This window comes from Dermacentor albipictus, chromosome 5 (assembly GCF_038994185.2).
Source record: "Dermacentor albipictus isolate Rhodes 1998 colony chromosome 5, USDA_Dalb.pri_finalv2, whole genome shotgun sequence".
Lineage (NCBI taxonomy): Eukaryota > Metazoa > Arthropoda > Arachnida > Ixodida > Ixodidae > Dermacentor > Dermacentor albipictus.
The window spans coordinates 103,819,215-103,890,735 of record NC_091825.1 but is presented as its reverse complement, the minus strand read 5'-3'; the positions used below and the strand labels follow the sequence as shown (position 1 = coordinate 103,890,735).

The 71,521-nt window shown below is 47.1% G+C and overlaps 2 protein-coding genes, 2 non-coding genes and 1 pseudogene across 4 annotated transcripts; 2 read left to right on the top strand and 3 right to left on the bottom strand.

Annotated features, from left to right (window-relative positions):
* Positions 1–12,758: 12,758 nt before the first annotated feature.
* LOC139060333 (uncharacterized) lies at positions 12,759–13,403 on the bottom strand. The gene has a single exon (XM_070539440.1). It carries the CDS (start codon positions 13,401–13,403, stop codon positions 12,759–12,761), a length of 645 nt encoding a protein of 214 aa, XP_070395541.1.
* Positions 13,404–21,057: 7,654 nt separating this feature from the next.
* On the bottom strand, positions 21,058–30,926 carry LOC135905957 (uncharacterized; annotated as a pseudogene).
* An 11,347-nt stretch (positions 30,927–42,273) lies between these two features.
* LOC135905925 (endothelin-converting enzyme 1-like) lies at positions 42,274–55,826 on the top strand. The gene is made up of 5 exons (XM_065437045.1): positions 42,274–42,377; positions 46,087–46,477; positions 48,569–48,907; positions 52,869–52,982; positions 53,148–55,826. The coding sequence occupies exons 2-5, from the start codon at positions 46,127–46,129 to the stop codon at positions 55,221–55,223; spliced, it is 2,880 nt and encodes a 959-aa protein (XP_065293117.1). The 5' UTR covers positions 42,274–42,377; positions 46,087–46,126; the 3' UTR covers positions 55,224–55,826.
* Positions 55,827–62,700: 6,874 nt separating this feature from the next.
* On the bottom strand, positions 62,701–62,775 carry TRNAS-GGA (transfer RNA serine (anticodon GGA)). The gene has a single exon. It is a non-coding gene; the product is annotated as a tRNA-Ser (tRNA).
* A 183-nt stretch (positions 62,776–62,958) lies between these two features.
* On the top strand, positions 62,959–63,033 carry TRNAS-GGA (transfer RNA serine (anticodon GGA)). The gene has a single exon. It is a non-coding gene; the product is annotated as a tRNA-Ser (tRNA).
* Positions 63,034–71,521: the final 8,488 nt, after the last annotated feature.

Here is a 71,521-nt window from a genome sequence, read left to right as displayed (position 1 = left end):
ATCGCACAGTCCTCCCCTGGTGTGCAAGGAACGCCCTTAACCTCGACGTTCTGCAGTTTCGAGTATTGCTCGAGTTCGGAAACTATCTTCGTGAGAGTGTAGTTATTAGCTTGGAAAACGTTTTCTTTTTGGCCTTTAGCTCAAGATTTTCGGCAGACGGCTTTTCGACGAGTTTGTCTAGGAATTCCCCGTTAGTTTCCAACAGTTCTTCAGTTCTCCGACGTCTATGCCTGAATAGCTGGCCCTCAGCAGGAATTCTCAAAGGCGTCGACAAGAAGACTTTCGCTCACGTTTCCAAGCTTGGATTCAACTTCCTCAATTCTGTTTCTACGAGCTCCGCATTTGTAGGCATTGTTCACCAATCAGACCCGCAAAGCCCAACGAGACGACGCAAGCTTGGCAGTACAAGTTAACACAAGTTCAACAGCAGTGTCTGGCAGCAGCTGCAACGATATTGGAATTACAAATGACAACAATACATAAGCATACGACGAACCTGCATATGCAAAGAACGTTGATCAGTGCGCGTTGTTATTAGCACGACCGTGGCCGGAATAACGTTTCAGTGCCGCTGCGGCTCCTTTTATCCTCTTCCTACTGGAGGCTGGCGGCACAAGCGCAGCGCTGGTTCCGACAGCACAGAATATTCTCGGTCCGGGCACCTGGTGCAGGCCGGGGACACACGTGGAAGCCGATAACCGGACGTTGATCGCGGGGAGCGGAAGACTACGACACTCGCCTGCAGATGCAAAGAGCGTTGGTTCAGTCCGGGTTGCTGTTGCCACAACCTCGGCCAGAATAGATTAGTGTTGTAACTTCCGTGGTTGATAAACGTGGCCATCGCGTGAGATTATACGTTGCATATATAGTTTGGTCGAAAACACAACTGTATGCAACGCTTGCAGCTATATCGCATTCAAATAACCTTTTCTCTAAAGCACCACTTCCCGTGTACTTCAACGTGTGCGTTGAAGAGCGCTCGCACTCACACACGTTGCGTTGGCAGATGAACACAACGCGAGCGGTTTCCCGTGCGGTTAATCGTGTCCCGAGCCGAGCGGTTCGTTTCAGAGAATCTGCCTTAGCATCGCTTGAGCTCGAGTGTGGACATTGCATAGAGTGACGAGTTCAATACGGTCGCCAAGTGCAACGCGGCCTTCGACACGCGCAAGACTTGCCGATTGCATGATGGAAATCGGAGGTTGCCGTCACGTATAGAGAAAGTGCTGGCGCGCGCGCTTTTCAGCCTCGGGCCGATGACCCTGTCGCCGTATAAGCTCATGGCACGGCTGTGCAGACAACACGTACCTCCCCCGCCCTCCCCCCCCCCTCCCCGCGCCTCTCAACCCCGAAAAAGTTTCTGGCTGCGCCATTGATCAAGCATTTGTATCGAGGTCCGCAGTATACGTTGCAAGTATTACTAGCGTAGACATTTGATTCCTGTGGAGGGCGTAAGGCTATTCGATTACTCTGACAGTTATCTATTGGACGGCTGTTGCACTTATCTCCACTTATCGGAGAATGAGCTTAGATCTCCACTGTCGCTTCCCTGGAAATAGAGAGCACCCCCGCAACCTTTTTCTTCCTCTCTCACCATCTCGCGGAGCGTCTGGTGTGGCCGGCGACCACTGCACCGTACTGTCTGATATACGCATCACCCGATCGTCCGGCCACGTGATTTGCGCCTCAGGTTTCCGTCACGTGACAAGGAACCATTGCCCTCAGCGGCCCGCTTTGAAATGGCCAAATTAAAACACGTTGTAATCAACTTGCTGGGCGCTCGAGAAGAAGAGACTCCGCACCAGACACGCGCGCGTAATTAATAATGATTCATTCATTGTTTTTCTTTTACCATGATTAAGGTCCCGCACGTCTTTTTTCCTTGTGTGCGTGTGCGTGCGCATGTGTGCACGCGATGTGTGCGTCTGTATGGCCGAGTGTGCCTGCGTGCATGTACTTGTGTGCGCGTACGACCCTTTCTAATTATTGCGAAAACAGAGCACGTTCATGGCTCATTTTCGGGTATCTGAATATTACTGCGCGCCGCGTAAAATGAATACAGCCTGCGATATCATCACAGCCAATCAGGAGTCGTAAAGTTCGCCGCACTTTCGTCTGCAGACAGCCATGCACAGCTCAGCGATTCAGCTTTAAAAGAAAAAAAAGGGGGAGAAAAAGTGTGTCTTAGCATCGTCGACGCTTAATTTAAGCAACGACTTGTTCTCGTCAATTATTCGCATATGCATCTCGTCAGTGGGTGCGAGCGAAATAATGCATTTTTCTTGCTAATGAAAGGCTCCCTGAACCGACCTGTTATAAGTCTCCTACGGTAAACATAGCTACTGAAATTCAACCACCCCTTATGCCGCCGTAAGGACTTAATTTAAGTAGAAATAAAAGGAAGGTATTTGGCATTATTCGCATAATTGTGCATCTATTGGGGTGACTCCAAGAACACACGCGTATATAAGGACATTATGAGGTGCAACAAGGAAAAAGAAGCAATTTTCAAGATCATTCGTATTTTATTAACTGTGTAATTTTTCTACATTTGCCTCACCCTATACTTCGTTGTTCACGCAGTTGTTTAATTACTTGCTTTGTAAAGTTCATAGGGAGTTGAATAAATGGCAAACGTAACGCTTAACTGAGTACCGCTTCCCAGTAATATATTATATTATGCATGATTACACGCGCTACTTCGCGCAATTTCTCACGCATACATATTGCCATCTAGAGCAATTTATTACGAAAAGCGCGCTCACCTTACGTATTTCGCAGCGCAGTCAAAGTGCAAAAGAAATTGACGCACAGGAAAACTTTCAATAAAGTTTAGTAAGCTCTTCACGGACGCTAACTTTCTAATGCACATGTATCTGCAAGCAGAGGTGCCACAATGGGCGATATTATGCTGCACTCTAAACTCGCATATCTTAGGGATGCTTCGGAGACCGTAATTAAGAACTTGCATGTTAATTATCTCTGCAGCCGTGGAAGCAAAAGAAAAAGAAACCTTTGCACATTCAAACGAATACTAATGAGAGTGGTTGCTGGAGTATACTTTCAAAAGTACATCAGCATTTATTTGGCAGGAAAATGCTGACTACACGCGGATAAAATGAAGAAAGAAGTACCGTTTTTGAATTTTGCTTACAAATTTCGGCGCTGATGGCGTCGACGTGTCGTCGCATATTTTCATGCATTCTCTCACATCACCGATATTTTGGTGCAAGATAAGTATTAAAAGATAGTTGCGAGACTGACTACTCAAAGCGCTGTAATGCGATCTAATCACCTTTATGAACTAGCCCCGTAAGCCGCCATAGTAATCCATAACGTCACGAGGGGTTGACACGGAAATTTCAAGCTGGAAAGACGGCAAGACACGGAGACCCCAACTTCGTGACCGCGGATTACACAAAGAAGTTTCACATTTAAAGCAGGCGAAGCGCATGGACAACTACTCCACCTGTTTTCTGCTTTTCAGTCTTCTTCAACGTTTCCTCTATTGCGTGGAGAACGAACATAATTCACAGCGTAGAGGCACAAAGAACAGGGTTCTACTAGGCACACAAACAACGAACATAAATTAAAAGTGCAAGAAGCAGGCTTTCTGCAGTACTTAATGACTTTGAACAAAGCCAGCTTTACAAGCTGGCAAGGAAGAGGATTGATAAGCTGCGCCAAGGACATCATCACACTGCGCGGCCCTCACATCGCCATTGATTGATTGATTGATTGATTGATTGATTGATTGATTGATTGATTGATTGATTGATTGATTGATTGATTGATTGATTGATTGATTGATTGATTTTGTCAACGAGGATGTCGCCGGCCTCTCCACAACGGTAAGGAGGGAGACAAAGGGGAGGAAAGACAGGGAGGTTAGCCAGTATAAGTACCGGCTGGCTACTCTGTGTCCACAACGGTAAATTGTTGCCACAAGGAAAGGACCAATTTAAGCTACTAGTCACACCTGCTGCATGTTCAGCCTTCACCGACTGTTGGTGCCCAACACACAGAGGTGGCCACGATGCGTACACAGGACATTGAACGCACGACGATGATGGGCCAAGCTCTTGGTAACATTGAACATCACATGCTAAAGGTGTCCTGAATTTGAAACAGAACGTAACAACTAACAGACGAACTGAAGCGCAAGATGGCCCCGCGCTCAAATGTGAGTGATATTTTGCTCCCGCAAGGACATTGGATATTTAGGAGGGAGGTGCTCCGGCTCCTCCAGAAGTTCCTCCATCATACAGGGCTCGGAAGTGAATTGTGAGCCATATGGGTCCTCGTGGTTAGGAAATCGCGCAACGTATTGGGCTCCGGGTAAAATAGTATTTGGAACCTGGTGCCTATTTCCGAACGGGCGCAGTGGCGCCTTGGGACCATTTTTATGAGTGGGTGCACGAAGCTTTGTCTTCAACGTGGCTCGGCCTATCATAGTCATGGTGGCACCAGATAAAGTATTCTTAAAATAAAATCTTAATCAAAAAAGTTTTTGTAACCTGTACTACATATTTGATCAATGTTTACTCACCCATAGGGCGCACGCAAGTGAGGAAAAATAACATCGGGTAGACTGCGCCTTGGCCGCAGCCACAACGGGATACGTGAAATGTTTTGTGCGAGCTGCCGAGGGTGTAATGACACTAGAGCGTACAGAACTGACGTTAACAATTACGTAAGTTACATTTATTCACGCATTACATGCCTTGCTTATGTCGCAGTTGACCTGTCGCATGGAGGGGTGCGGGGCTGTCTGGTGGTCTAGTTTTGCAATCGCGCTCGCTCCCTTTTTGCAACGGTCTCCTCCATTGCAGAGGGTGTTTGGACACTACATAAATGATTCCCTACTGGTGGCGCCCGGGACTGCCCTGCGCCGCTCGAACCCACCGCAATCGTTGGTGGTTTCTGCGCTTTCCTCAATCTCCTGCGCTTGCCGCTTCTCTGGTATACTCGCAGACAACTTTCTGTGGCTATGAAAGGAAAGCTACGGGGGCGGTGCTTCTGCACGTGTGTAACCGCACCGACTAGTCCGGCAGCGTTTGACAGTGCTCTTGGTTGCTCGGAACAGACGGTGAATCGACGCAGCTTCCACGTGCGACGGTTTCGCGTTAGCCCAGACACGGAAGGGAGAAGCCGCAAAATAAGTAAACTTTTACATTCAGTTGTGTGTTTTGTCTTAGTTAGCTGTTACTAATAAGGCGTTTTATGTTTTGTCTTACCCAGCTTAAACCAACGTGGATGAAAACGATCGAGGGACTCTTTTCAGAAGCGTCCTCACTTGTGTGCGCTTTGCCTCCGTAGCTTTCTCTCCATAGCCACAGAAAGTTGTCCGCGAGTACAGACGGACACGTTCCGCCGTGGTCACAGGGGTCGGATATCCCTGTGTCTTGCCGCCTGAGTGTCTTCAGGGTATTTCTGGGACCTACGCGCCGAACGCACGTGGACCACAGCCGAGCAAGCGGGAAATTTCTCAAACAAATTGCATAATTGTAGGCCATATATAATTCCTGATCAGCATAGGTTTTAGTTCTATGGATTATATGCCTGGTTAAAAGGGTAAACAAAAACCCGGGGCACTTCACCAACCAAATAAATATTTAAAAGAAAAGAAGACGTTTCGGCTCCCACACGGGAGCCTTGTTCACAGGTAAAATAAACAAAGGTGCTCGAGCAGCTCGCTTAAATAGTCTAGAACACGTGACGCATGCAGCGCGCATACACTGACGGCAGATTGCCATCGCTCCTGTTCAGAATGTGTGGCGTAGTCTGGATCATGAGGGACTCAAGATAAAGGCTTCGAGATAGCCCTTTTTCCCTGGCAAGGACACGTGCCTTCCCCCAGTCGATTGCGTGGCCGCTTGAAGTGGCATGCTCAGCCAAGGCACTGGATTATATGCCTGCTACGGCAAAGTGAGCCCTCTCAAACACGTCACTTCCGCTAGGATCGACGAACATACTGCCGAGCTACGCATCTCTGAACGCCGCGCCGGAGGCAAAAATTTAACTCCAGTTGCATCATGCGTGGTGGAACAACGGTGCCATCTGCTGACGCGACGCTTGTGTAATCGTGTAATGGCTTCTTTCTTCTACAAAACGATATGGAATTCAGGTGCGTAGGTAGCACGGTTGCAGAGTTATAAGCGAGACGAGTGTTACACGTTTTCGCTACATGCGGTTTTAGCGAGCGACCCTCTATGCTGATTGAAACAAAAGACGTTTCACGACGAAAACAAAAAATGACAGAAGTTATCCTAGGTTGACCATTGACGTTGACGTGATCACTATTAAATCAATTTCGAAAGGCGCCATGCATGACGCGTGTACTGCAGCTGGGCTCCTCTCTCGCGCTTCCCTCTGGACACCCCGCACCACCTGGCGGGGCCGTCCCGAATTGCGTGCCTGGCGCGAGTGTGAATATATCTATGACGCAGGTTTGATTCTGCCCAGCGCCGGATAAATTCAAAAGAAAATTTGTTGTCGCGGAAGAGTGACACATACCCAGTGGCACATTCCCAGTGACTTAGCTTGGCGGAAAGTGCAGACAAACGTATTGCAAATTGGGTGAATTTCACAAAGAATACTAGTCGCATTAAAGCAGACGACAAATTCGCCAATGCGAGCCCTGACCTTGTCGTCTGTCCTTGAATTTTAGCAGCCAGCCAGTGCTTTTTTGAGTTTTATACAATTATGGGTCTAAGCAAATCATATGATTAAAAAGAACTTTTCTTGCGCGAATTCACAGAAGAAACAGCAGTTTACGCGCTGTTTTAGTAGAGAATGAACCATTGTGACAGACAGAACGCTGTTAGCCAGGCGAGTCTTTAAGGAGCCGTGGCTCTCCTAGAACGATGTCAATTCGAAGCTACCTCATCAAAACGTTCTCATACATATAACATCGGCGCAGTGCCAGTTTTTTCCGCAGGGTTAATGTTGTAACAAACTCTGGGGGTCCTCTACACAAAAACCTTTCTCTACTCAAAGAAGTGGATGTTAGCGTGGTCCCTGCACTTCAGAAGTGCAGTGAACATCGGAAGTGGTCAATGCAATTCATTGACATTTGACTACTATTCTTGAAATGCGTTGCGTCTTCAGTCGTGGGGATGCGCTGTACCTAACTCGTTATAGTTTGGAGAAAGAAGGTAGAATCGAGGATCGCCTGAGAATGCAGGCGGTAACTGTCTTCTTTAAAGAAGATTGATGCTGTTTTTTTTTTAGATCTAAGGCTTATTTTCTTATATTTGTGCAATCTCCCGCTAAGCAGCCGTGCGTCACTTGCATTTTCGATGTGCCACTGCTTGTTCGACGACGCGCACTAAAGTCACAAGTCTTGCCTTTACACTGCGAAACCTCGACACATTAAATCAATGATAGAATTCCTTTTTTTCTGTTCTCTTAAGGTCTTTTCCGAAGTAAACAAAGCAATAATGTGAATTCCCAAATAATGCCTATAAACTCAATTATAGAAGACACGCTTTTGCGAATGAAATCGATCGAGCCGCCACCGACAAACAGTGTGATCTGAAGCGTCTTGTGGGAAAGCCGAGATGCAGCCGCAAGCAGACACTAAAAACAACTACGGAATACCGGAGACATGGACTTGTTGCTCAAACAACATTAAAAAAATGGCTGTGGCTTAGGTAAGGTTAAGCCCAGGATGCGAAGCATACTAGCCTTTATTTTAGTTGTTGAACCACTGTTTAGCCTGGTGAACTGCTGTTGCTTGGCTATATTTGGTTCGGCTAGACGAAGAAACAACTCATGCATTACTTCTTCGCCTTCAAGAGTGGAACGCGACAGCGTTCCCGTCGACCCGCCAAGGGGTGTAAGACAATGGGCTACAGGGCAGCGACTACGCGCCCCGCATTGGACGCGGTGAGCGTCGAGCAAAGCAGCGTTCGGCGCGGCAACGAAATGTGCGCCTGAGCAAGAGACGCACGCCTTAGAAACAGCTCGTTTCTAAGGCAACACCGCATTCACTAGAGGCGCTTTTGTACCGCTTTGAAGCATCGTAATCGTGGCTCAGTGGTAGCGTCTCCGTCCCACACTCCGGAGACCCTGGTTCGATTCCCACCCAGCCCGTCTTGCAAGAGTTGAGCCAAAGCCACTTCTCCTCTGTCGTGACGTCACGGTGTCACGTGATTTCATGGTCACCGCCGCGCCTGAGGAGCTGGGTTGAGCCCTCGTAATATGCTTCGCATAAAATACAACAGCGCGCAAGCCGCAAGGGGACCACGGAAAGACGACACCACGGCCCTGAACTTACAACGACTTTACTAGGAAGCGCCGTGCCCGTGCTCATGAACCACATACAATTTGCGAAGGTCTGTAGACTAATGCATTATCATCCGCGTCTCAAACTTGATGCGAGGAGTTGCAGTTCTTTATTAGATGGTAAAACCGACGTTGAGCTACGTTGGTAAGGGAGACAGACTGATCGATGCGTCTGCGAAAGATTCGGGGAGCATAAGAAGAACGTAAGACATGGAGGGGAGGGTTTTCTTGCATCGAAACCCCTTTTGTGACAAGTGTGCATGTCAGCCACCCTTCGACGAAGCCCAAGTGACCAGTAAACGTAAAAACAAGCACGCGCGTGAATTAACAGTAGCTGAAATAATTCGTAGATTAATAAGCGAGTAGTGTGTTAGCTCAACGCCTGTTAAAGTTGTAAGTTCAGCTCTGTGTTGTCGTCTTTCTTTGGTCTCAATAGTTGCTTGTGCGCTCACGTATTTTAGTAAGTAAAAACAAGTATGCGTTGCATGGTAACAGCAGCGAATACAGAAGCCTAGCTCCTCCCTTGCGGCACTTCCTCTTTTCTCTCTCTCTCTTTCTTCTTTATTTTTTTTGTCACGAGGTATAGTCAGAGTTGGCTGGCAGTCGGCAGAAGCCATTCTTGCACGCAGGAATGCAAAACTAACAATGACTTGGAGCCCAGAAATTGTCTCTACTACATATGCCTATCTCCAACCCCACCTCTCTCTCTCTCTCTCTCTCTCTCTCTCTCTCTCTCTCTCATTGTTTCATTCTTCCTCCCTCCTTTCCTTCCTTTTTCTCTTTTTCCTTTCGTCGTATCTTCCTTTCTTAGTGCCTTCTTGCTTTCCTTCTTTTTTTCGTCCTCGCTGCTTCCTTCCTTTCTGAGTTCTATCTTTCATTTTTCGTTCTTCCTTCTTCCCTTCCTCTGTCTCTTCCTCCCCTTCTTTTCCCACTACATAAGGCTGCAAGACCCGACGCCCCTCCCCAACAGTAATAGTATAGGTCAGGTGAGAAGCCAAACTAGCCTGACACCCGCCACGTCTTTCTCTTCATTACCTTTTCTTTAATCTTTTTTATCGTCGCAGTAAAATGATCCTGCTTGCAAGCTGGCGCGCATCGCTCGTAATTAGCGTGAGCCTACAGCCCAATGGACACAAGAACAGCGGCACGCTAAAGGATACGCGGGAGAACAAAGGCATAAAAAAATTACGCATCTCATCAGAATGATCCGGCCTGAACACTCCAGACAGTTCCTTCTCGCATTCGCTTTTCTTCGCGGCGGCCTCTCGTTTCTGACCTCCCTGAATAAAATACGGGAACGTTGAGAAGGATAAACGAGAAATCTGCTCGCGATGAACGATCCCTTTCTTATTCTCGTTTATCGTGAAAGCGTTTATTAATCAAAGAGGAACCAGAAGTCCCTCGCTAACGCGTCAGGCCCCTAGAGGAGAGGGAAAGATAGACGCGGGCATAGCGGATGGGTAACAGTAAGAAAGAAAAAACATGAGAGATTAAATGAAGGGTCATTTTTTCGCCAACAAAGGCAGCAAGTCAACGGCGTCTCTGCGACGCGACAGGGTCGCAGACAGTATTGCTTGAACGCGCATTATGAAAGCCATGGCACGAAGAAAAGAAGTAGGGAAGTTATGCAGAAGATCGCAATTAGGGAGGCAGCGGGAACCGCCAGGGAGTACGAGAAAAAGAAATCTACCCTGAGGGCACGCAGATGAAAAACTGCGTTCTAAGCGCATTCATTCATTCATTGTTTTATTTTTTTATTTCACTCCCTTTTCCTTCCTTTTAACCTTTTTTTTTTAGCGGAAACACTGGTACTGTCTTCCGCTGGTTGTGCAGAGAATTTTTCGCCGGCGCTTTATGATGCGTCGGACCCCTAGCTGCCGCTTTCTATGCATGTTTACTTATGCAGATAGCGCTTATGCAAGAGCCGGCTTCACTTCCATTGTTCCATTTTTGCATGCTCGTTTGCTTCGTTTTGTCAGAGCACGACGCCACTGGAATCTTTACAGTGCCATGTGCGAAAGTTAGCGTTATAGCTAAGGTTGGAGATGAGAGGAAAGGGAGTCCATCAGTGGATGAGGGAGAAGGGGGGGGGGGCGCAGACGCTATTAAGAACAATCCCAAAGCCGAAGTGCTCCGAGAGTAATGTACAAATTATGATGGAAAGGAATGGATTCTAGAAGGCTACTCAGGTGATTACCTCTAGTGCCTTAGTGCCATCGAAAACGGCTATAACTAACTGGAACGCGATTACTCTCGCTTCGACTTGAACAGTGCATTCAGTTTAGGCTAGATTTTAATCCTCTGAGTTCGCGTCGGGGCTCCTCAGTGACGTTCGCTTATTTGCACTTACATTGAAGAAGAGTAAAAATCAATCACTCCAGACATCAAAATTGATTACCGTCAAGGCATAACTCAAAATCAGACTAAGCCACTCCAGAAAAGAGTACGTTAATACTACCCTCCCTAGCTTCGTAAAAGGTAATCCACACAGATTTTGGAATAACTTCCGTACACGCAAAGTAATCACGCCAGAACGACCTCACAATGAAAAAGTTTCTCAAGGTAATGCATACAACAAGTACTTCCAATTGGTATTTACTGCAGATAATGGGTTTGTCCCCCCAATAATTCCTACAGGTTTCGCCATCGACTCACTAAACATAACTGACTCAGGAATCTTTAACCTTCTACTCGGATTAGACACGAAAAAATCTAGTCGCCCTGACGACGTCCCTAACGAATGCTTAAAGCGATACACAAAATGGTGTGGCAGGTATCTGGGCATTATCTATTGTATGTCACTTTCAACCGGACGTGTGCCAGATGACTGGAAAAAAGCAAGGATAATACAAATCCATAAATCAGGTGACACAAACTCTCCTTCCAACTACAGACCGATATCACTAACTAGTACATCATGCAAGATACTAGAACATATAATTTTAACACTTAACAACATATTTTGAACATAATGGCATACTAATTAACGGCCAATCAGCATGGGTTTCGCCAAGGGATGTCAGCAGCAACACTGTTGACTGAAGTTATACATGACCTAGCAGAGACTATTGACAACCGCGGTCAAACAGACTCAATATTTCTAGATTTCAGCAAAGCATTCGATTGTGTGTGTCACGACAACCTAATTGCAAAATTGGAGTGAACTATTGGAAACGGGAGCATTATAGCCTGGACTAGGGATTTTTTATAACAACGTTCACAGTTCATTTTCCATGATCAAGCATCATCAAACGGCAGCCGTTTGACTTTGTACAGTCCCTTTATCGTGTTAACTGTGAGCACTTCAGCCGACTCATTGTCTAGCGTAAGCTGTTCATAAGCTTGAGCTAGATTCAGCTTTGTAAAAAAGTTGCTTGAACCCAGAGCTGCGAGCATCTCAGCGGTAGTGGGCGAAGGGTACCCACTGAATTTAATAGCTTTGTTTATGGTGCTACGGTAGTCACCGCACAGGCGTAAAGTTCCGTCTTTTTTTTTCTTACCACTACCAGTGGTGTGGCCAAGCTGGAGTACGCGACGGGTTCCAATACCCCTTGTTGAACCAAGCGATCCCCTTCCTTGTGCACGTCGTCCTTGATGGCCAGTGGAACTGGTCGGCTTTTGAGAAACACTGGTTGGGCGTCTTCTTTCAGTTCGCTGTGAACTGGTGGTCCGTTGAAGCCAGGAAGGTCCCTGCGAAACACCTCGGAAAATCGTGAGGGCACGTCTTCTTCGTTTACTTACTCGATTCCCCGCAAGCAAATGCTTAACGGCTTAAACCAGTTTCACCCAATCAGGCTGTTGCCTCGATCCTTTACTACCAACAAAGGCAGCTTTGCCTTCCGGCCCTTGAATTCTACCAAGACGGCTGTTCGACCCAGCAGCGGTAACGCCTTCTTTGACCAGGTTACGAGAGTTGTTCCAGTAGCTTGGAGACCCGATCTCCAAGAGAGTTGTTCCAGAAGCTTGGAACCCCGATCTCCCTCGATTGCTCGAAATGTATCTTCACTCACAATTGAGCGCGAGGCTCTGGAATCAATCTCCATCGGGACTTCTTGCCCTTGTATCTGTACTTTAAACTTAAACTTCTGTTCTGGCTTATTCACTTCGTAGAGTGAGAACAATGCACTCATTTCGTACACGCCCTTGCTCTTTTCCAACTTTCCTCTTTTGCTCAGGCGTCGTCTTCCGGGTCGCTCTACTTTCGTCTTTTGAACGACAAGCCCTCGCTATATGTCCAACCCTTTTGCATTTGAAGCATGGTGTTTTTCTAAAACTGTATAAATGCGGAGCGTGCTTACCGTTGCAACGGTAGCAACTGGATCCCTCTGCCTCTTGCTTCGTGCTGGTTGCTTATAATATATAATATTTGGGGTTTTACGTGCCAAAACCACTTTCTGATTATGAGGCACGCCGTAGTGGAGGACTCCGGAAATTTTGACCACCTGGGGTTCTTTAACGTGCGCCTAAATCTAAGCACACGGGTGTTTTCGCATTTCGCCCCCATCGAAATGCGGCCGCCGTGGCCGGGATGTGCTGGTTGCTTGTATCATGCCCTGGCAGTCCTTTGTCTCGTCTCGGCCTTGCATGCGTATGTCTCGCTGTTGCATGGCTGTTGCTTCTGCGGTCGCGGCCGTGTCGTACGCAACGTTGAACGTAAGGTAATGCTCTGCGAGAAGTCGCTGTTGAGCTGTTTCGTTCTGGAGGCCGCATACGAAACGATCTCGCATCATTATGTCCAACGGGAGCTGCTCGTCGCAAAAACCGCAGTCTTCGGCTAGCTTCCGAAGCGCCGTGACGTAGTCCGCAACCAATTCCTCGGCAGCCTGGTTTCTCTTGTAGAACAAAAACCTTGCGTACAGCTCTGAAGGCCTTGGATGCAGGTGCTTGCGAACCACCGTCTTAATTTCGTCGTAGGTTGCTGTTGTCGGTCCTGCTGGCTTCACCAGAGTTACGATGAGCCCGTACGCTTCTTCGCCGCAACAACTCAGCAAGACGGCTCTTTTCTGTTCTTTCGCTATCTTGTTCGCTTCGCCGAACTTTTCTAGCCTCTCGACGTATTCGTCCCATGACGCGTTTGTGCCGAGACGATACTCCCCGATCCTAGCGACGGCCATCGCCGTCGCTTCCTCGTCGCCAACTGTAGCATATTAGCCGGACGCCAGGGTGGAACAGACAAAGTTTATTGATGCAGTGCCCTTTTATAGGGGGATGAACATGTGATCCACCGACTGCTGCTTGCGTGGCTGATAAGTGATAATCATAAAAATGCAGTGTCAGCGTGACATGCGATATCAGTATACAACAGTTCTAGTACTAAGTTATACGGTGACTTGAAGCAATAATTTTATAAAAGTGACAAAGCATCGATCGTTTGTGTTGAAGCCAGTTATTCAAATTTCGCAGTTGTTCCGTTTTGTATTTTCTTTCTTTCTTTCTTTCTTTCTTTCTTTCTTTCTTTCTTTCTTTCTTTCTTTCTTTCTTTCTTTCTTTCTTCCTTTCTTTCTTCCTTCCTTTCTTTCTTTCCTTCTTTCTTTCTTTCTTCCTTTCCTTCTTTCTTTCTTTCTTTCTTTCTTTCTTTCTTGTGATAGGAAGTCATTCTTCACATTTGTAAAATATGCACTGGTTCGTGAAGCCTATTGTCTAATGTCTAAAGCATATTGTCGTGTGTCATAAGCGCCTCCACAGGAAGGAAATCATCACTTTAAAAAAAAATGAGATAATAAATGTCGTTAAAAAAGTCTTTTGAATGTTCAGTTGCTTCAATACTCATCATATAGAGCAGCCTTTCATTGTTGCTCTCAAATTTTCCGTTTCAACTTCTCTGAATGCAAGCGTTCGCTTGCAGAGAGAATATCGAGCTTTCCTCGTTTTCACCGCTCACACATCGTGTGCTGTCACGCGACTCGTTCTAAAATAACCTTTACCGTCCAGCCGAAATTCAAACGCTCCACAGATGCGCGGCAGTCGCCCAGCCTAGACGGAAAACAACGAGGAAATATGAATAAAAGCAAGCGAGGCGAGCAATGAAACTGTTCTGGGTGAAACGTGGTCCAACACGGCTGCCATCCGAACGCAGAATGGCGACCGGAAAGAGGATACGGGACGTTCTCGCCATGACACGCTCGAAAGGGGAGAACGTTTGCTCGAGTAACGCAGGAGGAAGCTGCGAGCGCCGTAGAAACGTGACCTCTGTGCTTTCTGGACGGCGACGTCGTTGACAGCTGCGCTGACAGGCGACGTGCGCGGGCTCGGAGCTACGGCTTCGAATTCCACTCACGGCCAGGAGCTGCTGTCGCTCACCCTGGCAGTGTAATAGCGACGTTCGCGTCGGAGTCCGGTCACAAATCGCTGCAGAAAACAAAGTACAACAAAGAGGGCCGGGGTTTACTGCAGTGGAAGCGAGAATCCATACGGTGAGAGAGAGAGGAAGTTGGGGGAAGAACTAAATGAAGTTTGTGTGGGTTATCATAAGGCACGCGGGCCTGGCAGGATTTTACGGATATCTGGAATTAGGCGCAAGAAAAAACAGACGCAGTTAAACAAACACACGAACGCAATTTGGGTGGCCTCGCAAGGTATTGCGAATGATTAAAAAAGAGGCAGACTTAGGAAAGCTCCAAGTAAGTACTTCGCCAAGTAAATTACTTTTCGGTATCATGCATCGAATAACGTATCTCAGATTACCCCTGCACCATGCGTACCCGTCTCTTCACGCACGATCGGCATAGCGCCCCAGCAATTACACTCCTTTGAGTTATATCTTTTCCCATCCAGCCATAAGCTCTCCCGCTGAGGCACCCCTCGGTCGAGGCTCGACGTTACACCCCTTCCGCGCGAAGCTTTCAATAAGGTCTCACCCGCTCCCTCGTAGCAGTACGGCGCGCTTTTGATTTCTCGGCACGGGTGTAAGCCGATTTAAAACGAGTAATCCAAGATCTCGGAGGCAACGTGTGAAGCACAGGGTTTTCGAGAAAAAAATTACCAGAGGGGACTCTGAAAACTAGCGTCCGCAGCAGCTTCAAATAAGGCCCCGTTTGACCAGCGTGCGAATGAAGGGTATAGCACGTGGATTTGCCCAAACTTCGTCCTTCTGGCATGGAACGAATATTTGACTTTGAAAAGTGATCATACGCAACTGAATATTGCGTTGTCTATTCAACAATTTGTAATGATTACACGTGATGTTCGCGGATACTGTCTTGCTATCTCTACAGAAAATTTGAGCGGTTGAAGGAACGGAAAGTTAAAGCGTAGTAAATAACACATCAAGAACGCCATCAGTCATAAGCAACATAGTTAGACTAATCCATTTACTAACCATCATACCCAGGGTAGCGGAACGATCGTAGCGCCAAAGATTTCTCCAGTACTTCTTGTAGAAAGTCAGGTATGAAGGACCCGCAACGGCTGCAGCGAGCCCTATAGCAGCTTCCGCCTTTTACGGTTGTAGCATGACTGCTATAATACGTCTAGGAGCGTACTATAGTTCGACAAGTTTAATGGCGGACGCGAGTTCGACAACGCCCCGTCAGGAGTTGGCGTCGGCGTCACCGCACGCGACCACTCGCACGCTAGCTCTCCACTTTACCATCTTCACTTTATGGTTGCCCAGTTCGTCGCGTGCACGTCTAACCTTGACTCCACCCCGGCGCAATTATAACCAACGTGAAAGCCCTGCATGCGAACACGAACGCGCCCGATCGCCGCTGGGTCGTGTGCAACGTCCGTGCGAGTTCTTCTAGGTCTTCTCGTGAGCCTCGATTTCTCGCTATCGCGCCGTGTATACAGCATACGAAGATAGATAGATAGATAGATAGATAGATAGATAGATAGATAGATAGATAGATAGATAGATAGATAGATAGATAGATAGATAGATAGATAGATAGATAGATAGATAGATAGATAGATAGATAGATAGATAGATAGATAGATAGATAGATAGATAGATAGATAGATAGATAGATAGATAGATAGATAGATAGATAGATAGATAGATAGATAGATAGATAGATAGATAGATAGATAGATAGATAGATAGATAGATAGATAGATAGATAGATAGATAGATAGATAGATAGATAGATAGATAGATAGATAGATAGATAGATAGATAGATAGATAGATAGATAGATAGATAGATAGATAGATAGATAGATAGATAGATAGATAGATAGATAGATAGATAGATAGATAGATAGATGAATAACGTTCGTTATTACCAAAGAAACTAAACCCCAAGTTCGAGCGTAACTGACTCGCAGAGGCACGGAAATGGCGAACCGATTTCATAACTCCTAACTGATCGACGCAGTAAAGGCGCTGTCTGGGCTCGCAGCGCCCTTCGCGTTGCAACAGCGAAAGAGAGATGAAGTTTAATGTTGTCGGGCCCGGCGTACGTTCCTCTAGCCAGCTGCGATCAACGCTGGAAGAAGGCCAAGGCAGAAGGAAAGAGAAGCAAGATGTACGACGATAAAGATAGAGTGAGCACCTCACAACATAATGCGTCCAACTTGCAAAGTATGGCGCAATCTTGCACCTACACTGCAAAAATAAACGTGAAAATTAAAAACAAGAAAAACAACTAACTTTTTTGCGTTTACCACAAAGCGTTGGTCTTTCTTGTTTGTTTTTTTACCAATGGAAGAAATTGAGATTATTTTGTTTGAAATAATTATTTTTTTCTGTTTATGGTCAGACACGCTTTTTTTGTTATTCTAACAGAATGTGTCTACAAACGGTATAGTGAAAACTTGGCCTTGCAATGTGTGCAGTCGTTTCTCCGACATGGAACTCACGATCATCTGACGTGCGAAATCGTGGAACTTGTCCATCACTTAACAGAAAAAAGCCATAATATCTGTTTTCAGTGGATACCAGGTCATTGCGGTATCATAGGAAATGATGACGCCGATGAGGCAGCTCGGACGTCAAACCAAGACGACCGCTGCCTCCCCATTCCGCTCTCCAGGACCGACGCCGCGAGACAACTTGGCATTCTAGCACACACGATCTCCTTAGCAGAGTGGAATACCGCACATACAAGACGCACAAGACTGCACAGACTAAACCCGTCACTTCAACTCAGACCTCCAGCCACTCTGCACCGACGTGAAGCGTCCCTTCTGTGTCGGTTGTGGCTTGGAGTTGCCTTCACGAAGGCCTACTCAGCACTAATTGGAATGGCTGATAGTCCTTCATGTGATGTTTGCTGATGCGAGGAGAACATTGGCCACATATTGTGGCATTGTCCTCAATTTCAAGCACAAAGACAATCTTTGTCCAACACATTGAGGAAATTAGATGATCATCCTCTGAGTGAACAGACAGTACTAGAGCACCGTCCCCACCGATCATCGGCTCAGAAGTCAGTGAAGGCAGTTTTGTGCTTTCTCAGAACTTCTGGTTAGTGCGAGTGGCTTTAACTCAAGTACTGTCCGTACACGTATCTACACCTTCTCTCTCCCTTCTCTCTCTTCCCCTTCTCCCATCCCCCAGCGTCGGGTGGCAAACCAGACTCTTGACTGGTTAACATCCCTGCCTTCCTATATTCTTCTCTCTCTCTCTCTTGCCATCAACCTGTGATCAATTGAGATTTGTTCGTCTCTTTGCAATATTTAATTGAAATGTGTGCAGTTTCATCAGCCACGCAAACATAGGCAGATAGACGTCGTAGACGCAAGCCAATTGGCCTTAGTTTCTGAATGAGATACGGCTGCAGTCAGGGACATTGCAGCCACAACATTTGACTCTTGCGTATATCATGAACACTAACAGACAAGCATGAACGCATTAAAATAACGGACAAGCTAATTATTTTCATGAACGTATGAAGATAATGGACAAGCAATAAACACGTATTTTGGTGAAATCACAGAAAAACAAGGTAACAGAAAGCGAGAGAACAGGAAAGGTTGTGTTATGAAAATTGTGATACCTTTTCTGCCAAACTTTTAGCACTTTATCGAATCAGGCAGTCATTGACTGACTGGCCGGTTATGACAGGACGTTACCGATTGAGTAATTAAATATGTAATTTCTTTATTGCGGTCTGCTATTCATTCTACCATCGCCTTTTTCATTATCATGGTTTTCTTTTTTTCTCTATCTTTTTTTTTCGTCCTAATGATTCATCACCTCCCTTGCACTCTGAATCCGCTGCTTTGTCCATGATCAATGAACACTGAGTTTTGAGAAGCATATTGTCAAGTTGTAGCGACGGTGAGGAAAGAAGCACCGTCGAACGGTGAATTAAGAACCTAACCTTTTATTATGGAAACATGTACCCAGCAAATCAAGCGACAATCGATAGCGGTGAGCTCAGTCGTCTCTCGTCAAAGTCTGACACGACGGATCAAATCAGTCCGGTGTTATTGCATGTATCACGGTGCATTCCGGAGTAATTGCTCGTACTCGCACGCGCACAATCTGATTAAACGCGGCTTTTCCGTATAGAATATGCGACAACATATATGAACCTTCCAATACAGCAAAACAATAGGTGCGTCTTAATTAATTTCTGGAAGATTTACGTGTCAAATCCATGATCTGGTTATGAGGCATGCCGTAGTAGGGGACTCAGAATAAATTTTGCCCGTCTGGTGATTTTACCAGCAATCGTACATGTCCCGTCTGTGATATCGGCGAGATTAAGTCGGAGGCAACGGAGCTGGGAGAGGGAAGCGTGTGCCAGGTGAGCATAGGTCGGCGCACTCACGCACGGGTGCACTCACTCACACTCACTCGCACTCAATACAAAGGCGTGAGTGCGAGTCGAGTGAGTGCCAGTGAGTGTGAGCAGAGTTGAGTGGGAGTGCGAGTGAGTGCCAGTGAGTGTGAGTGTGAGTGAGTGCCAGTGAGTGTAGGCGGAAGTGAGTGCGAGTGCAAGTGAGTGCCAGTGAGTGTGAGCGGAGGTGAGTGCTAGTGCGACTGAATGCCAGTGAGTGTGAGTGGAGGTGAGTGCGAGTGCTAGTTAGTGCCAGTGAGTGTGGGCGGAGGTGAGTGCGAGTGCGAGTGAGTGCCAGTGAGTGTGAGCGGAGGTGAGTGCTAGTGCGACTGAATGGCAGTGAGTGTGAGTGGAGGTGAGTGCGAGTGCTAGTTAGTGCCAGTGAGTGTGGGCGGAGGTGAGTGCGAGTGCGAGTGAGTGCCAGTGAGTGTGAGCGGAGGTGAGTGCTAGTGCGACTGAATGGCAGTGAGTGTGAGTGGAGGTGAGTGCGAGTGTGAGTGAGTGCCAGTGAGTGTGAGTGGAGGTGAGTGCGAGTGCGAGTGAGTGCCAGTGAGTGTGAGCGGAGGTGAGTGCTAGTGCGACTGAATGGCAGTGAGTGTGAGTGGAGGTGAGTGCGAGTGCAAGTGAGTGCCAGTGAGTGTGAGCGGAGGTGAGTGCTAGTGCGACTGAATGCCAGTGAGTGTGAGTGGAGGTGAGTGTGAGTGTGAGTGAGTGCCAGTGAGTGTAGGCGGAAGTGAGTGCTAGTGCGACTGAATGGCAGTAAGTGTGAGTGGAGGTGAGTGCGAGTGCGAGTGAGTGCCAGTGAGTGTGAGTGGAGGTGAGTGCGAGTGCGACTGAATGGCAGTGAGTGTGAGTGGAGGTGAGTGCGAGTGCTAGTTAGTGCCAGTGAGTGTGGGCGGAGGTGAGTGCGAGTGCGAGTGAGTGCCAGTGAGTGTGAGCGGAGGTGAGTGCTAGTGCGACTGAATGGCAGTGAGTGTGAGTGGAGGTGAGTGCGAGTGTGAGTGAGTGCCAGTGAGTGTGAGTGGAGGTGAGTGCGAGTGCGAGTGAGTGCCAGTGAGTGTGAGCGGAGGTGAGTGCTAGTGCGACTGAATGGCAGTGAGTGTGAGTGGAGGTGAGTGCGAGTGTGAGTGAGTGCCAGTGAGTGTGAGTGGAGGTGAGTGCGAGTGCGAGTGAGTGCCAGTGAGTGTGAGCGGAGGTGAGTGCTAGTGCGACTGAATGGCAGTGAGTGTGAGTGGAGGTGAGTGCGAGTGTGAGTGAGTGCCAGTGAGTGTGGGCGGAGGTGAGTGCGAGTGCGAGTGAGTGCCAGTGAGTGTGAGCGGAGGTGAGTGCTAGTGCGACTGAATGGCAGTGAGTGTGAGTGGAGGTGAGTGCGAGTGTGAGTGAGTGCCAGTGAGTGTGAGTGGATGTGAGTGCGAGTGCGAGTGAGTGCCAGTGAGTGTGAGCGGAGGTGAGTGCTAGTGCGACTGAATGGCAGTGAGTGTGAGTGGAGGTGAGTGCGAGTGTGAGTGAGTGCCAGTGAGTGTGAGTGGAGGTGAGTGCGAGTGCGAGTGAGTGCCAGTGAGTGTGAGCGGAGGTGAGTGCTAGTGCGACTGAATGGCAGTGAGTGTGAGTGGAGGTGAGTGCGAGTGCAAGTGAGTGCCAGTGAGTGTGAGCGGAGGTGAGTGCTAGTGCGACTGAATGCCAGTGAGTGTGAGTGGAGGTGAGTGTGAGTGTGAGTGAGTGCCAGTGAGTGTAGGCGGAAGTGAGTGCGAGTGCGAGTGAGTGCCAGTGAGTGTGAGCGGAGGTGAGTGCTAGTGCGACTGAATGGCAGTGAGTGTGAGTGGAGGTGAGTGCGAGTGCTAGTTAGTGCCAGTGAGTGTGGGCGGAGGTGAGTGCGAGTGCGAGTGAGTGCCAGTGAGTGTGAGCGGAGGTGAGTGCTAGTGCGACTGAATGGCAGTGAGTGTGAGTGGAGGTGAGTGCGAGTGCTAGTTAGTGCCAGTGAGTGTGGGCGGAGGTGAGTGCGAGTGCGAGTGAGTGCCAGTGAGTGTGAGCGGAGGTGAGTGCTAGTGCGACTGAATGGCAGTGAGTGTGAGTGGAGGTGAGTGCGAGTGTGAGTGAGTGCCAGTGAGTGTGAGTGGAGGTGAGTGCGAGTGCGAGTGAGTACCAGTGAGAGTGAGTGTGAGCGTGAGTGGGCGCTTGTGAGTGTGAGTGGAGGTGAGCGTGAACGTGAGCGAGTGTGGGCCCTGGAAAAATTATGGGATGTGAGCGTGAGTGAGTATTCTGCCACACTGTCTACCTATGCAGGTGAAGAGGATGCCTGCAGGGGGAGAGGAGGTACACGCGCTGGGAAAGGTACGCGTACACGCAAGCGAAGCACGCGGCGGAGCTACTAAGCAACCTAGGCGGTTATCGACGCTTGTGAAAAAGCCTTTCGAAATTTACTGGCACGAAAATTCTTAAAGGCCACCTTGGAAAATATAGTAGCGCAGATCTGCACAGTAAACAACACTTTGGCCGTGATACAGGAACCATGAGTTGCAAGTCCGAATATTTACTTGACGGGCTCATCGTAAAGTCGCAATTTGGATGCTCGACATTACACCAAAACGTATTTATTTATTTATTTATTTATTTGAACATACTATCAGCCCTTTACAGGGCCAAGATAGGAATGAGTACAATAACGTATTACATACTGTACAACAACAAACACTAAACACACAGCAGTGCATATGATCAGGTATACTGTACAACAGATCAGGTATCAGATCAGGTATACTGTACAACAACAAACACTAAACACACAGCAGTGCATATGATCAGGTATACACAAACAATATTAAGAACAATTCGTGACCCTTAGTGCAGCAGCTTGTGGTACTTAGCACAGCACTATAGGGTAACAAAAACTGAAATCACCAGCAAACTAGGAAGAGTATTCTTGAAGTTGGGACCGAAAAGGACAATAACAACTTTCACAAGATAGTTATACACTGCTATTCTTCCCAGCTCAAGCGTGAGCTGATTGATTTTTTCTCACTTAAGAAAGACAAAATAGAAAAAGTAAATGAATCCTAAAGAGGACGGAAGCACAGAAAAGTCATTTGAGGACAGGGCATTGAAAAAGGCGCCAGAACACTGGTCGTGCTTTTCTTTTCAATGCGAAAAGCAAAAGCAAAGGCGTCACTTAAAAAAAAGGAGAGAGAGAGAGAGGAAACAAAGGAACAGAGCAGCAAAACGCATTTCGTCGCTTCGAAAGGGAAGCAAAGTCGAGGGAACGGCGCCCCGATCACGGACGGTGCTCCAGCGAGGCTCCGTGGGGGCACGGTATAATCCAATTGGATCACACGCTCTCACTATCATTACGCAGCGTCGCCTCTGGAAGCGAGAGGGTTTGCTTTCAAGGGAGCCTGCCCCGACTGACGAAAACGAGGAGCCTTTCATGCTTTTAATCCGCAAGCAGGGCGGGCGGCGCGTTTGAGGCTGCCTGAATTATTGAAGGTTTTAGGCGAGGCTCCACATAGCTTCCAACAGCGACGTCGTGAGGCGCGCAAAAGAAAAAAAAATAATGCGAGTGAAAAAAAAAATGAAGGTGCGCGTACTTTTCAAAAGCAGTCGTTGCCTTCCTGAATTATTCATGAGGCTTTGTTGGGTTTTGCCGCGTTTAACTTGGTCGCTGCAGTGCTCACGGCACCGCGTTCGTTGTGCCGCAAAGTCTGGTCGATCATCGCAAGCAGATCCTAGCGAGCTGCATGGCGGGGAATCTCCTGCACGCGCTGAATTTCACTGTAATACATCCCAAGGACGTGGTCCTGACTAAGAAGAAATGTCGAACGAAGCACACCCGTACACGCACTAGAGAACGGCTTTGGCTTCAGTCACCGTTATTGTGTGTGTAAGGCCGAGTTCAATTATACGGCCGTTCGTCAGCTGTTTCTGACGAATGCAAACCGTTTTCGACGAGAATGATCAGAAAAAAGAAATCATAAGATCGAGCGTGGTCCAGCCAGTACAGCGCAGATTTGTGGCTTCTATATAGAGTGGTTTTTCGTAAGCCACAACGCAGCTTTCCTGCAGTGCATCAGGGCCAAAATATTGCGGTCTAACATATTGTCAAGCTGTCGTATGCATACAATTGATTCTCTTTACTACGATTTTGATTTCTATGTGGAGTACACGGAATTGCTTTGCATGATGCAGCAGGCTTCGACCACTCAATTGTCACATTTACGACGGGTACTGCGAGGATATATTTTCTGCAGATTCATCTTTGTGAGAAAACCAACTTAACAGTTTGAAAAAAGATAAGCGTCTGTTGCGACCTTCGGTCCAAACTGCTCACAGTTACAAATATTGCTTTCCACACGACTCCCACCAATGAGTGCTAAGCTCATAGCAGTTGCGGAATATGCTGTAAATCCTTGGGCAGCAAGATCAAACACACTAGTGTCAACTTCAAGGCTGTAACATCTCTAAAACAGTTTGGGGGTAATTTACTGGTACGCCAGTAGTTGACGCTTGAAGGAAGTGTGCGCGTATATGCTTGAGCCACTTGCTGCGAAATCCTGCAAGCTAATCCGCTTTTCGACAGCTATACGACAGTCCTAGGCTTAATGTTTGAAAACACTCCAGATATCGCCGAATTCATGGAATGTCCCCACTTCAAAAAAGAAAAAAAGAAGACTACATTCTGCCGTGGTTTGTGTTTTATCGAACTTCACAGCGGCCACGCAGTATAAAGAACTAAGCATTTGCCTGTCAAAACTCTCAGTGGGTTTCTTTTATATGCGATCATAGCGGCGAGGATGAAGGGAGGAAAAAAAAGAAAGAAAGAACAATATCTGCGCGTAAACGAAAAAAAAAAAGAGCGGCTCCGTCGGAAATGCAAGAGCGCAGCTGTTTCCATCTCCGAGAACGCGCATAACGTCACACCCCACGGCCAGAACGGGTTGCCGGGCCAAGTGAATTCACTCCCCCGCGTCAGGGCACGGCCCGGACGCGTCGCCCGTGCGGAACATTCGAGTCAGCCCGCGGACCCAATGGTTCGGGTCGAAATGAAATGGCGGTTGCCAGGAATGCGACACTTTGCACGGTGGCCGGCCTCTCAGCTTATTGCTTTTCTTCCTTTTTCTTCCTTTCTTTAGCTTCTCTTCCTCTGTTTTGTTTCATACCGCTATTTTACGCAAAAAATAGGCAGTGAAATACGTCGGAAATGCGCGCGTATATATATATATATATATATATATATATATATATATATATATATTTGTGTGTGTGTGTGTGTGTGTGTGTGTGTGTGTGTGTGTGTGTGTGTATGTGTGTGTGTGTGTGTGTGTGTCATTCCCAGTTCTTGCATGGTCTTGGGAGGGAAAGTGCACGTAAACCTCCTCGGCAACATTCAAATTCCTCCGCTCCTTTCTAGCACTGCAAACAGCTGCCGCTAGATCGATGTGGGCGCAGCTCGCGTCTCTTTTTTTATCTGAGTCAAAAAAAAAAACAAAGCATAGAATAAAGCATAAAGCATAGAAGAAGGACAAGCGAAGATCGAGGACGACTTTTGTTGTTCCTCGAAAAGAATGTCGAGAGATGTTCGACAGAAAAAGGATAACATTGAAAGAAAAGAGGCAGGATCTGCTAGGCATAAAGGTTGGTGAACGGCAGACCCGAGTAACATATAGGGGGTATGCTCTGATGTCAGTGGGGCCGCCATATTGTAGCACAACCAGCACGATGAAAAGCTGCGCTTTATCTTGATCAACTTATCTCCAACAGTACTGTGGATGCTGTTAACAGGACTATAAAACGGCGTACGCTACCACCTGAAATACCAGGCGGTAATACCACCTGTAGTGGGAATACCACCTGTGGTAACGAAGGTTACACCCTAGCTTAACTTGCAGTTAATTAAATAATAAAAGAAGCAGTGTAAACTAGCAAAGTGAGTACACATATAAAGCACAATCGCGATATACATAAACAAGGAGTAACATTTTTTTTTTTAAGAACACCATGACGAAATTCGAATTACCAAGACCAGTACAAATAAATATTCAATACGGCTTCAAGCGTGAACGCAGCGAACGGACATACAATATGTCTAACATCGGGCGCAATTTGTGAGGTTTTTACAGACAAGAAGGCTACGTGGAGGACTATAGGGACAAAACATACTAAGTAAAATCGAACCGACTGTGCGCAGCGTCCCATAAAGTTACTATTTTAGAGTGGCAGATCAGGTGCAGCCATTCCCGGATTCAGCCGCCTCTCCATAATCCGTCTGTAGCTACCACTATAACCCTCAACAACATTTATGCAATATATATATATATATATATATATATATATATATATATATATATGAGACTGCTTTTTCTCCTAGCAATCACACGACTTCTTTCCTCGAGCAAAGAGCACCACTTCACTATAGTTCACCTGCACGAAGCTGTTGGGCTACATATAGACGAGGAACCCGGTAACAAGTATGCCGACCACTCGTTAACGTCTGCGGCCTCTTGGATCGGCTGTTAAACATGGATGTGAAATATGTGTTGTGCGCCAGCGTATAATGTATAGTCGCGTGCCTATTTTTGCAGTGGTGTCATTGTCTATAAAGCAACTCCTAAAATTGCCGACAGAAAGCCGGCAAAACTGTACATTTATTGAAAGAATTTTCTAATTTCACGAGGTTGGCACAAGCGCACACTGTAAAAAAAAACATTTTGTAAAAAAAATATAACCGACAAAGTGTGGCAATTTTATCAACATACTTCTTCAGCTTTCTTCTATTTTGTGTGTCTTACTTGTTATGTAGTTTCACCAACATTTTCTGTTCATGGCTTGTTCCGTCAATTTAGAAAAAAAAAATTGTTACATAGCTAACAATTACTTGGGGGAGTAATTTTTACTCTCCTCATGACCACAGATTTCAGGAAGTGCGAAAAAGTGAAATGCTGGAATGCGGTTGCCGTAACAGTAGAGATACAGATAAGTGCAGTGCAGGTACAGATAAGCACTCTACGTAGAACATACGAGATGTGACACGAGACCTGGCACTACGCGACACATCAAAGTATCCGTTGTACGAGTGTTTATATCCATGCTCTGCATGGCATGACTTGCCCGGAGAGAAGCTGTTTTTCTTTTCTTTTTCTTACTAGAATTAAAACCATTTGGCTCGCACCCATGAGATTAATCTGGCCGTACTTACGTGAGTGGTGAAGCTGCACACACACACACAAATAACGTTGTTGTTGTTGTTGTTGTTGTTGTTGTTGTTGTTGTTGTTGTTGTTGTTGTTGTTGTTGTTGTTGTTGTTGTTGTTGTCGTCGTCGTCGTCGTCGTCGTCGTCGCCGAAACATTTATTTAAACAACAATAGAAAGTTGCCACCCCCTAGAGGTGAATCTATCACGGCAGGGTGAGAGGTAAAAGAGGATATCGGTTCTAAAGTACTGTTAGCCACATTGGAGTCCCTTACAGAAAGTCTCAGAACTCGGACGCCTGGCGCCTTCCCACTGGTTCCCACGAGAGACGTCACACAAGTGTTAATTGTGTATAGTAAAAGCGCAAAGAAATCACATTTCGCTCATAGTATTGAACACAAATTCTTCACTTTAGCGTAAGGGAACAAATTCTGCTAAAACAAAGAAAAGCTCCTTCTCTCAGAATAAAAAAAGCTTTTTTAAATCAGAGGATCTGTTTTCTCCATTAAAAGAAATTTTCAGAAATAAATTTGGAAATTTTCCACATGCTTTAATAATAATAATAATAATAATAATAATAATAATAATAATAATAATAATAATAATAATAATAATAATAATAATAATAATAATAATAAATGTTGTTGTTGTTGTTGTTGTTGTTGTTGTTGTTGTTGTTGTTGTTGTTGTTGTTGTTGTTGTTGTTGTTGTTGTTGTTGTTGTTGTTGTTGTTGTTGTTGTTGTTGTTGTTGTTGTTGTTGTTGTTGTTGTTGTTGTTGTTGTTGTTGTTGTTGTTGTTGTTGTTGTTTTACAGAGTACCTACATCGCCATAATGGCATTACGTAGGGGGGAACAAAATACAACCAATCATACAGAGAAGCTTTCGGACAAATATACTGACAAAAGAATCACTACAATAGCTGTTAGAGAAAGACATACAAGTAACGTGAAACAAGCAGGTTCCAAGATATATAACACATACGTTTGTTTTACAAGAGCGCCGTCACAGCATTGAATAGAATAGTTCGTTATTTGACACATTTACTATATCATTTGATAAACTGTTCCATTGTTTAATTGTTTTGGGGAAAAAAGAGTAGTAAAAAGTGTTTGTTCTGCAGTTATAGGCAGAGATCTTTTTGTTGTTATCACAGCGAGTCGATATATAATCTGGTTCCAGGAGATAGTCATAGCGATTAATACCTGTCTGATTATTATATATTCGGTGCAATAGTTTAAGCCTTAACTTCTGCCTACGCATATGTAGTAGATCCCATCCTAAAGTGGCCTTCATTTCGGATACGCTAGAGTACGGGCTGTAATTATTGCAAAAAAACCTTGCTGCATGGTTCTGTAGTTTTTCCAGTCTATTAATGAGGTAATCTTGATAGGGATCCCATATTACACAAGCATAATCAAGTATTGTTCTAACATGTAAGAAGTATAAAGTTTCTGTAACTTCGCGTGTTGCCTGTTTAAAATTTCTGCGAATAAAATGTAACATACTGCTAGCTTTTGCTATGACAGTGTCAATCTGTTTATGCCAAGTGAGTGATTCGGTAAAATAGACTCCTAAATACTTATATTCCGACTGTATGTCGATAAGCGTGCCATTGATGTTATATCGGTTCTGAAATTTGTATAATTTTCTGGAAAAACTTACGCTACTGCACTTTTTTATATTTAAATTCATGTTCCATTTTTTACACCAGATCGCTACCTTATCTAAATCTGTTTGCAATGTATCTATGTCATCTTCAGTGGTAATTTCTCTGTAAATCACACAGTCATCAGCAAATAGTTTTATGGGTGATGTAATTAGTTCGACAATGTCATTTATGTAGATTAAAAATAGCAAGGGCCCCAGTACGCTTCCCTGAGGAACGCCCGAAGAAACAGTTATTGGTGAAGATGCAACGTTGTTTAGGACAACAGACTGGGTTCTTCCGTTTAGGTAGTTTCGTATCCAATTTTGAACGTTTTCGTTTATATTTAATGCAGCGAGCTTTACATCTAGGAGCTTATGGGACACAATATCGAAAGCTTTTTGAAAATCAATAAAAACCGCGTCTACCTGACTGTTGTTATCAATGGTTTTAGATAAGAAGTGCTGGAATTCTATTAGTTGTGTGTTGCAGGAATAACCTTTTCGGAATCCGTGCTGGGAAGGTGTAAAAAAAGCGTTTGAGTCAAGGAATGCAGATATGTTACTATATAAAATGTGTTCGAATATTTTGCAACATATTGACGTTAGTGAAATCGGCCTATAGTTTTCTCTGAGTTTTCTATCGCCCGATTTAAAAACGGGTGTCACGCTTGCCGTTTTCCAATCTTGGGGAATGAGGCCTGTTTCAAGGGAAAGCTTATAAATGATCGTTGAATACGGAGAAATGATGCCATGACACTCTTTAAGGACTACTGGGGATATTCCATCAGGTCCAATTGCTTTTGTGTCATCTAAATGCCGTAATAAAGAGTCGACGCCACTAACATCAAATTCAATGTCTGGCATCATATCGCCTTGCTTGGCGTTGTTCAAAAGCGAAGTCTCCCGAGCAGGTAATAGCGAAAACACAGATTGGAAGTACTTGTTGAAGCATTCCGCCCTCTGATAGTCCGACGTCATGGTTTTGCCGTCAACAGTTAAAGATGGTATCGATATGTCTTCTTTTCGATTTTGTTTTACATATTTCCAAAAAGATTTTGGGTTTTCTCTCAAGTCCTTGTTTAATTTAACAAAGAAGGTATCTTTGGCAGCTTTTATTGTTGCTTTCAATAGCTTATTTATCTCTTGCAAGCGTTTCTGATTTGCCAGACTGGTGTCGGCAGAAAATGTTTTATACGTTTGTCTTGCTTTCCTTATAAGTTTACGTATTTCTACGTTAAACCAAGGTTTTTGTTTTTTTCGTTGCCGCAGGTACCTGCATGGAACATGACTTTCGACTAGTTCAAGTATTTTGTCCCGAAATGCTGACCACAACGTTAACGGACAGCGTGCGTTTGACATATATTGGAAAGTAGGAAAGAAATTTTCAAGTTCGGTCCTGATAGCAGCATAGTCTCCTCTGTCGTAGCTGTACACTTTTCTTTGCGGAATTTGCGCCATCCGTACTCGTTGTATGTTAAGCTCTATGACAACTGCCCTGTGGTCACTAATACCTGGGCAAACAGTAACTTTTGATATTATGTTCGGCTCATTGCAAAGTACTAAGTCTAGAATTGCATTTTCTCGCGTAGGTTCCAGTACGTACTGCTGCAATCCATTTAATCCGAGTAGTTCTTCGAACTCTGTGTAAATACGGGACCTATTGCCAGCCACACATCCGGCATTCCAGTTGAAGTCTGTCAAATTGAAATCCCCCCCTAGAAATACGCTATTAGGCAGCAGAGATAGCATCTCAGACAGCAATCCGAATGAGTCGCTTGCTGCCGGGTGGGCGGTAGAATGTCCCGTAGACTACATTGTTTCCTTTAGGCAATTTCACAAGGCACCAGACAGACTCAGAATCGTTTTCAAATAAAATTTGTGCACTTGACAATGCATTTGATATCAAAAAGAATACTCCCCCGCCATGTCCATGCCTATCTTTCCGATAGACAGTAAAACCAGGCGGAAAGATTTCTACATCAGGTATATCCTTGTCTAACCATGATTCGGTGCCCATCACAATCTGAGGTTTAACAGTGGCTACTAAAGACATGAAGTTATCGACTTTGTTCTTTATGCTGCGACAATTTACAAGCAGGACAGAGAGCCGTTCAGGCTGCGAGCAACGTGCTGAGTTCTCTTTCGGAGGAACGGAATTCGGAATGCGTCATTTGCCTCTGTCCAGTCGCGCATGCGCCTGAAGTGGAACTGGCATCCGCATATCGCTATCCCAGACAAACGTTTGCCCATTGATGATCAATTTATCATAACTCAAGCGAACACGATTTTCTTTGTTCTCTCTTTTTTCTTTCGCATAATTCCACAGCTGACGTCTTTTTTCTTGTACGGCTCGGCTGAAATCTTCAGAGATGCTGTACGAAGTGCCTTTTAGTCTGTAAGCGTTTTTAAAGACATTTTCTCTAGCCTTCCACCTTGAAAAGCATGCTACTATGCGCCACTTTTTGCCTTCTCTGAAAACGCCTACGCGATGAGCCCGTTCAACCGAAATATCATCAAGTTTCATCACATCTTTGCATATTCCACTTATTAGTTTTTCAGACGCCTCCCACGTCTCGTTATGCTCCCTGTCAGGCAACCCGAAAAAGACCAGATTCTGTCTACGGCTTCTATTTTCCAAGTCGTCTAGTTTAGCCATAAATTTATCTTCCATTTTTTCCACCCGAGCAATACGACTTTCTACATTATTTGTCTTCTCTATTAAGCCCGTAATTTTGGATTTATTTCACATTGTCTTGTTGTAATTTCCGTTAACTTCGCAAGCACAGTTTCCTGGCCTGTTTTCATTTCTAAGAGAATCCTTTCAATGTTTGTCATTTGGTCACGTTCAACTGCATTCATGGGCCCTGGATTTAGTTCTACATCCCCCGATAGGAGCAATAAGATTTGGGAAAGCGTCAGGCAGCCGTCGTAGAGAGAGAATAGTAGAGTATCAACGAAGCACAGGCTGGCATGTTCAAGACACTCAATCATTTGTCGCTTGCTAATGGGGCACGACACTCTTAAAAGCATAACGTTGCTAGAGCGATAACACTTAGTTCTATTTAGGTAACTGACCTGGTACATGAAGAAGCGTGAGTTTGTGCCGAAAAGAGCGTCGTGCCCCAGTCGCTCTAGGCTTGGCTGGTCCTTTATATGGCCAGCGCGCAGCGGAACCGGAAAGGTTCCCCGATGCGCAGATTCCACTTCGGTGCGTCGGAGATCGTACACGATTTCCAGCAGTTGTTGTTGTTGTTGTTGTTGTTGTTGTTGTTGTTGTTGTTGTTGTTGTTGTTGTTGTTGTTGTTGTTGTTGTTGTTGTTGTTGTTGTTATACAGTGCAGTGAACTCTTTTTTTATAATTTTGTGCCATTATATGAAGAGCTGACATTTCACACGAAATTAGGATGCATTCACGTCGACCAGTGTCTGCGTTGTTTGTTCATCGTCAGCCCATTATGTTGTTGCCTTGTCTTTACCCTTCTCGAAACATATCTCTTCTCAATGCGTAGCAGTGACAACAGCTCCATCTTAAAACGCGGTTCACTCCTCTTTTGCGCACATTCGCGGCACGTTCTTTTACGCCGCCTTCTCGCACTGCTTGCCGAAATTCCCTCACTGCTGCCGAATTCTAAATTTCCACGCGTATCTGCCGAAGAATGTACTTCACGTTCGTTTTCGTTTCTGGGCTTCGTCATCTCGCGTGAGTTGTTCTTCACCAGTTCCTTTGTATGGGCGCATGAAAAAAAAAAGGACGAGAATCCGTTTCCGAAGGTCCATTCTTTTGAGTTTGTGCCCACACTCCTTTTCTACCGGATTTTTTTTTTCTTCGACCACCACTCCCCACCCCACGGGAGTTGTGAAACTTGCGTTCCACCCCTGGTCCTCTTTACTGGCCGATCGGGGCAGTTACGACTATTGCTATCGACACGTACGACCTCGCGCCGCGCTTGGCATTAAAACCTACCGCCGCCATCTTTTTCTGTACAGTAAAATCGCTAGTTCCGTGCAGCAAGTGGAAGGCAACAACAGCATTGGCCCGTCCAAAAACTTGTTGACCTTGCCGGTATCCTTGAAAAGAAAAGTACTGTGCGATCAGTGAATTCCTGTTAGTACAAACTTGTACGGTGTTGAAACTTTAACACTAGAACGGAAGCTTGAGCAGGAATTAAGTTTTGTCTAGCAATACGAGCAATGGAATGAAAAAAGAAAGAAAGTTGTGACGATTCAAAAAAAACAAATTATGGGGTTTTACGGGACAAAATCACGATCTGATTGTGAGGCACGCCGTAGTGGTGGCCTCCAGAAATTTGGACCATCTGGTATTCTTTAACGTACACCTATATCTAAGTACACGAGTGTTCTCGCATTTCGCCCCCGTGGAAATGCGACCGCCGTGGCCGGGATTCGATCCCGCAACCTCGTGCTTAGCGGCTCGGCACCACAGCCACTACGCAACCATGGCGGGTCAGGCGTAACGATAGGAAACGCCGATATATATCAGACAGCAAACCGGTGCGGCTGATATTCAAGTTGAGATTAAGAGGGAGGAGTGGGACTTGGGCAAGGCATGTAATGCACAGTGCATATAACCGGGGGTAAATTACAGGAACATAATGGTCTTCAGGGAAAAGGAGAGGCAGTCGAGTACGGCCGAGAATAGGGTGCTCTGGTGAGATTAGGAAATTTGTAGGCACAGTATAAAACAATTTAACACCATCCGATGCTCAGGTAATGGGAGATCGCTGGGAAAGGCCTTATTCATGCAGTTACTTTAGACAATGATGATGGCGATGACGATCGGTGCATTACACCATACTTCGCACAAGAGCTCACCCGCTCTGCTCTTACGCACGGAACTACAGCATCGGACTGCGCGGCATTACAGCAAACGATGGAGCTGTCTGGTGTAATATCCCAGCGTTTTCGAAACGGCGGAATCCTGAAGAATTACGGCTTCGCCGAAGCCATTGTGCGGATGCAGGAGACAGAACAGGATCGACATAAAACAGGCACTCCGTGGTACTACGCCAAAGAGTTAGAAAGATAGAGAGGGAAATAAAGAACAGAAAGAACCGAGACAACGAACGTCGCAAAGCAAGCCTGTAATGTTGCGTAAGAAGAATTGAGAAATGCCCAACAGGCCTCGGATGGTGTCATGGGCAAGGCGTTCAGGCGGGTTGGCTATTGAGCGGACATTTCTCAAACAGTCATACAAAGGCGCTCCCTTTGAGAGAAGACTGTGTATTGTTACGAACTCCCAACCGGTGCCACCTGTGTTACGACATCCAACCGGTGCCACCAGTTTTACGAACTTGTACCGCTGCACCACGATTGCGGCTTTGTGGTCCCGTAGCGCTCGTCACCCGTTTCGTGACAGAGCGGTGGTAGCGAAGACTCCGAGCCTGGCGTCGATGAGAATAACAAAAGGGACTTTATACATTATATACAGGTTATCATACAGGACATGAACGGGTCGGCACTGGGGCCGAGTGCTCACAACAAACGCGACTGTTCTCGCACGACGACGTCCGGCGAAAACGCGTTACACATCTCACCCCAGTCGGGAGCGACACTCTCTCCCGGTGGGGTCGGCAGATCCTGTTTTCGAGCGGCGTGTCGCTGCTTTTATAATCCCCGAGGCCCATTGTCACTCAAACGGCCCAATACAAAGTCAGCACACGACGGTCGTCCGAGGGGTCCAACCAGCGACCGCGCTGGCCACCCGGTTCAAAGTTCGCGCGCGCGGTGACCTCCAGGCAAGGGAGGTGCGGCGCCGGGCTGGCGGGCACACGCGGACACGTTTAAACACGCTGCTCGCCGAGGCTTCTCCCGCACGACGGCGCAGCATCTTGTCTTGTGAAGGGAGAATTATGGCGCTCGCAGGATAGATTCCGCATCTTGCAGATTCGGAATCCGGGCTTGTGGTAATGGCACAACAGCATCCCCGCCCTCAGATAAGGCGCCGGGAAGACGAGCTGCCTCCACGTGGCTCGGATGCCAGGCGCGCACGTTCGTCAGGCTCGTCCAAGTTCACGTCCAGTGTCGGGACGCCAGGTAACATCACGTGCCCAGGTCCGACTCGCCAGGACAGGAGCTCTGCTCACCACGTCGTCGCCAAGGCACCTTGACCAGCTCCGCTCGGGTCGTTCCTAAGACCTTGCTTCTCGCCACTGGTCCCGCTTGGTCGTTCTGCAGCTTGCAAAACCGACAGGCAAAAGGCAACACCCAACACGAACAAGTGCCCTCTGTCTCCCGTCAAACACCAGACAAGGCCATAATTCAAATCAACCTAACTAAATTGTTTTCCCCTTTTTTCTCCCGCTGCAACAAGAGGCAGGTGTACGATCTAGCACACAAGGCTTAAACAATCAGTTTTCAAATCTTCAACACAACAAAATAGAAACAATTATTAATCAGCAATAATAATTACAAATAGAATGGTCCCCTTGAAATCGCTTTGGACCGAAACCATACTTCTGAGGAAGCAAATGAGGTCATTCATTTTTCCCGGCGATATTTTCGTGGAATCCGAAGCTGCTTATATTTGCGACCCTGCTTATCCGTGTAGCCGCGGTACGATAAGCCAGATTCTTTGCCAAATGAAACCCTCTTTTTTTTCACTCCCCGTTTGACGCTCTTCCTCAGATCGGCTAATGAACAGCCTTCCTGTTGCTCGCGAATCAGACTTTCTCTTTCAACTGCAGCCTGCTCCTGCCGGCTGGCGGAAACCGGAGCGAGTGTGGAGCCCGCGTCGCCTAATTGCGGCGTCGAGTCTATATCGCGGCTAGCACTGCACGCGTCACTCCCACTCACTTCCAGGACCCGCTCGTCTAGGCCAGCCTCCGAGCACTGCCTCTCCCGTGACTGCTCGCCACTCAAGTTACCCTGATCAGTCCGTGTGCCGCACCGCCTTTCGCTCACCGACACTAAGTCAAGTTCCCTCGACAGCGGGCGCGCTTTGGATCGCGTGGGGGCCATGTACGCCACGTCGGCAAAGAATGATTTGCCCTGATCCCTCAGCAGCTGCTCCGAGCTATTTGAGAAGAGGTAGGAAAATTGCTCCGGGAGGGCGGCTGACACAGCGGCTTCGGTGTTAAGTTTCCCAAATTCTCCTTCAATGCTAACCGTTGCGATCGGTAAACAGACACTCTCCTTCTCGGCCACTTGCCGTATCCTAACGCACTCTCCCGTAAAATCACTCGAGGAGACGAAAGACGGGTGAACAACGTCCATAGTTGCTGCAGAGTCCCGCAGTGCTCGGCACTTCTTGCCGTTTACCTTAATTTCCTGCACATAGGGCTCCAATAGACGTATGTTCTTGTGAGTTTCCTGTATCGTTGCAAAAGCAATTCTCTCTGGGCAGCTTGCAGCGATGTGCCCTTGCTTTTTGCAATTGTAGCAGGTTAACGGTTTCCGTTTTTCAAAAGAACGCGTCATTTCGTTTCGCTGTTTCGGACCATCGTCATCATTCTGAGATGCATTCTGTCCTTCCCTTACAGTTTCTTTGAGAAGGGACTCGTCTTCCCGAAACTCGCGACGCGTGATTTCCTTCCGTTCGTCGGGCTTCCCGTAAAACCCATCTCTTCTATCTGCTTTTTCTATACGCACTGCCTTGCTGTGCAAGCTGCGGCGGGTGTAATACTCTTCCGCTAACTCTGCTGCCTTGTTTAGCTTAACCTCCTTTAGCCTATCTTGCAGCCAGAGCCGGACATCCTCATCAATGCAACGGTAGAACTGCTCCAACGCGATGCATTCGACGATTTTGTCGCGGTCATCGTAAACCTCTTCGCCCTTCAGCCATTCCACCAGGTCGGCTTTTAGACGAAACGCGAAGTCAACATTCGACTCCTTGCCCTTTTTTGCATACCGGAACCTCTGCCGGAAAGCTTCGGGCGACAATTTGTACTTCCGCAGTAGCGCTTCCTTCACATCACTGTAGCTCTCAAACGCCTCTTTCGATAAGCAAGTTATTACGTCTGATGCCTCCCCAGGAAGCAAGGCTAACAGATTCTGTGCCCAGAGGGATCGCTCAATGCTATTCCGTTCGCACACGTGCTCAAATTTCACGAGGTATTTGGCCATATCCTCTCCGACGACAAAGGGTGGAAGTTGATCGCGTATTCTTGGACCGTTAGAAGTTAGATTAGGCGCCGGCGAGTTATTTCGGATCTCCAACTCTTTCATTTTAAGCTCGTGCTCACGTCGCTCCCTCTCTCTCCTTTCCTCCTTTTCCTCTTCGCGACGTTCCTGTCCTCTCCTTTCCTGCTCGCAACGTTCCTTCTCCCTTTCCTCCCTTTCCCGACGTTCCTTGATATCCGCCCAGGCCTCAGCGGCTTCCTCCGCCGTTACGTCCCCAGTCCTCATGACCTCAAGGATCGCATTCTTTCTTTTAGTTGAGCCCAACTCAATGCCCAACTCCTCACAAATTTCGAGAAGTTCCTTCACCTTGTACTTCTCCATCGTTCACACTGTCCTCCTGCTGTTTACCCTTTTTGAATATACCTGCCGTACGCTACTACAACACTACTAGTAACACATATGCAAGTATATCACACACTGCCCTGTTTACCCCCTCAGCATCCCCTGGTTTTCAAAACGCTCTTACTAGGCTTGAAACACACAAGGTTATCACAATGCAACACCAAATCCTTCCCTAAGCTACTATAACCTGTGTCAGAGAAAGTCTGGTGTTTGAGGTAAACTTCAGGCACTCACCGCGCCGAGGTAGCTGATGCCGGTCAATCCCGTAGCTGCCATCCAGTGTTACGAACTCCCAACCGGTGCCACCTGTGTTACGACATCCAACCGGTGCCACCAGTTTTACGAACTTGTACCGCTGCACCACGATTGCGGCTTTGTGGTCCCGTAGCGCTCGTCACCCGTTTCGTGACAGAGCGGTGGTAGCGAAGACTCCGAGCCTGGCGTCGATGAGAATAACAAAAGGGACTTTATACATTATATACAGGTTATCATACAGGACATGAACGGGTCGGCACTGGGGCCGAGTGCTCACAACAAACGCGACTGTTCTCGCACGACGACGTCCGGCGAAAACGCGTTACACATCTCACCCCAGTCGGGAGCGACACTCTCTCCCGGTGGGGTCGGCAGATCCTGTTTTCGAGCGGCGTGTCGCTGCTTTTATAATCCCCGAGGCCCATTGTCACTCAAACGGCCCAATACAAAGTCAGCACACGACGGTCGTCCGAGGGGTCCAACCAGCGACCGCGCTGGCCACCCGGTTCAAAGTTCGCGCGCGCGGTGACCTCCAGGCAAGGGAGGTGCGGCGCCGGGCTGGCGGGCACACGCGGACACGTTTAAACACGCTGCTCGCCGAGGCTTCTCCCGCACGACGGCGCAGCATCTTGTCTTGTGAAGGGAGAATTATGGCGCTCGCAGGATAGATTCCGCATCTTGCAGATTCGGAATCCGGGCTTGTGGTAATGGCACAACAGTATGGAGACCGTTCTGGCAGGGCGGAGCTGACCATGCTAGTAATATCTCGCGGAGAAAGCGACCTCTTTGTCCAATGCTGCAATTACACGGGGTGCAGGGTTTGGGGCCCCAACCGAACCACTGACGATATTACGGTTAAACTGCGGTCACAATATAAAGCAGAGCACACTAAGTGAGCGACATCGTAATCACAAAACAGTTGGAAGGCAATTCAACCTCTAGTTGAAGTCGATAAAACACATTGTCTTCCTGGGTGAGTAGGGGGTGCGAATGTGGTTGTATATATCAACCGTATGATTTCGTGTGAGAGACGCGCTGGAGCGCCATATTAAAGATGTCAACTATACGTTGAATTTTTGACTAAATTTTTATCAGTTATCATCATCATCACCGCTATCATCATAATAATCGTCGTTCCCCTTATTATTATAACCATAGTCGCAATAACCATCATAATCATCAGTTTTGCCACATTTTCAGACTTCACTAGGCTGCATGAACAGACATGCCCAATAAAGAAAAGCGGCGGTAACTCGCCTACGAAACCATTGTCTTCAATATCACCTATAGAGAGAGACATTTATTATGGTAGAAACGCGGAGAGGTCGACCTGAATCTAAGTTCTGACCTGCTATCCCGCGTTGGGGAAGGGAGACGGGAGTAAAGAGAGAGGGGTAGATTGGTGTTGATGATGAAGGTCAAGATGGCGGTGAGTGAAGATGAACAGCAAAGACTCTTAAATGTCTCCCATCTAGACGGCTCTCGCGCAAGAATTTGATTAGAGCTTTGACAACATCCCGCCGACAAGAATATGACTAAGGTCCCAATAGGACCTCTTCAGACAAAGGTTGACTAGTATGCTTGAGCTAGTGTTGTACCAATGATTGTCTTTGCACAGCGTATTGCGGGAAAGTGTGCAAAACGTGTTCAATTGTCTCGGGGGTACCTCGCAGTCCGGACTGTCTGCACGGCCACTGAGGTCCAAGCAACGCCGAGTGAATGCCACACCTAGTCGTAACTTGTGATGCAAGGTTGCATAACTTCTTTTCATCTTGGGTGGTGATTTCATTCGCACGTTTAGGTCTAGTCTGTGAAGGCGTCGATAACGGTGAGTCGGCAACGCCCAGTTTGTTCTAGTGCTGTCGCACAATATTGTACACATTAGTGCATTAGTGTCCGGTCGAGAAAATGGGATGGACACTTGCGTGGAATTATTGTGGGCCATCTTTGCCTCTTCGTCAGCCAGCTCATTTGCATATAAGCCACAGCGAGCTGGAGTCCGTCGAAACGCTATACGATGGCCAGTTCTCAGGGCGAAATCGTGTAATTCCACCACAACTTGAGCAAGAACGATAAAAGGCCCTCGTTTAAGGGCAAAATGAATCACTTGCGGTGCTGGTTTCGCGTCACAATTTATAGTCCATACTTGAGGCGGTTGATTCAATATAAAACGGACTGCTTCACGGATGGCTACAACCTCTGCGGCCGTTGGGCTACAGTTTGGTGGTCGAGGCGGAGGCGCTTATAGATTTTTGGATTCGGTATTACGAATGCTGCTGTTGATGTAGTTCGAGACACTGATCCGTCATCATGTATATGCATATAAGCTTCTTATTCTGTAGAAATATGGGATAGGGGCAAATCGCCTAAGCCCACATGAGGGCATACGTGACCTTTTAATAACTCCCGGTATATAGGGGTGCACAACAGGCTTTGATGAAGCCCATGCTGGTACGCTCGCTACTTTAGCCGGAGCAAAAGGCGATGGGATAGCGCTCTCATGGCGTAAGAGAGATTGAGAAAAAGAGCTCACTGGACGTGAATTGTGAATCGTTGAAGGAGGGTGACACTCGCGGCGGTTCAACAGTCGAAGATACACGCTTAGAGGTTTGCAATAGCGGTAAAAGTCTATTGCGCGGGCGCGTGCTTCAGCAGTCCTGCCTTCGGTTGTGGCGCAGCGTGGCAGACCTAGACGTATTCGCAATGGTTGAGCTTGTAAGCTCTCCAATATACCTATGCAGAAAGGGCGAATGTTTGTCGTGATTGGTAAGCTGTGTCGTGCTTAGCCTACGAGAAGTGCCTCATACAGTTGGAGCAATGATCGCTCTCAACCCCACTTCATTCCTGCAACGTACCTAAGCATGTGTACGAAGCTGTCTAGCTTATACTTGAGCACTGCCCTGTGCTTAGACTAGGACAAGTTTCGGTCAGTGATGACACCTAAGAATGTGTGATGCATTACATATGACACAGATGTGCCATCTATTGTAATCTGATATCGGTGCGTCGCTTTGGGACTAATGCAAGCGCTGCGCACTTCGCAGTGGCCAATTGCAGACTTCGCAGGCGCAAAAACTTTGAAGTTGCAGACGCTGCGCGTTGCAGTTTTGCTAGAAATTGTGGCCGTTAAGCATCTGATGTCGATATGCAGATATCGTCAGTGTATAGGCTCATTTTGACAGTTTCTGGTACCATATCAGCAAGTCCTATGAGGGTTATATTGAAAAGCGTGGGACTGAGTGTGCCTCTTTGAAGAATGCCGCGGCCGACTTGATGGCGACTGGTCTCCCCGTCCGTCGTTGTCATAAAGATGGCGCGGCCTGTAAGGTAGTCCGTGATCCATTGAAACATTCTGCCTCCAATTCCTAGCTCCTGAAGTGCATCGAGAATGGCGTCATGTAAGACCTTGTCATATGCGCCTTTGACGTCCGAAAAGGGTGTACCTGACAAGCGCCGACGCTTCTTTTCCTGCACGGCGGTGGAAACCAAGTCAATCACGATTTCAATAGAAGATCTTCCTTTGCTAAGATTTGTTATTATGTCTGGGTAGAGGTCGCACTTCTCAAGAAGCCATTTCAATCTCGTCAACACCGTTTTTCCATGATCTTGCCCACATAGCTTGCTTGGTCAATGGGTCTGTAAGATGATATTACATGGGATGACTTGCCAGGCTTTAGAAGTGTCACGATGCGACTGGTTTTCCACTTGCATGGCATGGTACCTGAGTGCCATGGTGCATTAAATAAAGAGAGAGGAAGACCTTACGCGCTTCTTCGAGAAAATGGAGCGTGGTGTACATAATGCCGCCTAGTCCGGCTCTAGATGAACGTCTAGCAGCAGCAAGTGAGGCGTCTAGTTGTTGCATCGTGAATATTGCATCGAGGTGGTCATCCACGGCTGGTGGTGCTTGTCGTTCAAGAGATGTAAGAGGGCCAGAAATTAAGGCCAAAACCATTTTGCTGTAGTTCTCTGCAACCTGCACCTCGCTTCTACGTTGCACATTGCCATAGCTCGGAATGGGCACTTTTCTTATGGAGGAAACCGTAAGTTGCGCATTACCTGCCATGTTTTGCAAAGTGGCTTGCGATGATCTAGGGAAGCAAAAAAAAAATCCCCTCCAGAATTAAGTACTCAGTTTCTCAAAGTGTCGACGGACGAGCCGTTGATTTCGACGACAGGTAGAAACGTCCGATGCAGATTTCGTCCTTCTATATTTCCTCTCTGCGCGGCGACGTATACAACACGTAATTTTTTTTCGTAATCAGCGTCAGTGGAGGCTCTATAGCTGCCGATGCGTTTAAGTACTTTGTCGGGTTCTGAAGCACAGGCCCAATGGCATGCTCTGAATCAGGCGACATAGGCTTGTCCGAACAAGAGCTGTATACCGACGTCTGATAAGCTCACCAGTCATTATTTCGAACCCGCGGTGGGGAGGCTTGAAGGAACCCTTTTAGCTGTACATAGGTTGGCATGTGGTCACTACTGTTTGTCTCCAAGTCGATACACACCAGGATGTTGAGGACAGAAGGTTTCTCGACACAAATGCAACGTCCAAGCAACTACTGTATGACGGACCTCGGAGAAATGTGGGGGATCTGTCATTAATGATCGGTAAAATTTTTTTTTGAGTATGAAGTTGGCCAGGTCCTCACCCCGCCTATTCATTGCAACGCTACCTCATAATGCATGGTGGGCGTTAAGGTCTGCAATGGTTATGTGTGGTCCAAGGCACATTTTGACAAGATAATTTAAGTATAGGTGGTCAAAGCTCGTTCTCTGTGGTATGCAGCCACCAATGACCGAAAACGCGCGCTGTTTACGCTTCGCAGTCACACAGATGTATTCATTTGAAGTATGTTGAGTCACCCCGTGCCTGGCGTACGCCACGTCGCGACGTATGCACAACATAACTTTGCACTTGCATAGTTCCTTCCGCGACCACAATTGTAAGTATTCTGATAGTCGAAAAGGAAATGTCATGTTGGACTCGCAGATAACCACAACCGGAAATTGATAGTGGAATATTGGTCGGGCTAAAACCTGAAAGACGACCCCGTAGATTGCAGGCGTCTCGCTGCATATCAACAGATCGATGCATGCGCCCTTCAAATGAACCTGTTTCTACCGGTAGCGCCATGGTGACCTAATAGCGTAGAGCCGCCGCTGCACCGCCACTGATCCTTCAGTTCGGCGGTGCAGCGACTGTCCTGTATGATATAGTACATCCTACAATTTTCACTTCTCGAAAGGTTATTCTATCCACGGAGAAATTCCGTTTAATCGCAGATCCCATGCTTCAAAAAATTTCGTCGGCAGTGTATTAGCACTCTGTCCCGAAGTACTTTTGACTTTCGCAACACCATTCAGATTCTGCTGCTATGTCCGCCTTTCTAAAAGCTCGTCGTGTATACAATTCGAGCTTCCCTGATTTTTTTTTAACCGCGTTCTGCAGCATCATGTACACCCGAGCTGTGGTTCAAGTCGTCAGAAGTAGCTCCTTTGCGTCATACATATGCAATCGCGTTATATTCGTAGATGCATTGTGTTTATTCGCTATCGTTTCTTTCGTGTAATTTTCCCTGCTCGCTGCACGAATAATCTGTACCTCCGAAAAGCGGCACTATACTGTGTGCTACGTGGTAGCCGCCATGAAGAAAGAAGTAGACGGGCGCGTTGGCGCGCGCGTTACGGTCACGAGATTGTGGAAGAAGAACGGCGTCGATTCGAGGCGGACGAGCGAGCAAGCAAGCCCGAGGACGTTCCTACAGGCACCTCTGCAGCCTCACTGCACAAGCGAGAGGTACGGACAACACGTCAGCGTTCTCACTTTCCTGCGCGACAGCTCACGGGTGCCTAACCGCAAGCTACAGCAAGCGTTCCTTCCGGGCGCCAGTATGCAATCACGCGGCCCTATAGCTGGGCTATCGTGTCTAGGCTCTCTGGCATTCATACATGCTCTTCATATATATGCCATGGTGCGGTAGCCGTTTTACAGCGAAGCTGTATACCTCTACCGTCCAAGGAAATTTTCATGTCGTTATATGCAAGAAACTCCCCATACGTGGGTCGATCCCGGAGATAGTGCAACGCCGTCCCGACCCGCGGCGGAGGTGAAGCAGGCGGTAAGCACTCCCCATACGTGGGCCGATCCCGGAGATGGTGCGATGCCGGGCCGACCCGCCGCGGAGGTGCACTTCGCCATTAAGGGGCCCACATACACAGCTTCGCTGGTCATCCTTCTTCACGGAGTGGAAGGGCACTGAGAATTTTTGTGTAGTAGGTATTTCAATAGGCGGCCTTGCTATGAATGCGAACGAATGCATGGATCTAGGATTCGCTTGGTAGCGGTGTTCGTCGACACCACGCTGTGCCACATGTATTTCTGAAATTTGTCGAAGCTGGCTTTAAGGATGATTATCTCGTACTGGTGCTTTTCTTAGTTGCTCCTTCTTGACAAGCCTGCTTCTTTATTTTTCTCGCTTTCAATTGTAAGCATGTTTTCAAACCGAATAACAATTCCAGCCATGGATTATGCATCGATGTTTGAGTCCCATTTCTCGGAGTGAAGTATTGATCATCGTTCTGTTCTCGATCATTACGTACGCCATCAGTTTCCAATAGAGGTAAGGCGAATGCCCGAATAGTATATCCCTGAAAATAAGTATTTTTATATATAATTTATTTCCATATAGCGTAGGCCGGCCGTCTTGGCGATAACAGGTTTGGTTAAGAAGGTGGGTAACAATGTGGCTAAACGGTTGGTTTGCTGAACCATGCAAAATATGTTTTTTTTCTTCTTTTTTTTCCTCAACGCCGAGTAAGTTAGCGCTGTGGGAGCATCGCAGTCGGGGGCTGTAGAATAATTTTGAACTGTGATGATGTCATTTAACGTTCACCGAGATCACAGCACTCAGCCGTTCACTCGGCTGTCATCGCAATGCGGGCCACGCAATCGGTAATCGGACCCACGACCTTTCCGCTCTGCATCAGAATGTCGTAGCCGCTCAACCAGCACGGCGCATGCATTCCTATTCTCGCTAATATTATTCGCTTACATGGAACCTACGTTAATTATCTATAGTACGATCTCCCGCATACTTAAACGTTCTTTCAGGTAACAGGTTTGTGAAACGATGCTCCGGATAAGTGTTACATGTTTGCGGAATACTGTTCCAAATAACAGTGGCTATTTAATGAAAGTAAGGCTAGTAAAATAAATTGGAACGTCGTTCTGTATATTGCGTTCTTTTATTCGGAACGCTGTTACATTCAGGTCAGTTGAATATATTTGCAAAAATTTAGCAAAGGTGTGCAGCCAAAGCAATAAGTTACACCGGACAGCTGTGCAAACCCTCGAGCGCTTTTAGCATACAACTCCAGTGAAAATGTTTTCAGGACGGATGCAGCTTCACAGCTGTAGTCGTAAAAGTGCTCGCCGTTAAACGTGCCTAGAGTGGTGCGAATGTTCAAGTGGACGCTTTCGGTGAGTCATTCCTAGTTCCATGCGAATAAAATGTGACCGAGGCGGGTAACATATATACAGAGTGATAGCCACTGCATATATAAAGCAGGGTATCTCTCGAGCGTCACTGTATACAAACTCTCCCTGGCAATCCTGTCAAGGCATTCGTGAGCTACGCGATCTCAAAATATGACCTTCCGGAAAAGTGTCCGCTCGTTTGTTTGTTCAATCGCGTCCGCTTCCGCTGGTTTTAACGGGTGACGCGATCCCCACGTACTGTACAGAATCCTACACATATAATATGGACACCGAAATGAATACCAGTCGAATACGTATGGATTTCTCCAATAGCTCCGCAATTAAACCCGAGCATTTCCGATATTTCTTCAGTTAGAATTTCTGCCTTTATTGTTCTAGTTTAATGACATCCGCGATTGAGCAAGGAGACAACGCCTGTTTCAAATGCGCTTGTCATGAACAACCGTGTCGTTGTGGATTATTGAAGAAATGAATAAAAAAATAAAATGCTAAACACTTTCATTTCGAGCAACGTAACGAAAAGCCAGTTCTTTCGCTATTTGTTATTAAATATATTAAAATGCTCGCACACTGCTAGATATTTTTGCCAAAATTAACTATATCTTAGATTTTTTCTCTCTCTCCCCCCTAATCGTGGCCATACAGTTCCACCAGAAATGTAAATAATCACAGCGATAGGCGCAGCGGTTGTAGTGCGAGCCTCGTAGAGAGAAATGCAAAAAACGAAAGAACCGCAAGTTCTCAAAGCTAAACCGTAGTCCTCGATTGTACGGCGCCACTCGTAGCCCACTGCTCAGAGGTGCGACGTTAAGCCCAACAGATTATTGATCAGTCTACGGTTACGAATTCAGCAGAATGCAGAAAGCTAGTCAACTTCAGACAACGTATCGGGCACGCAGAAAAGATAAAATGTGGACATTTACAGTAACACTGAAGAGAAAGAGTTATCTGACCCGAATTAGCAAATTACCCTTCCAAAATAACAAAAGAGGCCCTCGTGCCGGTAGACAGAGCTTGCTAAGCCTGAAAGACCAAAAAAAAAGCAGGAAGCGTAAGACGGGTTCGACATTGCCTTGAAGCTTCCTCACCTCTAGACAACATGACGTCGCGCTTTTTTACGGCTTCTCCTAAAGCTTAGTTATTAACGCGATGGCGTTAAAGAACCCGTGTCAAAAAGAAAAAAAAATGAGGCGTCTGCGTCGGACGTCGTTTCGACAAAAAGGTTTTCGAGCCACGCATACCCAGGCCCTCCATGTGACGCAAGGAATTTACTAAACCACCTGAATTTCTCAAGCTATAAATACGCGGAAAAATCGTACCTACGAAAACCTACGGACATGATAGCTTTCGGACGGTAATTTCGCTGTACGAGAAAACAATTTTTTTACGCGAAAACTAAAAAAAAAACTTTTCCAGCGTTTGTACAATTCACAGACATGCCGCAGCGTCCGCCATTTGCGCGCGCTGGCACGCGGGTGTCTTGGGGGTTCTTGAAGGTGTCGCCCAGTTCCATGCAATACCTCCAGCTGGCGCTCGCCTCCACCGCATCGCATGTTTCGGCTCGAAATTCGAAAAATAAAGCTTTTGCCTTCATAATCAATCTAATAATCAATCTATTACTTCACTATATGAATATAAGCTGAATTAGTGTTGTAATTTAGTCTGCGCGCGCGCGTGTGTGTGCGTGCGTGTGTGTGTGTGTGCGTGCGTGCGTGCGTGCGTGTGTGTGTGTGTGTGTGTGTGTGCGTGTGCGTGTGCGTGTGCTTGTGCGTGTGCGTGCGTGTGCGTGTGTGTGTGTGTGTGTGTGTGTGTGCGTGTGTGTTTGTGTGTGTGTGTGTGCGTGTGCGTGTGTGTGTGTGTGTGTGCGTGTGTGTTTGTGTGTGTGTGTGTGCGTGTGCGTGTGTGTGTGTGTGTGTGTGTGTGTGTGTGTGTGTGTGCGTGTGTGTGTGTGTGTGTGTGTGTGTGTGCGAAGAATTCTCATAACCCTGTCTCTGTGTTCCACAAACAGCTGCCCTGCCCCCCTCCCGTAACGCTCACCCCGGTTCACCATGCCGAAGCCGACCAGCAGGCGCCGGCGCACCGAGAAACAATCACACCAAGGGTCCAAGCCCAGCGAAAGCGGACCAGGGCCCGATCGGCACAGTGATGCTGCCTTTCCAAACTCCACTGCGGACACCGGAGCCGCCGTCATCAGCCCGCAAGGCCCCAGTGCTCACGCCTACACTGGGGCCAATGGAAAACCCCGGGACGAAGGCATGCAGTCAAGACTGTCGGCGCTGCCTTCTCCGCCATTCGTCGCCAGGCCGCGCCAGAAGCAAGATGGCGTCGGATCGGTCCGAACCACGCCATCTCCGACGGCTCCCTGCAATTCGTCGTCACCGATAAGTGCCAATGTGGAGGTGCGACTGCACTTTATTATTACTGCCATAAAAGTTATACGGACACTCCAGGAAAATTTCCGCCGTCGTCGTCTCCACGATTTTCTGCGCGAAGTCCAAGTGCCCTAAGGTCGCAGACGCGCGCCTTAAGGCCCGTTCACACTTGCGAGTCGCAGAGGTCGTGCGACTGTTCTGGTCGATAAGCGGCATTGGTCAAAAAGCGACGGTCGCACGCCAGTCGCACGCTGCCCGAATCTCCAGCCTTGCGATTGCGAGTCCAAAACCGCTAAACAAATCAGCGAGGCCCCGGAAGTAGCGCGCGATACTTTGTGCATCCGGTTGTCATTGCCGGCGGCCAACACGAAACTATGTCGTTCCCGAGAGCTCTCGTTTTAACGAGAAAGCGACCCGCAGGTAGTTGAGGGCGCCGTTGCAAGGGTCGACGTCGGTCGACGTCGGCGCATTAATGTAAAAATAAATGCGTGGAGGACGAATAAAATCGCGTCGCAACCTGCGCTCTTGCTAGAAATGTGGCTATACGAGTCATCCAGGGAACACGGTGACGTATTAGCGAAGAGTGAGTATTCGAAAATGAAATACAAAAGGCAGAGGGCCTCACTTGCCTGTTCGTTGCAAGCTTGCCTATTCCTTGTAGACGTCCTGTATTTAAACACCCTAAATACACGCAAAAATTGCCGCGCGGCTGGCCGCTCGAGACATTTGATGTGTTTGTAAGCATGACACAGCTATAACGTAACCTATCTTTCATCTAATACCCTCCACCCAGGCGGTCTGCAAAGTAATAAAAATATCTACGCGTACAATCATCTGTACGGTTTATGTAAATGATGTGTAAGCATTTGCTACTAATCACCTGTTGTTTCGTCGTCGTATGCTGCTGTGTTTTGGCATAATTGTGAGAAACACCGAGAAAGACTCGCGAAACGGGGAAGCGCGGTTGCATCACCGAAATGTTAACTGACACCAGCATGAGACGACGAAGAAGAGGCGAGTAGCTGCAATGCTCACTGTTGTTATATGAAGCACCGTCACGCACCCTCAGTGGTTCTTTTTCAAGACAGCCATTGACTGCAACAACCTTCCCTCAAACGTCGTCCTTCACGTCGACCCTGTTCAATTCAAAGCCACCGTTGAGAATCTCTTCCTAAACATTAACTCCACCTACCCCTCTGTACGGGGTCCCCACCCCTGAAGGACCCTGTGTACAGGGTCCTTGAGGTATTTTCAATAAATAAATAATGGCTTATTCGAAGAAAGTCACGCATCAAAATACATTTAAACGTAAACAGGGTATATCATTAACTAGCAAGAACAGACCTTCGGATATAAAAGAAACACAGTCAATAAATCATTACATATCATTAAGATGAAAACATACTTTGACGTAGTGTAGACTCATATGTTCTAGTATGGAAAGGTCAGTCAGAACGCCATTTATGAATTAACTTCTTGCTAATGATGGCAGCAACATCGCAGGGAAAGTCGTAGGAGAAAAACGAAGCGGCAATAGTTTATCGTACAAGCACATGGACGGGCAATCTGGAGGGCATCACCCATGCGTTGAGACATGCGCGGAAGTGCTGTGATATAAATAAATAAATGTAACTATTCGCTTCAGGCCAGCGTCGTTAAACTGTAGAGAACTTTAGATCTGCCTGACCTTTGAGCGCGTCATATGAGCGCTCTCGCATCTGACCTTTCATTTTTTTCATGGAATCGTCCAGTGTAACCGAGTTTTGAAAGACGCCGTTTTCCTTCGCGCAACATACATTTAACCTTGGTCAGAACACGCCTTCAATCTAGATACTGTCAAGCTGCTGCCACGAACCTGTTGAGCCACTTTTGTATCCCCAGTACACGCGTGGACTGGAACCATCGGCCCGCTTTCATCGCTCACTTTCCAGATTCCATCAACTTCAATTAGGACTGCCGTGCACCTTGTTAACTGTTTCTGCGCATGTCGCATTTCGTTAGACAACTTCACTCTTTGGTGCATTCATGCTTTGAGAGTTTTCCAAAGAAATTAATAAGGTAACGGTGAATTAGGCCACTGCCAAAGCAATCCACATACAAAAAAAAACGCCCGTGCAGCTGACGTCACCCAGCCCCGAGTTCCAGCCTCAACAGCAACCCGAGCCCGCGGTGGCGTCGGCTCAATCGTCGCCGCTGGGCGGCCCGTCCCCGAGACTCGACGTGGTCACGGGAGAGCGCGCGAACCTCGCGATCCCCAGTGCCGTCGACACCCGGCAAGAACCCCGCGCGCCTCCCATTGGTGTTTCGGACGAGCTCCGGGAGAAACCCGCCGAGACGCCGGCAGCAGCGCAGGCTCGTGCTACGACCGCAGCGGAGGAGCTCGAGCAGCAGGCGCCCAGCCAGCCGTCACCGCAGGTCAAGATGCACGGCGACCTTCCGGCGGCCAAAGCAGTTGTGGTAATGCAGCATGGACGTGTTCTCGTGAAGCTGATGTTTCCACTACTGGCTCTGCTTAAGTCACATTACCTTGTGAAGATCTGCCGTTGATATTATTACTATTAGCATTATTATTACTATTATTATTATTGTTAGTAGTAGTAGTAGTAGTAGTAGTAGTAGTAGTAGTAGTAGTAGTAGTAGTAGTAGTAGTAGTAGTAGTAGTAGTAGTAGTAGTAGTAGTAGTAGTAGTAGTAATGCCGGCATCACCACCACCCATTCTGTAACTCTAACGGACCACGGGCTATCTGTCCTACACGTTACATATCCTGTTCACCTCCCAGTTTGCCCTTTTAATATCAGCTGTCGATTATCGGCTACACCCGTTTGCTCTCTGACCCGCACCACTCTCTTCCTCTCGCTTAACGTTGCGCCTAAGATCTTTCGTTCCATCGCACGTTGCGCGGTCCTTAACTTGTTCTCAAGCTTTCTTGTTAACCTCGTCTCAAACGACTCACTGCGGCATTACTCCTTGACATAAAATGCGCCAATGATAATACAGATTCTTTTCATGCTTACAAACAGGCTTCCCAGAAGACTCTTTAAATTTTTATAAATTTACAGAACCCTCCAGCTGCCATCAGTTTTGCTGTTAAGCTTTAGTGTTCTACAAGTGAACTTTATTGTTCAGTGCGAAAAAAAAAGCCCATACATGAGATCGACACATGCCGCACTTTCTTTATATCTGAACACATCAAGAATATGTGCCTACAGTAAACTATCCGTTTTCTTCGCTAACTTGACTGTCAGAAATGCATGACCGGAAGTGTTCTGGGGTCATGAATGCACTGCTGCCACAGCGTGGACAAAAATCGTCTACAGCAGATTATGCTATCATAGAGGCTCTGATTGAAGCCGGAATCGGTGGCCGCATATTTCAGTGGCTCTGCAGTTATTTGACCGACAGGCATTTCTTCGTGATGACCGAGGATGGCGCCACGACTCAACACCAAACCTTCTGTGGAGCACCGCAACGCGGAATGTTGAGCCCGACGCTATTCAACCTAGTGCTCGTTGGCCTAGTCAGATGCTTGCCCAACACAGTTCAAGTATCAATCTATGCAGACGACATCTGCATTTGGGCGTCTGCTGTAACACGACTGCCGGTGCGAGCACGGCTACAAAAGGCAGCTACGTTAACATCATTGTACTTGCGAAAACAGAACTTAGAGCTGTCTTCAGAGAAATTCTGCCTTGTTACATTCACTCGGAAGGCAATGAAGCGTTACTCTGCATGTGTCAATGGGCAAGCAGTTGCAAATGCACGAAAACACCGCTGTTTAGGGGTAATTACCGACCGCGACCTATCATGAAGCCCGCACGTTTCATACCTAAAGAAGAGGTTAATGGCAATAATACATCTGCTCAAATTTCTCGGCGGAAATTCATGGGACACATCGGTGCGGTCAATGCTGCAGCTTTACAACGCCTTGTTCCTCGGTTTCGCAAGATACAGCCTTCCTGTGCTTTGTAACACCTGCAAAAGAAACCTGCGTGTACTACAGGGACTACAAGCTCAAGCTCTAAGGACCTGTCTCGGTCTTCCGAGGTGTGCGTCTACAGCAGCAACGGTTGTCATAGCTCGACATTACCCAATACCAACGTACTTGGCAACCGACGCTCTCAGGACGCATAATCGGCACGTTGCCCGACTACCTTCTCACCATCTTGCCGCTCTACCCGCAGAAAGGCCACACGCAACTTTCGGTCGTGTAATTGTTGTCAATCATACCTCATTGCCATCGAACTACGTGCCTGCAGCAAGACCATCCTCGCCTTTATGGTGCCTACGCAGACCTGAAATACGCCTCACCATCACAGGAATCAGGAATAAAGCTAACATGCCGTCGTTTGCCCTGAAGCAGGCCACATTAGAACCTCTACATGAGGTGCACAGTGGCCGCGTACACGTTTACATCGATGGCTCAGTCACATCTGCAAGTTCAGCTGCTGCTGTGGTGATACCAACAAGGTCCGTCAAAATACAGCTAAAAACATCCCATGTATCATCAACGACAGCTGCTCAACTGATAGCCCTGCGTGCGGCTGTTCATTTCATTCAGGAGGAGCCACCCCATGCATAGTCAGTCTTCTGTGATTCCAAGGCAGCCCTACAGAGTGCACTCTCAGCACTGCGCCATGGATCACATGAACAGCTCGTCGCAGACATAAGAGAGGTCCACCATGGCATAGTTAACGAAGGACACGATATATCAGCGGTTGCCTAGTCACTGTAGCATACATGACAATGATCGAGTGGACGCAGCTGTCTGATCTGCCCGTGATGGAGTCAACTGTGTTGCCATTCGTCTTTCGAGAGCCGACGCAGCGTAAAAAGTTCCTGCACTTGCGCGTGACCTGACAATAGCTTAGTGGAATCATCCGAGTACACAAGTGCACGCCTTCATACCCTGGACCCTAATTTACAGCTGTCTTCCGCCCAAGCTTCCACGACGTGAGTGCACCCTTCTAGTCCGCCTATGGCTTGGAGTAGCATTTTCAAACGCGTACTCAGTTCTTATCGGAATGGCCAACAGCCCACTTTGTGACTTCTGCGGGTGCAATGAAACAATCGAGCACCTTCTTTGGCAGTGCTCCCGTTTCAGTCCACAAAGAGCAGTCCTCTCAGCCACCCTAGACAAACTGGACAAGCGCCCACTGTCAGAAAACAAGATCCTTGGAAACTGGCCTACGCGAGCATCAGCGCGATCCGCTATGACGGTGCTGCTGCGGTATTTAAAAGACACGGGACTTAATGAGAAATTGTGACTGTACACTGTGTGACGCAGGATTGTACGGTGACACTACGTAACACTGGGAACGCCCCTGCAGGCTGCGTGACAGTGCCCACAGAAAGTCAGAAACAGTTCCTGTGTACGTGCGTGCGTGCGTGTGTCTGTGTGTGTGTAAGTTTTATTTCTATTTTTAATTTTTTTAATTTATTTATCCTTCTCTCTCTCACCTATCACATCCCTTTGCCCCTCCCCCAGTAAAGGGTAGCCAACCGGAGATAATCTCTGGGTAACCTCCCTGTCTGTCCTTTGCCTCTCTCTCTCTCTCTGTTAAACTAAAAGTTTCTACCCCGTGTATTATTTGGTGAATATGTTAGCTTTAGGCATGTTAGTATGGAGCATCTTAGTACAGGGCAGCTTATATCTAGTAGAACCAAAATATTGTTTCAAAGTTGACTGGTTGCACAGCAATGTAGCTGAATGCGGTCAAAATGCGCATTACACAAAACGTTACTGGAAATTTATGGGTACGGATCCCATATAAGAAAGCAACCCAGATAACAAAAAACACAACTGAACAAGAAACTACAGCGCTCTCTCAGACAAGAGATAGTATTAAGGCACTAAAGAAAAAGAGACACCACAAACAATTCCTATTGATTAAGTTCTCCCCTTATAAGTCAGTGGTATCCTTATAAACACTTGGGGAGGTATTCTGTAGAGACAGACGTGGACAGGCGCTACATAACCATGGTATTCCTACGCCATCAAAAGAATTAGCATTGCGTAAGTGCAGTTTATGTTCTTTGACGATGAGTTGAACTTATCGCATGTGTTTGTTCCCTAAAGGACAATGGGCCCTTTTCACATAGTATAAAAGTTTCAGGTTAATTGTCTTGTACTTTTAGCAAAAAGGGGGTTGCGAATAAGCTGGATGGAAGACGATTTATATTGGATGCATCATCGGGGAAGAGATGGTATAGTGCTTTGACTTGACCTAGTTTATTACAGTATTATATGATGGTGCGTTATGGGAAGCGGATAATGCAGCACCCCTAGATCATTGGCTTATTCCTTACAGCTGGTTTGCTTTTTAATTGAAAATTAGAAGAGCTACGCGAAAGCAACATTGCGGCGTGTCAACGTGTTCTGGTGTTCAACACTGACCTGCTGCCAACCCGTGCTTACAGGGCGGCCGAAGCAATGAAAGACACGCGCCCAAAGCCAAGGCCTCGTTTGCCGTCGAGGCCAGGAAGCCCTCTGCTGCGGAATTGTACCATGCCTTGGAGAATCTCGGAAAATTTGTGAGTTGCGTCATGCACTGCGTAACATCCTACGCGGCATCGAAGCTTGCACTTCGAGCAGGGTCAGACGTTGATGCATGTAGGCAGACAATCGGCGAACTTCACTTGCCGAGCAGCACAGGTACTGGTTGATGTAATCGTAATTTCCAATAACCTTTCTTGCAGGCGGAGACGCCTCCGGAGTCAGGGACGCCAAGACCGACAAGTTTCCTGAGAAAGAAACTAATCATCGCATTAAGCGTGGTATGTGTGGGCGTTAGCGTGCTCTTCATGTTTGCCGTGTTCGTGGTCATCGCGAAGAAGCCTATTGCGGTGGCCTCCAACCTATGCCGAACCGAAGACTGCGACCAGCACGCGATCCTGCTCACCAGCCGCCTCGACCCGAAGCTCGACCCTTGCGAGGATTTCGCTGCCTTCGTGTGTTCTGCGTGGCGGGTGTCGCGGGCGCACAGGGAACACGCAAGGTCGGTCATAGACGACCTGCGCTTCAGCTGGTACGACCACTTCGAGAACACCTTGAAAAGGGGCGCGCTAAGCCTTGCCGCGGCAAGGAAACCGCACGCAATGTACACCATGTGCCGGCACTACTTCCCTGCAAACCTCTCGCAGATGGAATTAATCTTCAACCTCATCAAAGAGTACAAACTGCAATGGCCGGAGCCACCCACGAATCCACAGGATCCGTTGAGTATGCTTGTCTTGTTCAGCTACAAGTGGGAGCTGCACTTCTGGATCACGGTCAACTATCTGGAGCATTCCCTCAGCGGCAAGCGACGCATCCTAGTCAGACCGGGTCTGTACCTCTCGATTCTGCTTAACCAACACCAGGCGGTCGCGCAGTCCTATGTCCGGTACTGGAAGCAGTACCTGTATCTCTTGCATCCGAATGCCAGCACTCGCCCAACTGTAAACGAGAAGCTTGTCAACGAGATATGGAGGATTGAAGACGACGTGCTCAACAGCTTGCAAATCGTGGCCGCGTCCCCTCGGAAGAGCCCCGCGTTGTTTTCGTTCGGCAAAGTACGCGCCTACGTTCCGAACGCTTCCGTCACCCTGTGGCGCGAGGCATTCCAGAGAGGCATGTCGCTGCAGCCGGCGCTAACCGACGACGACGAGATTGCCTTTAGCGACGTATCGTACATCAGGATGGTCTCTGAGCTACTGGCCAAGTACAGTGAAGTGCAGATCAATATGCACATAACGTGGCTGGCTCTGCAGTATTACGCCCCCGTAGCCGACTACTCCGTTCTCGTGGGCTATTACGGCAGCAGAGAGAAGGCGGAAGAGTACCTGCCGGTTTATTGCGCGCACAAGACAGAGGCCGCTTACAAAGTGCTCGTACAGGCCCTCGGCTTCCACACCCGGTTCACGGACCAAGACAGAACGGCGATCGACGCCGGCTTTCAGAGCCTCGTGTCGACAGCGGTGGGAAAGATCAACAGCGCCCGCTGGATGGGCGACGAGGAAAGGGCGAGGGCTGCCGACAAGGTCGCCTCCATACGGATGGCCCTCTGGCCGCCAAAGTCTTTGCTGGACAACGACACGCTTGAGGGACTTTACGCCAACTTTCCCGAGAAAGCGCCGTCGTTTGCCCAATACTGGATACAGGCGCTGGAGGCTGCAGCCCGAGTGAACAGGACGGCAGATTTCAGCGAGGCGCTTCTGCTGCTCGGGAGCCACTTCTCGACGTACGCCGACTACGACTACATATCTAACGTAGTGAGAGTGGCGATGGGCGCCGTCGCAAAGCCAGCGTACTACAGCCATGGTACCAAGGGCATGCTGTATGGCGGCCTGCTCTTCCTCGTGGCTTTGCAGCTAGTCAGGGCCATCGACGACGAAGGGATCAGGTGGGGGCCCAACGATAGCGCGCTCGGCGACTCCACCTTCTCGGCGCCTGCGTTAGAGGCGTACAGAGCCAGGTCGCAATGCCAGCACGGCGCCAATGACAGCGGGAGCGCGTTTCCCGATGTGCCCGCTCTGGAGATCGCCTACTCCGCGCTAAAGGAATCGCGCTTTCGAAACGAGAGCGAACCCACAGCCCTGAGCAAGGATCTGCCGGAACTGAAGGTTTTCTTCATGACTCTATGCTACATGGCATGCGCTAGCCCAGGCGGTAGGAGCAGCATCACTGCAGATTGCAACAAGGTCGTTCGCAATTCCTGGGCTTTCGCCGAAGCGTACAGATGTCCAAAGGGCAGCAAAATGAACCCGGAGAAAAAATGTTCGTTCTTCGCGTGACCTCTCGCCTACTAGGGCGCTCGTTTATGTACAGTTAGTGCCATATCGCGTGGTTAAATATGCCGCCGTGGTTTTGCGTTCTGTCGTAGACGTTATATGCGCTACTTTCTTTTCTGTATATTGTTTCTGTTCTGTATATTTTGTAAACTTTCCTGCGTGTAAATTACGCTGCCCATATCTCTTGTGAGGCAATATTTGGCTGGATGTCGGGAATTTCGATGAAACTTTTGCATTCAGTTTGCAGTGTTTACGGGGACGAGAACTTCGACGTGCTTTTGTATATTAATTTGTGACATCAGTCGAGCACGTGATACTCGTGAGCGGTCGAAGAACCATTCCTTTATACGGTCACGTGTTTCGCTTGTATTGACTCATCTGAGGAAACGTTCGCATTATATTTTTTTATTCGTACACTTATGGGAATGGGTCGCCACAAGTCCGGTTAACGGCGGGTTGACACTGTGGAGTCGTAACATCCTGTATATGTGTTCATGATGACACCACTAAACTAATAGTGAATGTGTCGTTTTGTGTTCTAGTGACTGCAGTGTGTTGTCTTGTAGATGTATAAGGTAGTCATTACAGATGCCTTGCTGCTTTTTACCCGTGTCCTGATTCAAATAGCGATGGCTATTCAAGCTCTTCTGTCACTGCACCAGCGTGTCATCGCTTAGATTATAAACTTCTCGGGAAAGGGCAACTACATGCCAAAACTTTACATGTTCGTTCGATCCTTGCAAGCGATGCTTAAGCTCAAGGTTAGGCGTATGTGTTCAATTCTCGCAACATAGTCACGCCTCAAGGCAGGACGCATGCTGCGAAACTTTCTTCACGACAGTGCCGTCCGCGATTGGCCATCGCCGCCTCGACTGTCTCGTTTTCACACCAGCCCGAACACTGATCAATGAGCAAAGGTTCTTGCGTGAGAAGTTTTAGGAATACTTCTTACGTTCTCCTTTTCTTTAGTCAAAGCATGAAGTACCAAGAGGCCCATTTTAAGATATTTACATTTATAACGTTTTTCTGAGGCCAATTCGCGCTGCTGCAGCAATTGATAGATCCCACTGTAGAGCTTGACAAAAAGCAAGAAATCGCAGCCCAAGCGCACCGTACAGATGGTTAACCAACGAAACTGAAACGTGTGGCACTGGTGTTTATCACTCGGTTAATCCCGACAGTTCATTAAACGATGGCTTGGTAGGCTGCCGGATCCTCGGTACGCAGTAGCTGCGTGAGCTCGGCTGCACGAGCCTGTTTTTGTGCCCGAGCTGCAGCATCGGCACGGCGTAGACGTGCTCGTTCCCGGTTCTGCTCGCGGCGTTGCTGATTGAAAGCTGCCTGCTCCTCGGTAACCGTTGTCAGATGGGAAGAGGACTTGGCACCTTTGAAGGCGCCGCGTCCATGAGCTTAAATGTACTCATAAACCCAGCATCATTCGATACATTGACCCCGGTTCCCCCCCTCAACCCAGGTTGACTAGGCGGGGGCCTTGGTTCAGGCCAACGGTCCTTCCCGGACAAAGGGGCTGTTGCCGTGCACCAACACAGAGTTACTGCACTCAACACACACACAGCCATGTCGGTCTTGCAGAACTCAAGCCTTACTGACCCTCCGACTGCCTTGATGCCAAAGAGGCCAAGGCATATTACCATGAACCATGAATGAACGACAATCTTGTGCGCATCATTAAGGAGTGCGCAGTAGAAGTCGGTGGTAACTCCATTAGACAGGATACCAGTAAGCTATCGCAGGAGATGAAAGATCTGATCAAGAAACACCAATGTATGAAAGCCTCTAACCCTGCAGCTAGAATAGAACTGGCAGAACTTTTGAAGTAAATCAACAAGCGTAAGACAGCTGACATAAGGAAGTATAACATGGATAGAATTGAACATGCTCTCAGGAACGGAGGAAGCCTAAAAGCAGTGAAGAAAAAACTAGGAATTGGCAAGAACCAGATGTATGCGTTAAGAGGCAAAGCCGGCAATATCATTACTAATATGGATGAGATAGTTCAAGTGGCTGAGGAATTCTACAGAGATTTATACAGTACCAGTGGCACCCACGACGATCGTGGAAGAGAGAACAGTCTAGAGGAATTCGAAACCCCACAGGTAACGCCGCAAGAAGTAAAGAAAGCCTTGCGAGCTATGCAAAGGGGGAAGGCCGCTGGGGAGGATCAGGTGACAGCAGATTGATTGACACAGTACTTCATTGACACACATGTCAATGAAGTACGACGGCTAATTGACACACACACACACACTGTTTGTGTGTGTGTGTGTGTGTGTGTGTGTGTGTGTGTGTGTGTGTGTGTGTGTGTGTGTGTGTGTGTGTGTGTGTGTGTGTGTGTGTGTGTGTGTGTGTGTGTGTGTGTGTGTGTGTGTGTGTGTGTGTGTGTGTGTGTGTGTGTGTCAATTAGCCGTCGTACTTCATTGACATGTGTGTCAATGAAGTACTGTGTCAATCAATCTGCTGTCACCTGATCCTCCCCAGCGGCCTTCCCCCTTTAAAAAGTTAATGAGTGAAACTGCGTTATTGAAGCAGGGTTTGGGTGCAGGCTAGTTGGTAGCGCTTGTCTTCGTCGTTCTTTTGGTCCCTGTCGATGTACGCGCTGTAAGTGATGTTCACTATTGAGTCAAATATCCATTTTTAATTCTTGCGCAAATAATGTCCATTTTTAATAAATAATGTCCATCTATTTAATAGGCTAGAGCATCGTTCGTTATCGGAATTAACCAGACAAATCGCTCCACCAACTAAGAACGGCCATCCACCACCATCCACACACACACACACACACACACACACACACACACACACACACACACACACACACACACACACACTGTTTGTGTGTGTGTGTGTGTGTGTGTGTGTGTGTGTGTGTGTGTGTGTGTGTGTGTGTGTGTGTGTGTGTGTGTGTGTGTGTGTGTGTGTGTGTGTGTGTGTGTGTGTGTGTGTGTGTGTGTGTGTGTGTGTGTGTGTGTGTGTGTGTGTGTGTGTGTGTGGATGGTGGTGGATGGCCGTTCTTAGTTGGTGGAGCGATTTGTCTGGTTAATTCCGATAACGAACGATGCTCTAGCCTATTAAATAGATGCGGGGTTCCCAGCACCTTACAACCTTCTTAGAGGGACAAGCGGCTCCTAGCCGCACGAAACAGAGCAATAACAGGTCTGTGATGCCCTTAGATGTCCGGGGCCGCACGCGCGCTACACTGAAGGAAGCAGCGTGTCTTTATCCCTGTCTGAAAAGACTGGGTAACCCGTGGAACTTCTTTCGTGATTGGGATAGGGGCTTGCAATTGTTCCCCTTGAACGAGGAATTCCCAGTAAGCGCGAGTCATAAGCTCGCGTTGATTACGTCCCTGCCCTTTGTACACACCGCCCGTCGCTACTACCGATTGAATGATTTAGTGAGGTCTTCGGACCGATGTCCGGCGCGTCCTTTCGGTTGCGCCGGTCTGTTGGAGAGGTGACCAAACTTTATCATTTAGAGGAAGTAAAAGTCGTAACAAGCCACACACACACAGTGTGTGTGTGTGTGTGTGTGTGTGTGTGTGTGTGTGTGTGTGTGTGTGTGTGTGTGTGTGTGTGTGTGTGTGTGTGTGTGTGTGTGTGTGTGTGTGTGTGTGTGTGTGTGTGTGTGTGTGTGTGTGTGTGTGGTTAACAGCATTGAGTATTCTTGCACTTGGACATTATTTGCGCAAGAATTAAAAATGGATATTTGACTCAATAGTGAACATCACTTACAGCGCGTACATCGACAGGGACCAAAAGAACGACGAAGACAAGCGCTACCAACTAGCCTGCACCCAAACCCTGCTTCAATAACGCAGTTTCACTCATTAACTTTTAAACAAATTCTGACTATAACACCAGTTTCAAAATATGCCTTCTCAACGTTCGCCACAAAATGAATTCGTGTTCCAATTATTTTTGGCATTCGATACATAAAAAGGCACTTTTATTTTTCACAATGCAAGTGGAACAACAGTGCAATATTGCCCACAATTTTGACAACGATTGTCTCAAATTTGGTGTTAGTTTCAAAAATCGTTTCTAATGGATGTGCCTTGTGAAATCATTGGCTGCAATTCGTACATTTCATTTGTCGGTTAAAGTAGTTAATTACGAACTTTATCATTAAAATCTTCGTAATTTGTCATTTATATACTTTAATTTCCAATGTAAGTAATGTTGGCCTCTTCGAGTAACCCGCCCCAAAGAGTACATTTATGCTATATGCCACAGGCGAAGAACACCTATTATATTTAAATACTGTAAAAATAGTTTAAACAAAAGCTTCCATTGAGCTATGCATTTTAACTAAATATATCTTGCTCACTTAGGCAGCGGGAATCTGGGGGTGCTAAAGTCCGCTCATGTGCGTAGTTGAAATTCCACATCATACGTTAGCGTGTCATACAAAAAAGGAAGCCTTGGGTGCAATTGCAAAGTAGGTAAAGGCAGAACATATTTATTGTTAAGAATGGCGAGCTGCAAGGCAAAATTTCCACCCAATTACGACTGGGGGACAAGACGCGCATCCCCCACTCTCCGTCGCTGCAGCTAGGAGGCGTTCGAAGAAGCGGGCTTTGTGCTGAAAACCGCCTCCATCCACCTGCCCCATCGCCGTTGTGACGAAACGAGTTCGGTGGGCGAACTATGGTGTCGAAGCTCTCCAGCGCGGACCTGATCTGCTACGCATGAGCAAGCTGCCGCGGGAAAGCCGTTTTTTGTTGCTTCCCATGCCCCGATCTGGACGCAAGACAACGAGCTACCCACCATTGGCTCCGATGCTTCCCGGAAAGGCACCCTTCCGACGCCGGCGCCGGGCATCGGAATGTGTGTGCCTATGTGTACGTAAACTGTTCTGCGGGGCGACGGCAAGTTGACGATGAGTAAACGAACATTCGCCGCCTTGTATCGCCGGCGGACCGAGTGTATAAAAACTGCTGTTGTGCGGATGCTCGATACACTTCTCTTGAGCAGTCATGTTAGACTGATACAATTCTCTCGTGCAGTCATGTTGGACTGACACTCTTTTTCTCAAGCAGTCATGTTAGACTGATTTAAATACTGTAAATAAACCCATATTCCTCGTTCTCGATGAGAAGCAGTTCTTCCCTTCATCAGCATCCTCAGCGTGGATAAGTTGGACGACGGCATGGGCCAGCTACATTCGAATTCATGCCGGACTCCAATCTTGGCAATGGATCTCGAGCGATGGGATTGAGCCCCCAATCCTGACATCTGGCTGACAGCGGTGAGATGGGCTTTGCGACATGGTGCTGTATCTGCGTTGAGTGCTTGGTTCTTGCTTTGACTCTCTAGGCTTCAATTTGTGGTTGTTCTGTTTAGAACTGTAGGGAAGCTAGATTGTTGAGTGTTAGGTAGGTTGTGTTTTCCTAGCTAGATTTAGAGAGCAGAATCAAGGCAGTAAAGCAGCAATCATGCAGTTAAGAACACTCCTCAGAGACGAGTTGTTGATTGTTGGTGAGGAACTGGGCCTAGATGTACGCAAGGAAATGCTAAAATCGGAATTATTGCAGCTAATTTCCGAAAAAGCAAGTGAGGAAGAAATCTAAATGGGGTTTGAACTTCTGAAAAAGAGAGAAGAACGAGAGAGAAAAGAACAAGAGAGAGAGGAACGCGATAAAGATAGCGAGTTAAGAAAAATGCAACTTGAACTTGCAAGCAAACGTTTGGAGTTGTCTCAAGGGAGTGAAGGCGCTCTGGGACGATCAAGTGAGGCAGAATCGTACCGCATGGACAGGCTATTAAAGCCATTTGAGGTCGGGACCGACATAGGCTTGTTCCTAAGCAATTTTGAAAGGACTTGCAAAAAGATGAACTTCGGCCCGAGTACATGGCCACAGCGGTTGCTGTCTATGTTGCCGTGTGAGGCGGCGGAAGTAATCGCCAGACTGAGTGCACAGGATGCATATGATTATGCAAAAGTTAAGGCTAGTCTCCTGAAGAAATACCGCCTTTCAGCCGAAGCTTTTCGGCAAAGGTTTAGGAGCACAGGCAAGAAAGATAGCGAGGGCTATCCGGAGTTTGCATATAGCTTAAAGGCCAACCTAGTTGAGTGGCTTAAAAGCGCGGAAGCGTACGACAGCAGAGACATGATCATTGAATGCATGTGTCTAGAGCAGTTTTACAAAACCATACCCCAAGCTGTGAAACTGTGGGTGCAAGACAGAGGTAATGTAAACACTGTGGAAAGGGCGGCTGAATTAGCCGAAGAGTACGCAACCCGTAGAAAGTGGAACGCCGAGGACGGAAACTGGGACGGTCGAAATGGACCGCGGAAACCATTTCCGTTCAAAAGGGGTACGCAGGCTAGACGATCGGAGCCTGTAGACATGGCAGAAAAGCCCGCAGAAAAGAGCGAGGAGAAACTTAACGGAGAAACCGCACAAAAAGAACAGAAAAGAAAATTCGAATCTTTTAGACCAATTCGCTGTTACAAATGCCACAAACTGGGACATATAGCTGTAAACTGTGAGAAGTCTAGCGTAGTTTTCTCCTACGTGGAGGAAAAAGATGAGAATATGGAACTTTTAAGTCCATATCTCCACAACCTGCAAGTTAATGGAAAACCATGCCGAGTGCTAAGAGACAGTGCCGCCACGCTGGACATTGTCCATCCGTCTTACGTGATGGTAGATGACTTCACCGGAGAAGTAGCATGGATAAAACAGGTTGTAGAAGAACACAGCGTGTGTCTGCCCATGGCCAAAGTCAAAATCAGTGGACCATTCGGGGAGCTAGAGACTGAGGCTGCAGTTTCCAAATTTTTGTCACTGCAGTATCCCTACATCTTTTCGAATCGTTCGAATCAGTTACTGCGTGACAGAGGGCTCAAACTGGGAGAGGGCATAGTACAGGCATTGACCCGAGGCCAAGGTCGTAAGATCGCGGCGCTTTCGGCTGAAAATGCTCAAGCTCCTCCAGCGGAAGCAGAAAAGGGAATAACTTCAATACCCGAATCCGAGCTAGGCCCGAGGGACAAAAGAACAGTTGAGGAGAGCCTGCCAGCTGACCAGCTCAATGAGAGCGTAGCACTAGAGTGTCAGAGTTCTAGCCTGCAGGAAGAGCAAGCAAACGCGCTCACAAGCGAGACAGGGTCGTTATTATCACCGGCCTCAAAGAACTTCGATCAACTCTTACGCGTGGATAGAGAGTCACCGGCAGCTGAGCAAAAGAATGATGAGAGCTTAGCTAAATTACATGACACAGCTAAAGAAGGCATTGCTAGGCGCAACGTGACGATACAGGAGAGAGGAGGATTGTTGTATCGGCACTACAGAGATAGAAAGGGTTTGACGTAGTAGTTCTGCGGAAACCCGCAAGGTGGAGAGAAGTAATGAATAAAGGGAAAATGAGACATCCACCTGTTCGTAGCAATTGCTACAAAGGAAACCCATACGGATTCCTCGAAAGAAAAGCCTCATAGTTGAAGAAAAATTCGTCCTGGTCCGGGACTCGAACCCGGGACCACCGCCTTTCCGGGGCAGCCGCTCTACCATCTGAGCTAACCAGGCGGCTAGCAGATGGCAGGGCGAAGTCGAATTTGTCGACAACACGAGGCAAAGGCAAGAGTTTGACGTAGTAGTAGTACTACTACGTCAAACGACGTTTGACGTAGTAGTAGTACTACTACGTCAAACTCTTGCCTTTGCCTCGTGTTGTCGACAAATTCGACTTCGCCCTGCCATCTGCTAGCCGCCTGGTTAGCTCAGATGGTAGAGCGGCTGCCCCGGAAAGGCGGTGGTCCCGGGTTCGAGTCCCGGACCAGGACGAATTTTTCTTCAACTATGAGGCTTTTCTTTCGAGGAATCCGTATGGGTTTCCTTTGTAGCAATTGCTACGAACAGGTGGATGTCTCATTTTCCCTTTATTCAGAGATAGAAAGGGTAGGATTTTAGATCAGTTAGTCGTACCTACTAAGTATAGGGAGGACCTTTTGAGTCTCTGTCATGGAAATGGGTGGTCCGGCCACCTAGGCATAAACAAATCAAAGGAAAGATTGCTTATGGAATACTACTGGCCTGGCTGTTTCAAAGACGTAGAAAAATTTGTAAGGTCATGCGACGCCTGCCAGTGTTCTGGTAAACCAGGAGAGACATGGAAAGCTCCACTGAAGGTAGTGCCCTTAATAACAGAGCCTTTCAGACGACTTGTAATAGACACGGTAGGGCCTCTTCCATAAACAAAATCGGGCTGCAGGTACTTGTTTACCATGCTGTGTCCGGCTACCAAGTTTCCAGAAGCAATCCCTTTGAAAGAGCTCAGCTCCACCGAAGTAGTAGACGCGCTTTTGACAGTGTTTGCACGAGTTGGGTTTCCAGCCGAAATTCAGGCAGATCATGGGTCAGTATTCACGAGCGCTCTGACTTCCACATTCTCGCAGAAGTGCGGGGTAAAGTTAATACACAGTTCTGTCCATCACCCTCAGTCAAACAGTGTAGAGAGGTGGCATTCGGTGCTTAAGCGAGCTTTGCGTGCGCTCTGTTACGAGCACAAGGAGGACTGGGAGAACTGTCTGCCGGCAATTTTGTTTGCTTTGCGAACGGTTCCACATGAAGCGACAGGGTTCTCACCAGCAGAACTAGTGTATGGGAGGACACTCCGTTCTCCACTGAGAATGTTAAGAGAGATGTGGGAGGAAAGAGGGGAGAGTCCAACAGTGGTTGAATACGTGCTAAATTTGCTGGAACGGCTAAGCGCAACCCAAGAACTAGTCGGAAAGAACATGGCAATAGCTCAAAAGAACGCCAAATTCTATTACGACAAGAATGCGAGGCTTCGTACGTTTGACGCAAGAGAAGGTAATGATCCTCAAACCTTCAAGAAAGAACAAGCTTGAAGTTCAGTGGGACGGGCCCGTTAAAGTGTTGCACAAACTCTCAGATACTAACTATGCTTTGAGAATGCCCGGTCGCAGGAAGGAAGTGAGGATATATCACTGTAATTTGATGAAGCCGTATGTAGAGCGGAGCGGAGTCGTTAACTATACCATCAAAGAGCCGGATGGCACTAGTACCAAGTTTAAGCAGTAAAGGGCGACCTCCAACTCTGAAATCGGCCTAGAAGAAGTAGTAGAACACTCGGTAAGCTCGCACGCTCTAAGACCCGAGCAGCTAGATGAGCTAAAAGAGGTGTTAGGGGAATATCTCGACAGATTCAGCGATCGGCCGGGTAGAACCGAACTGATAACGCATGAAATTGAGCTGACATCAACCGAACCAGTAAGATCAAAACATTACAGGGTGTCTCCAAGACAGAGAGAGATTATGGAGGCAGAGATACAGCGCATGCTAGAGTTGGGAGTTATAGAGCCCGCTGAGAGTGACTACACGTCACCGCTAATACTCGTAGAAACCCCTAACAAGGACCCTCGTCTGTGTGTTGACTACAGGAAGTTAAATGCCATCACTAGGGATCAGCTGTACCCGATACCCAACATTGAGAAACGAATTGAAAGAGTTAGCGCTGCTAAATACATTTCAACTATAGATTTCGTGCGGGGGTACTGTCAAGTTCCCCTTTCAGAAAGTGCCAGCCGGTATGCCGCATTCATCTCGCCTGTAGGCACTTTTCGCCCTCTCGCACTCAGCTTCGGGCTGAAGAACGCGCCGTTTAGCTTCTCTAAATTAATGGATATTGTCCTAAAAGACTTGCAGGAGTTCGCTTTGCCTTATCTTGATGATGTGGTCATTTTTTCGGACAGCTGGGAACAACACGTATCGCACCTCAAACAGGTGTTCTCACGGTTGAGTGAAGCCGGCTTAACGATGAAAGCGGAAAAGTGTAGGTTTGGTTGTTCGCAGGTTACTTATCTGGGCCATGTTGTCGGTCAGGGCATGAGACGGCCGCTGAGCTGAAAATAGCTACGACTGGAGAATTTTCTCAGCCGCGCACGAAAACGGACCTTCATTCATTTTTGGGACTTGTGGGGTACTATCAACGGTACATTCCGAATTACTCGCAATTGGCAAGTCCATTAACAGACGCCCTCCAAAAGGGAGTACCGAGTAACGTACACTGGGATAAGGACAAAGAGAACGCTTTCCAAAGTTTGAAAACGCTATTGGTTTCTCGCCCTGTGCTTCGCGCGCCAGACTACACAAAGGAATTCATAGTTCAATGCGACGCAAGCGACAGAGGTATGGGCGTGGTACTTAGTCAGGTCGGCGACGATAACGAGGAGCATCCTATCCTCTATGCCAGCCGTAAACTAAATGTAAGGGAGGAAGCCTACAGCGCTTCAGAGAAGGAATGTGCTTGTTTAGTTTGGGCCGCCCAGAAGTTGTCGTGTTACTTGTGCGGAGCGAAGTTCATCTTCGAGACCGACCACTGTCCTCTGAAGTGGCTAAATCAAATGTCACACAAAAATGGCCGCTTGCTCCGATGGAGCCTCACTCTCCAAGAGTACAACTTCTCCGTTAGATATAAGAAGGGAAAGTTGCATAGCAATGCGGATTGTTTGAGCAGGCTAATTTGAATTCTGCGTTTGAGGGTCCCGCCTAAATTTTAGGGTTACTAGTGTTAATTTTATTAAGCGAAGAAGATCCCCTCTCATTTAGCAGGATTCCCTCCATGATTACTGAATTTGTCAGCAGGAATTTGCTTCAGAAATTGGCATAGCGAAATGCAGCATTTTTTGTTTCTGCACTTATGTTGTTTTGTTTTTTTAGGCCTAGCGAGTCTAAAGTGAGAGCCAATGCACGTCATCTCGGCGCAGAGCCGTGTTGTGGGGTTCATTTTGCAGTTGCCTGTCCTTGTTGGATGTTTTGGGGCGGTGACATCAATACACAAGTGGTCGCTGCGAGCCAAGACACTCTTTTTCTCAAGCAGTCATGTTAGACAGATTTAAATACTGTAAATAAACCCATATTCCTCGTTCTCGATGAGAAGCAGTTCTTCCCTTCATCAACGTCCTCAGCATGGATAAGTTGGACGACGGCATGGGCCAGCTACATTCGAATTCATGCCGGACTCCAATCTTGGCAACGGATCTCGAGCGATGGGATTGAGCCCCCAATCCTGACATTATATACTCCGCACTGCTGTTTCTGCAGTATCATACAATTATTCAGGGTGCTTCAGCGAACACTTAAAAAAATGTCTAATGTTGCCTGTGACAGATAGTAAAATTCCAGTCCATGAGCTGGTCTACTGGAAGAGGCGGACATTATCTGCACAAACAAAAGAAATCGGCAATATAATAAATAACAGAAATTCACTAATTAGGTGTCCAAATAATTACTTTACGTCACATATTGCAATTTCCAGATTCTAGCGGGTGAGACTGCAAAGAATTGTGTGGATGACACCGTCTACGAGTATACGCCGTCAAACTTGGGGTAAAAATGCACTGCCGTACCGTTTGCTTTTTTAACAAAACATTGTTGTAACACTGAAGCACAAAAGTAACTGGACCGCCAATGCATTTCTCCGCAAAGTTCGGGAATTAATATCTCGGAACAGCTGTCATCCTGAGAATTCGTTACAAGTGGATCCGCCTTGCTAGCTTTCCGGCTAGAATTTGTAAATTGCAATATGTGCCATGAACAAATTAGCTCAAAAGTTAATTAGTTCATATTTATTGAGTAGTCGATTATGCATTTCATTTTTTTTTTACAAATAATGTCCGCTTCTTCGAGTAGACCAGATTGTGGACTAGAATTGTGCTATCTACCACAGGCAACTTCTGAAAATTTGTTAAGGTGTTCGCAGAAACACCCAGTATTTACCTTTTAAATATTATAACAGACATTTATTTGTCAAATTCTCGCTTTAATTGAATTATTTCTTTTTGTGCCATCGCACCCCTTCCCCCTTCAGACCGCCCTGTAACCACTGTGTTCTTGTCCAGTTCCTTGTAGTGGGTGACCCCAATTATTTGAATAAGAAACAGGCAGGCGAAAACAAGATGGTGGTACAGTGCACAGTGTAATGGTGGTCTTCACAGTGGGAAAATACTGCTGTCGCAGCAACGGCGTTCAGAGACGAAGGAATCGTTAAAATCTGCTCTACTCTTTTCTTTTTCTTTTACACATGCTAAAACAAAAAAAAATCTAATTTTTGGTAATGCGGTGAAAATTACCGCCAAGTAGCAACTGGGGATCAAATTTGACTAATTCTCGTCATACGACGAAGTTGCGATTAAATACGAGCTCACGAAATATTAATATACGAACCCGCAAGGCCGTCAAAATCCAGAAGGCCATTAAAAGCCAGGGAAACGTAGCTGCAGCCCACCGCTCCCACACTGAATGAACAGCTGTATCTGCTGCATGACGCAGACACTAGTCTCATATATGCCCGTAATGCCCTTCATATGAATCGCTATACCGCATTCCCAAATGCAACAGAATGCAAGATGGAATCATTTACCAGGCAATGAGCCAAGCTGGTACAAATGGCACTGACTTGCGAGCTTAGACTTTGGTGAACACCGTCAATGTTCTTTGTGCAGGGATTGCTAATATAAAATGAAACGTCAGAGTTACGCATAACCTGCCAGTTTTCGTGTTTCTGCGCGGAAAACAAAACAAGAAGGGAAGAAAACTCCGTGAGGGTATTGTTTAATGCGCGAACTACACAATACGGAAAAAACAGCGAGTAAATTTCTGACTCACACTTTTTTGTTTCCACACAAGAAGTATGTTTTCCTTTTTACATTGGTGCAGAGCTCCGTTGTTCAGTGCAATAGTCCCTCTACGGAAATGCCTCAACTAGTTGAACGGGACAGCACGTCCCCAGCGTGCGACTGAGCAAACGAACAAACAAGGAGTGCACGATTGAAAGTAGTGGGGAATGACCGCGACCCTCGCCAGGCTGAGCCGCGTTTTCCGAACGTCCCCGCTGCGTTGCTTGTCATGTCTCTGTTTCTTTGGTATACGTCAAATGCAAATGAAACATGGGGGCTATCATTTGTTACAAATAAATGACTAGATAAGTAAGCAAATAAATAAATAAATAAATCGTGTTGCACGCTCCTTCGTTTCTTTTTCAAGCTTTTCGAAAGAAGGCCGCACTGCTTGGGCGCATGTGACAGTCACGTCTTCGAGTACATACTCCGTGATATATATATATATATATATATATATATATATATATATATATATATATATATATATATATATATATATATATATATATATATATATATATATATATATATATATATATATATATATATATATATATATATATATATATATATATATATATATATATATATATATAGTGTATGAGACTATATATGTCACGGCAGCGTTTGAGTACCGCCGTCTTGTTGCTGTTAGCACTGATGCCTCCCGATGCGTGGATATCCCATTCGATGTGTATGCATAATTATGGCCGTATACAGGCGCACTAGGATGTTTCGCGTGAACGTGTTAAATCCACGTCATTGGGTACGAAATCGAGGAATTGGGCTTTTAACGGGTGCAAGATGGCGGCGTTAATTAGCCGAAAAATAAAGTCGACGGCTTCAGCATTGCGAAATTTGTGAAAGCCACCATGCCCAGCACTATAGCTGCACGAACCGTTTCTTTCGCTTTGTCTGCTTTCGCGACGAAACTCGCTGCGCGAAATACTCTTCTTTCTTTTTTCTTTCGTTGTCTAAAAGTTGAAAGGAACGCAAATGTTATGCGCATTTTTAGGCCCCGGCGGGCGGGCCTAGAAACCGAAGCCATTACGAGGCCAAAAATCCAAAATGTTAAGGCCATACGAAGGAAACGATAAGCTGCTTGACAGATTACTGCATGCTTCCGTGTGGCGCGTATAATCATATCACAGAGATGAAGGTTCGCCATTGTTTGGTGCACTCCAAGCAGCACCCATTAATCATACGCTTAATTGGCCGCTCACACAACGTCAGCTCAGGCTTCACGTTTTCTCCAGGCACTTGTTCTCCTCCCGCGCGAGTGAGAAAACTTAGTAAAACTTTGCGTATCACAATTCTTCCGCACTGCAAAGACTTGATCTTCCCAAGCCTTATGTTCCAGCTATGAGAAACTGCTACTACGGGGAAAAAAGAAAAAAAAAAGTACAGAAAGAAACAAGACAAATCAAAATTAACACACTGTGTTACTCGCATCTTCGAATGTTTCTCACATTTTTCTTGTTTTTCTTTTTTTGCTTTGCTTGCCTATTTTCCTGTTTAATTCCTGGTCGCGACAATGATAATTTCAGTGCCGTACTGATGCTGTTTTAGCAGCCACCCTCCAACTTGACAGGAAGTCCCCATGCAGTCATTTGCATATTGTCTTTTATCCCGAACTCAGTAAGGCGGATTCTGACACCGACTCGTTCGTTAATGGCTCTAACGAAAACATAAAAGAAAACGAAACACAAAGCGCTTTAGCGCGAGAGGATGTGTAACAACTTTCAGAAAGGCAACGCGTACCGACAAGCTTGGCGTCGCAACATCGAGCCTATCATCATTTAATGGTTGATGTTCAGGAAAGGATTGTTTGCTGCTGGTGGCCCTCAGCATCGTTTCTTGCCAAAACACGGACAGAGGCCTTAATAGGCGAACTAGCAGTCCGTGGTATTGTAACACGCTCTGTTGTAGCTCATACGCTGCAAATAGTACATATTTCTTTCTTTTTGTGTTCGACAATGTTTCCACTTCTTCGGATGAAGAGAGAAAGAGAAAGAATACTTTTCCTTGCCAGTATAATTTTGCGGATGTACCGCGTGTCTCATTCTTTGCCGTTCAATTTTAGCTCCTCAGTTGATATTGAACGTCCACTTTTGAAAGGCATTACATTTATCAAAAATGGTACTAGTAACCCTGCTCTCTTCTTCAACCTTTATACTCAACTCCGAAGTGAGAAAACATTTGGTATTCAATTCAATAGTCGAAGGTCGTTGTTGTTTTCTAGAATATTCGCATTCGGTTCGAATCTGACATGTCGCTGTTCGAACACTCCTGGTTCTTCTCCTTCCTCCTCTTCCTTCTATCTCATACGTCCTCCGCTTGGTCTTCTTCCTGTTTCTCAAGCAATCTAGCTTTGGGCGTGCGCCGTAAGGAAGGCCCGTCAGTTGATTCTGGTTCGGTTTCGTTTCCCTTTAGTCATCTCCTGTTCCCATCCTCGTCCACCTCTTCTCCTCCTCTCATTTCCTCTCTGCCTCTTCGTCTCGTTCCTTTTACTCCCCTTTTTCGCTTATAAAAAGCACAACAGCAACATCACCTAATTCTAGCGTTGGCACGTACACTAAAGAAAAGAAGAAAAAAAGAAGAAAAGGAGGGAGTATGTCGACTATAATTTACTTTCGCAGACTCCTTGCCATTTTCTTTACGTTCACCCCTTTCGTGGGAATGTAAGACAAGCAACCCTTTGCTGTATACGGTGCTCGCGTGCGGTGTAGGCTTGAGGAACGCTGCGGCTACCTCTGAAGAAAGAGAGACAATAGTGAGAGGAACCGGAAGCAAGAATCTGCGGCGAAGAACCGGGTCGTCTTCCGTTGGCTGGGCGATAGCAGTTGCGCCTGATGTGCCCGAGAGAGCCAAGTCTTAATAATTTCCTGTCGCGGAGAATTTAATCCGGCACCTTGTAAGTGGTGCTGGTCCTTTGAGGGGAGGGCGTTTGCAAGAAAGGCTCAGGCGACGTGAGAGCAACGAAGAAAGAAAGGTCGTGGGACGCCACTGGGCAATCTAAAATACAGACTAGTCCCCTTCTCTATTTTCATTTTTTTTTCTGCCCGACACACTCGCAAAAGTCGCCAGGACACTGATGAATGGGAGTGAATGGGAGTGGCGAGCTCGCAAGAGCCCTGGAAAGTGAGAGAAATAAGACGAACGAAGGAATGATCCACACGCAGACACACGGTATCCCTCTTAAACCCGTAACGCTGAGCAAGCGGGATTTGGTGCAACTTTTTGCACGCTTGCGATATGCCTGATTCTCTCTTTTTTTTTTTACACAACGTAAACACACTTCCTGCACTACATAGGTTTGAATTCTGCGGCGTGTAACGTGACTTGAAGTTACTTTTTACACCCTTAGGTTAAGGCGTTATAGGAACTCCCGTGCATCGCGCTTGCCAAGCGTGCGCGAGTACTGCATCAATGTCGCGTTTGCAAAGCGTGACTTGCAATTCAAAATTAGGCCTGGTCAGCAGCTGGATTGCTCTATATATAGCCATGGCGGAAAGCCCCACTTTCATGAATACACACAGGTGCTGCGCATTAGTCATATATCTTCAGTTTCCTAAATGTGCTTTAGAACTAAAACCTGTAACAGCTGTTGAACAAACAGATAGAGCAGT

Excerpts from the sequence above, each read along its gene's own strand:
- LOC135905925 (XM_065437045.1), top strand. The coding sequence starts at position 46,127 with ATGCCGAAGCCGACCAGCAGGCGCCGGCGCACCGAGAAACAATCACAC. Across the intron at positions 46,478-48,568 it reads CGATAAGTGCCAATGTGGAG|CTGACGTCACCCAGCCCCGA; the intron begins GTGCGACTGCAC and ends ACGCCCGTGCAG. Across the intron at positions 52,983-53,147 it reads TGGAGAATCTCGGAAAATTT|GCGGAGACGCCTCCGGAGTC; the intron begins GTGAGTTGCGTC and ends CCTTTCTTGCAG.
- LOC139060333 (XM_070539440.1), bottom strand. The coding sequence starts at position 13,403 with ATGGCCGTCGCTAGGATCGGGGAGTATCGTCTCGGCACAAACGCGTCA.